This window comes from Leopardus geoffroyi, chromosome B4, assembly GCF_018350155.1.
Source record: "Leopardus geoffroyi isolate Oge1 chromosome B4, O.geoffroyi_Oge1_pat1.0, whole genome shotgun sequence".
Classification (NCBI taxonomy): domain Eukaryota; kingdom Metazoa; phylum Chordata; class Mammalia; order Carnivora; family Felidae; genus Leopardus; species Leopardus geoffroyi.
Window position 1 is genome coordinate 93,788,198 of NC_059341.1, and position 60,948 is coordinate 93,849,145.

The 60,948-nt window shown below is 41.2% G+C and overlaps 2 protein-coding genes across 2 annotated transcripts; both read right to left on the minus strand.

The window, feature by feature from the left end:
* Positions 1-16,653: 16,653 nt before the first annotated feature.
* Positions 16,654-36,674, minus strand: IL26 (interleukin 26). The gene is made up of 6 exons (XM_045463106.1): positions 36,570-36,674; positions 33,362-33,755; positions 33,219-33,275; positions 32,906-33,040; positions 17,149-17,214; positions 16,654-16,820 (listed from the first exon to the last, which is right to left on the minus strand). Exons 2-6 carry the CDS (start codon positions 33,530-33,532, stop codon positions 16,734-16,736), a joined length of 516 nt encoding a protein of 171 aa, XP_045319062.1. The 5' UTR covers positions 33,533-33,755; positions 36,570-36,674; the 3' UTR covers positions 16,654-16,733.
* Positions 36,675-40,383: 3,709 nt separating this feature from the next.
* Positions 40,384-54,187, minus strand: IL22 (interleukin 22). The gene is made up of 6 exons (XM_045466502.1): positions 54,002-54,187; positions 53,505-53,570; positions 53,237-53,380; positions 52,268-52,333; positions 49,730-49,799; positions 40,384-40,481 (listed from the first exon to the last, which is right to left on the minus strand). Exons 1-6 carry the CDS (start codon positions 54,185-54,187, stop codon positions 40,384-40,386), a joined length of 630 nt encoding a protein of 209 aa, XP_045322458.1.
* Positions 54,188-60,948: the final 6,761 nt, after the last annotated feature.

Below are 60,948 nucleotides of genomic sequence, written 5' to 3' on the forward strand. Positions count from 1 at the left end.
TCATTTGCAAAATAAGTATACAGTGATACTATTATGTAGATTATATAGGTTGATACTTGTAAAGTGTTTAAAATAGTGCCTGGCTCATAGAATGATTTTTACCAAAAATAAATAAATTAATAATTAATTAATTGAAATAAAAAAAATAGAAGTATAAAGGAGAAAGAAATGTGTTCCACAGAGAGGGAACAGAATGTCCAGGGCTAATGCATGCACACATTAATACTGGCCTGCCAGTTGTTTTCAAGACGCCTTCCATTTTGATTGGCTGACACCCATTTTCTGGATTTCAACTCTGAATCTTGCAAACATTCCTGACAAAAGGGAGTTGAGAGTCTAAGGGACTAAAGCTCAAAGAGCAAAGACAGTTAGAAGAAAGGTGTGGCAAAATGAGGTTGAATGAGAACAGACAATACCCCGGAAGCCAGAGCCAGAACGAGGGTGTGGAAAGTAGGGAGACAGGGGATAAAATGTCAGAAGACACTCACACTCAGGATCGAGCAGGTACCATTTGCACAATGCTCAAAGTGAGTTTCTCCTTCGGATTTGTATGCCAGGTGTCCCACTGGCCTCATCTTGTTACAAGCCTTGCCGGGGACGATTTTTTAGAGCTTGCTTCTTATGACCGGGCAAGGAAAAGCCATTAAAGGCTTTTGAAGGGTGAGTCAGTGGATGTGTTCTTTGAAAAGTTCTCCCTGGCTATCCAGTCAGGGAAGAAGCCAGCCAGGAAGATCCAGTGTGGGCAGCAGAGGATGCCTATTAGAAGCAGTGCCTGGTTGGAAATCCAGATCATTCGCTGCCCCAGAGGATTATAGAGAGTAACCAAGGTGATATGTGCTCTCAGGAACAACTTGCCCAAATATGCTACCATGCTACCCCACAGCTAGCCCTTACAGCCCATTCAGGCTTCAAAAGCTGTCTCCTGGGACATATGTAGTCCAGGATCCATGGCTACTGGGGCCTAGAAGCTAAGCCTAGAATAGTTGTTAAGAAGCCAGAGGGTCTTAGAAACTAGTCCCAGCACGTGGACATTGATGGGACAACATCATTGTCAAAAGAGAGGACAGTAATATTGAAGTAAGGACAACAAAGGAGTCTCTAGGAATAATTTAGAATCCCAAAAATTGTACCCAGACCCATAGTTCCCATGTCTGTGAGGGTTGAAATCTGAACTGTAGAGTTAGGAGGATTTTGGTTATGAGTAACAAAATATTCTATTCAAATTGGCTAAAACAATGGAAGGGATTAATTATAGCACTTGACTAAAACATAGGGCAGGTTTGGGGCATTATTTAATTTATAAGCCAGCTCCATTTCTTTCTGAATCTCTAAACTTTGGCCTCCTCATACTGGGTTCATTCTTGGACTAAATTTCTTCGTGGTAACAAGATGCCTACAGCAGTAACTAGTGTAAACATCTTGAACATTCACATCAGGAAGAGATAATATTCTTCCTTTCGATTACTGATCACAATCTCTGAGCTTCAAAATGACAGGACTCTCTCTGAATGAATCTCCATAGCCTGGTTAATTCCACTGGTCCTGTGTTGACTAGACCATTCACTGTGGCAAAGACATTAACCAGCATTTATCTCCATCCTTCCTCACTCCCCATCCTCCTTACCTTGCTTTATTTTTACTGTATAGATTTCATCATTCAACTTATTATATACTTGTGTTTATTTCTTGTCTATTTCCCATTAAAAGAATGTAAGCCCCATGATGGTAGAGACTCTGCTTTGTTTCTTGTGCCTAGAACTGTGTCTGGCACAAATAACTATTTGTTGGATGGATGGGTGGATGGGTGGGCAGATGGATGATGGATGTTTGTAGTAGTGTGAGTAGTGAATGGCTACGGAAGAAGCAGAGGACAGCCATAGACTGGTTTTTCAGGAAAATTAGCTATCAGTGGAAAAAAGAATGATAGGACTGTGGCTTGAGGTTCACAGTGAGCTTGGGTCAAGGTTTCTTTTTGTAAGATGAGAGATCTCTACATAATTGTATGCTGAGGAAAGAGATCCAGAGAGAGAGAGAGTTTGAAGTGTGAAAGACATACTGTTTTCTTAGTATAATGTAACTAGAAAAACAAATTGGCTTCTGTTATTTAAGAAACAAAGCAAATCAGTTTTAACTCTTATCTTGTTTTCCTTGAGTGACATCTAGAGTTAGATCAGAAGTACTAAATCTTTTCTAGCTCTGCTTCATCTCAAGATTATCATTTGTGTGGATCAGTGTTTCTCAAATTATTTTCTATGAAACAAAGACACAGTGTTACTGAATGATAAAGCTAACATATTCTTGGATCAAAAAAACTTCTGGAAACCAGTGAAACAAAATTAAGAAGCTGTTTCAATGTGGAACCCCTCCAAGCCTTTAATATTCCCATGTAAAGTATAATTCCCAAGATGGAAAATATAGTTTTCATCATTTCCCCAAACTCGCTAAGAAAACACTTTTGTAAGTTAAAAAAAAAAAAAAAAGTATACATTAACATGTTGAAGAAATGCTAATACTCAGACTGGTGTCTGTCCTATTTGCTCTTTTCTTGGTAGCAAGAACACCTTTGTTTGTGTTTAATACTGTTAGGTCCAAAGGATCTGTACTATTATGGTGGCCACATATTCTTGATGTGGTGTCAACCTCAGTAATCTGGTCACATGGTCCCTCTAAGAATTTTAGGACTTTCCAGAATTTGCTTCCCAATTTTTGATTCAGAAAATGCATTCACTACGTACATAGAAAAATAGTTTGGTCGATCAAGACAACATGGTTTCCATAGTTAAGAAATTGCCTCTGCTGTTTATTACCACATCTTAGATAACAGACATACCTACCTGAGAGAAACTAAGGCACAAATGGCAGATCAGAGAAGTGTCTTGCAGGTTATGGTTTTAGTCTACCTCAAGATAACATGTGATCTTACTGAAAATATTTAGTCTCTCTAAGCCTCCATTACTATACCCACAGAAACGCAATATCAGTGATACATTTGCTGTTACTTCTCAGTCTTTGTGAGGATCCTTCAAGTCTGTGCAAAAATGGTAGCTCATCAGTGAGCCTTTTCCTGACCAAACTCTTAAAGAGCCAACCTCCCTCCTTTGCCCCCATTCCTGATCCCCTTCCCACCTTGATTGCTCTTAATACTTGTCATCTGACATAATCTATATTTAGCTTTTTTGTAGCAAGAATATTTAACATGAGATTCACCCTCGATAAATTTGAAGTTCACAATATTGTAAACTCTAAGCACAATGTTGTATGGCAGATCTCTAGAATTTATTCATCTTGTATAATTGAAACTTAACACACACAGGATAGCGACTCCCCACTTTCTCCCTTCCTTCAGCCCCTGGCAACCACCATTATACTTCTGCTACTATAAATTTGACTATTTTAGATATCTCATGTAAGTGGAATCATGCAATATTTCTCCTTCTGTTACTGGCTTATTTCACTTAGCATAATGTCCTCCACATTCATCCACATTTTTGCATATGGCAGGTTTTTCTTCTATCTCATGGCTGAATAATGTGACATTGTATGTATATGCCACATTTTCTTTTATCCATTCATGTGCTGATGGGCATTTAGATTGTTTCCATGTCGTGGCTATTGTGAACAATGCAGCAATGAATATAAGAGTGATATCTCTTTGAGATCCTTATTTAAGTTCTTGTGGATACATACCCAGAAAGACGATTGCTACATCATATGGTAGTCCTGTGTATAATTTTCTGAGGAGTTCTCATACTGTTTTCTATAGCAGTTACACCATTTTGCATTCCCAACAGGGTACAAGGTTCCAATTTCTCCACATCCTCACCAGCACATATATATATATATATATATATATATATATATATATATATAATGACAATCCTCACAGGTGCAAGGTCAGATCTCATTGAGGTTTTGGTTTGCATTTTCCTGATGATTGCTGATGTTGAGCACCTTTTCATGTACTTATTGACCACTTGTATGTCTTCTCTGGAAAAATATCTCTTCAACTTTGCCAATTTTTAAATCGGTTAACCTTTTTTTGCTACTGAGATGTGTAAATTCTTTATATATTTTCAATTTTAACCCCTTATCATATATGTTCTTGGCAAATATTTTCTCCCATTCTATAAGTTACCTTTATATTTATTTCTTTATTTGTTTGTTGTTCAGATCCCCCCAACTAGGATGGTATTTTCACCTCTTTAATTTGTAAAACAGAACCTGACATTTAACAAGTAAAACAAATCAATCCTTGTAGGAATTAAAAAAAAAAAAAGCAGCCAAGTCAAATTTATGTGAACACTTGAAAAGTGATATTAGAATAAATTGACAAAATTGGAAATAATATCAATAAAATCAAGTACATATGAAAAGTCATATATACAGCCAATCATTGATTACGTTGGGAAATTAACTGGTAGAGAACAGTCACCGTGAGCTGATGTACCTGCAGAAGACTTTGTAGGCCAGAGAGGATCAGGAAGAAACATAGAATTTGGCTGAAAATGGAAGAATAAAGAGGGCACAGCAGATGGACAAAACAGCATATACAAGATCATGAAAGCAGAAAAAGCTTGTTTTATGTGGGAGGCTTTTTTGAAAAATGAACCAATCTCAAGGAAAGTGTACATGTCAAGGGCTAGCGGGAGATGGATTTGTAAACTCATTCAGTCACCTGTTCCACAAATGCCTGTTGAGCACATGCCGTATGCTGGACTCAGCATCTGGACTGGTGACCAAAGAGGGCCTGACGACGGACTCTGCATATCAGGCTAACAATTTGGAAGATGCCCGCGCTGTGCCATGGGGTAGTTTCAGGATTAACAGGCTACTGCACTCAGAGTGCTCTGTAAGCCACTATGCTCCACGATGGTATACATCTGTATCGTTACCCAGCTGCTGATTGATCTGGTAAAAGCTTCATGTTAGACCATGCATCTAACCAGGTGGCCACACATAATATACTTTTGAAGATCACCCAGTGTGTCGGAATTTAGAAAGCATGGTTGTGGGGAAAGGAGAAAAGTCATAAAATAGGTCAGGTGCCATCAAGAAACAGACCTGTTTCATACTTTACAAACAGAAACTGCTAGAACTAAGTGACAGTCTTTCCCAAATTGGACCCAGACTTCCAAAAGAAAAAATAATCTGCTCTGAAACTAATAAAACATTCTTCTGTGACCTCATTTGGAAGTCGCTGAGTGGCAGACTACAAGTGACTGAAGACAATAGATAGCTGTCCAAGAAAAGATCCGCCATCTACTCGGAAAATATAGACAGAGAAAATCTATGTCCTGCGTCTGTGATCCTCAGCACAGTCTTCTCCACCAACGGACTGGTTTAACAGCAAGAATCATTTTCCTTAAAACAGTGTTTTACTATGAGAATTATTACTTTTATCCTCAGAGAACTGACCGTGCCTCTTTCCATCCTGACATACTTGTCGAAACCTTTTGCCCTTTGTAATAAATAATGCTTTGGGGAGCCTGGGTGGCTCAGTCGGTTAGGCATCTGACTTCCGCTCACGTCATGATCTCGCGGTCCATGAGTTCGAGCCCCGCGTCAGGCTCTGTGCTGACAGCTTGGACCCTGGAGCCTGCTTCAGATTCTGTGTCTCCCTCTCTCTCTGACCCTCCCCTGTTCATGCTCTGTCTCTCTCTGTCTCAAAAATAAATAAACATTTAAAAAAATTGTTTTAAATAAATAATGCTTCATTCATTCATTCCTATGACTTTTTGAGCCCCTACTAGGTTCTAGGCTCTCATTAGATGTTTGCAGTACAATGACCAGCGAGGCATAATCCCTACTCTTTTCGTTTTGTTTTGTGTTTTCATTGTGTTGTTGTCATCGGTTCTAACCCCTGCTCTTGCTGAGCTCTTGGTGGGACGAGAGAGCTGGACAAAGGAGTCACAGGTCACAATATAGTGTGTTAAGTAGCACAGTGTAAACATTTTTCAGGCATCGTGGCAGCAAGAAGAATCCAGAGGAGGAATCTCACAAGGCCTGCACTGAGGGTTAAAATAAGAGAGGGGCCACCAATGAATAGATAAGTAGAGCTCTAAACTACTTGGACAAGACTTATGATCTTGTAGAGATAGGAACAAATCTGGAAGGAAGGGACACCGGAGCTGAGACCTGAATGGAAGGAGCCAGCTGTGCAAACAGGAGGAAGACATTCCAGGGAGAGGAAGTAGCAAGAAGAAGGGCCCCAGAGAGTGACTTTGAATGCTTCAGAAACAGTAAGGTCGGCAAAGAGATGAGGTCACTGAGAAAGGCCAGGCAACTCATGCAGGAACTTCTAGGCCAGATAAGACTGTTCGTTCCCAATGCTAAGGAGACCACTGAAAGGTACCACACAGGAAGGAATATGCTTTCGCTTACACTTTTAAAGTCCTCACCAGAGGGGCGCCTGGGGGGCTCAGTCAGTTAAGCATCCGACTTCAGCTCAGGTCATGATCTCACAGTCTGTGGGTTCGAGCCCCGCGTCGGGCTCTGTGCTGACAGCTCGGAGCCTGGAGCCTGCTTCGGATTCTGTGTCTCCATCTCTCTCCGCCCCACCCCCACTTGTGCTCTGTCTCTCTCTGTCTATCAAAAATAAATAAAATGTAAAAAACAAACAAAAAAAGTTCTCTCTGGAAGCTGTGACAAGACTGGATTTGGAGGCAGGAGGCTAGTGGAGACAATGAGACTAGTCAGATGGGAGGCTTTCGCAGAGATGCCAGTGACACAGGCTGGGGAATACTAAAGCAGGATTTAGGGTATATTTGGGACATGCTGATAAATTTGGTTTGGGGTATGAGGAAAGAGAAGAAGTCAAGGATAACCTTAGATTGTTGGCTTTAGCAATTGAGTAAGTGACGATTTATCACATAATGATAATAACTCACACTTTATAGTTTTTATTATGGCCCTGTCATGGCTCTAACTACATCACATATATTACTTCATTTAATCCCCACTGACACCACCACAAAATGGGTACCATTTCCATCACCCTTATTGTACAGAGAAGGGGAGGGAGGGATGGAAAGATTAAGCTCACTCAACTACTGGGGCGCCTGGGTGGCTCAGTCAGTTAAGCATCTGACACTTGGTTTGGGCTCCTATATGATCTCACAGTTTCATGAGTTTTGAGCCCCGCATCAGGCTCTGCACTGACAGCGCGAAGCCTGCTTGGGATTCTCTTTCTCCCTTTCTCTCTGCCCCTCCCCTGCTCACTCAACGTAAATAAATAAACTTACCAAAAAAAAAAAAAAAAAAAGCTCACTCAGCTTTTAAATTCCAGCCAATATTTGAACCCAGGATCTGCTGGCTCCAGAGTCTGTGTGCTTGCCATGATGTTATCCTGTCCAGCATTTCCAAGTTGCTGCACACTAGAGGATGAACTGATCGTAGAAGACGAAACAGAACTTTTGCTTTTGACATTCTGTATGCAACGCCTCGTGGGGCAATGTCAACTACACAGCTGGACGTGCGAGTATAGAATTCAGGGGCTAGGTCAGCCTGGAGATACCGATGGAGTCATCAGCACATGACAGATAGTGTTTAGAGTCATGGGGTTGAACTGGATATATCTAACAGCAATCTCTAACAAGGTTCAGAAGAGGCCCAAAGCCAAGCCCTGGGGTCCTCCAGCTTGCCATTTTTAGATAGGAACTCACTTGAGAGCCTGAGAAGCAGTAGCCAGGTGAGGTAGAAAGAACCCCAGAGGAACCTGGATTTCTAGAACCTATGAGATTAAAGTGTTGGCTTGATTCTCTGCCAGGCTCTGTCCTCATGGTGGCAGCTGGGTTGCAGTAGTTCAGCTTATATCCTTTCAAGCTTAAGGCTCATAAAGATGAGAGAGACTCTCCTCCCAGGGAGAACATCCTAGAATTCACTCTGACTGGACCTTCTTGGGCTTATTCCAGAATTCTGGACCAATCACTGTGACTAGGGAGCCCTAGTGTAGGATCCCACCCACAACATATGGATGGATCCCACCATCCACTATAGTTTATATTTTGCGTTGACATTATCACCAGAATTTCAAAACCACCATGGCTAGAAAGTATACAGGGACACGATTTCTATGAAGAGAATGCTTTCTCGCCAGTATCCAAGAGCCAAAAGACTTACCATGCCAAGGCTGCTGGCACTCATGGCTGTCCATATCTAAGCTCCAAATATGCCTTCTCTGTCTCAGCTACTCTACGCCTCATCTAAATGGTACAAGTAAATGGAAAATAGAAAGTCACCAGAGCTTCATTTCAGATCAACTGCTCTGAAAACAGTTCTGGTTAAAAGAAATGTAACCACATGATTGGGAAGCCATTTCACCCACTCTCTTGTAGGAGTTTCTATCCTGTCATAGAGGGTAAGGTTAGGAGCCGGCCATGCTTAGAATTTGCAGCATTCTTGGCTACAGAGGTCCTTTGACCCTTTCCCCTTATCTCTTCTCCTTATCCCCTTGACATTCACTCACTCATTTATTCATTCAACAGCAGTTTATTGAGCACCCACTGGATAAGGCACTGATTAGGTCCTGGAGACAGAGTAGTAAAAGAATCCAACAAAACCCCTCCCATCATGAAATTTAAATTCTAATAGAGGGAGACAGATGACACTAAATTAAAATAATATGTAAGTAATTTACACAGTATGTTAGGGGTGATATACTCGATACTATCGAGAGGCCAAAAAAAAAAAAGGATGTGGAGTGCCATGACAGGAGATGTGCAATTTTAAAGACGATGGCCGCTTCTCTTAGGTAATTTTTCTCTGCCAACTATCTTTTTTTTTTTTGAAATTATTATTATTTTTCTTAATGTTTATTTTTGAGAGAGACAGACAGAGTGTGAGTGGGAAAGGGGCAGAGAGAGAGTGGGAGGCACAGAATCTGAAACAGGCTCCAGGCTCTGAGCTGTCAATCCAGAGCCTGATGCGGGGCTCGAACTTGGGAATGGTGAGATCATGACCTAGGCTGAAGTTGGACGTTTGACCGACTGAGCCACCCAGGCGCCCCATAACTATCTTTATGTATAGAGAATGTTTTCCTGATTAGTTAAAAGCTTAAAATCAGTGATGCATGAAGACATTTAATGGAAGGGGAGGAGTGGGGGTCCAGAGGACATCAGTGGACCATCCCTGGTCCTCAAAGGCTGTGGATCAGAGTTTATTCTTGGGAAGGTGGGCCAAGCATGACTTACCCTAAATCCTGGAATTATGGCTTGTCTAGTTTTGAAGGGTGGGGAGTAAAAGGAGTTGGAGGAAGCTTTGGATAGGAGCTGAATAGGCAAGTGGGGCCTCCTTCCCCCTGGAGAATTTTCAGTCCCATCCCTAGTCCCCACAGCAGATGCAAACACCTGAGTTTATGGCTGGGGTCCTCCCTCTCCCTCCTACACCCAAAGCAGCAGACAGCTGGGGTGTGGCACCCTCCAATCTCGGGGGACATAGGGAGAAGCCACTGTTGGGCAATCTCTGGCTGAGCAGAGTGGACTTCGTGTGGGTAGAGAAGAAGCACATGTATTATCCAGGGCATGCTTCTCTCTATTAAAATTATGTGAAACATTAAAATCAACTACCATTTGTAGTTAGGCTTGGCTAAGATTTCAAACTTACTGTTAAATAAGTGGCCCATAGGACATTTTAGGGTATGTCCCTCAGACAAAGAAAAGGTAAAAGGAGTATACATGTGAAAAGATGATCAATTTGACAAGTTGCCAGGGAAATGAAAGCTATAACAATGTGATGCCATTTTCGGTCATCAGGCTGGCAAAATGGAAATATATTGACAATATCTAATGCTAGCAAGAATTTGGGGGAAATTAGCAATATAAGAATTATAAGAAATAATTCGGGGGGCGCCTGGGTGGCTCAGTCGGTTAAGCGTCCGACTTCGGCTCAGGTCATGATCTCGCGGTCCGTGAGTTCGAGCCCCGCGTCGGGTTCTGTGCTGACAGCTCAGAGCCTGGAGCCTGTTTCAGATTCTGTGTCTCCCTCTCTCTGACCCTCCCCCGTTCATGCTCTGTCTCTCTCTGTCTCAAAAAATAAATAAACGTTAAAAAAAAAATTAAAAAAAAAAAAAAGAAAGAATTCGGCAGTATTTAGCACATCTGGTGACCCTACAATCCTGCTTCTAGAAAACATCCCTATAAAAATAAAAATACAGATGAGGAGACACACACACACACACACACACACATACACTTATTACAGCCTGTTTTGTAGGGACTATAAAACCAAAACAACAAACTAAAATAGTTGAATAAATTATGCTGTCCTCATTCCATGGACTATTTTGCAGCTATTAAAATGAACATACATATATTTGGAAAGATGCCCCTGATGTGTTGAGTTGTAAAGTTGAAAGGTAGAATAAATGTGATGCTGTTTGTGTCTCTAATAAAAAGAGAAAGATATGTGTATATATCTCTTTTATTGTTGTTGTTGATAAAAACAGAAAAATTATGGCAAGAACTAGCAAACCATCATCACTGGCTCATGGAAGGTGGAGGTAAAGAGACAGAGAGAGATGATGATTTTCTTTATATGTCTTGATATTATTTTGATTCTACAGCAACATATATATATATTTTTTTTTAAGTAATAAATTATAAAAGAGAAAAGCAAAAGAATGACTGTGAGAAAATATGGCCCAAGAGCCCAACAAGGATTCACCAACCGTTGGGAATGCATTTGGAAGAGAATAATCCCCTGACATTGAAAGCGCCCAAAACCATGCCATTGGAAAACAAGCGGGGAAACGTGGAACCATCTCATCTAGAAGAGAGATGAGGGGAAGAAATGACGGAGCTGAGACGGAAATGAGTGAAACGCTTGCTGTTTGCAAATGTTTAACATGTGGATGTGTCACCCAATGCCCATTCTCCCCCTCTCTCTCACAGGACAGAACCCTTGATTTTTAACTGAATGCATGCTTCCCCAAACACAGACTGCATTTTCTACCTTGCTTGGGGCCAGGCGTGACTCTGTAACCAAGTTCCGGCCCTGCTCTGTGCACACACACAGGGTGCATGTTAACTTCCAGCCTGAACCTTTAAAGGGAAAGGACAGAGCCTCTTCTTCCCCAACATACCTCCCAACTAATCCACCTGTCCCATGGAGGATGTGTCACAAGTACTCTGAACCTCAAATTTTGGAACTAGGAAAACAGATGATGAATTTCAAGAGGATAGATTTCAGGCCGATCCAAACAAATTTCTAATAGGCAGAATTAGAGATGGAAAGGGCTTTTCCGGGAAGTATTTTGTCTCTTTCAAGTGCAAGTGCTGTATGAGAGCAGTGTTATAAAGAAGATTCTGGTATAAGATGCAAAATTGGACAATACAGTTGGATTGGTCCTTTCAAGTTAGGAGGTTCTATGTTCCTGTGAAGTCCAAATTTCAAAGCGTTTCTGTGTTAGGCTCAAAAAAGATGACGGAAGTTCATTACAGTGCATTTTTCTGAGGCCGCATTTACTACACATCAGTGGAAAATGTAAAACTCCAGAGTCATCCTAGACTGCTTCCTCAATACTGATCCCCCCTCAACCAGTTGGTCTCCAAGTTCTTTCCGTTTGACCTCCTAAATATCTCCCAAATCCATTTCCTCTCTTCCAGCTTCACTGTCACTATTTTGCTTCCCCATTGTTTCACTCCAAAAACATTTCCTGAATATCTGTTGCACGACAAGCACCATGTGAAGCACTGAGGACACAATGCTGAACAAGACACTGTCTGTGCCTTTAAGAAAGAGATAAGCAAGCAAACAAAAAATTACAACCTGATGTGCTAAATGCTATTCTGAAAATATGCTGTGCAAGGGGCACAGCCTGGGAAGAGGGAATCAAGCAAGGAAGGCTTTCTGGAAGAGGTGACACAGCTGAGCTGAGTCTTGAAGAAAATCTCCCCAAATATTGCCTCCTCGGTGCAGTGAGTCTTGCCCTCCACCCCACGCACTCTGTATGTTTCTCCATTTTGCTTACATTTCACCGTATATTTATCTTCTTATCTCCCTTCCTAGGTCCTAACTTGCTAGAGAAACTGTGAGTTTTATTTATCATTATTAGCTTAGCCATGACTGCATGACAAGCACATAGTACACATTCAATCAATATCCATAGAACTGATTGGTTTTCATTTTAGCTAATAACTCACAGCCCTGGTGAAGGATTCCATTTTCATGAATCCTTCTCATGTGTAGTAATTCGCGGCACAGTTCCACATCAACTTTTGAGACTTTCTGCTCAGCCTGACTGAACTTTCACTTTTTGTTACTACCATCGTGTATACACCTGACCGTTCCAGAAGACTCCCTAACAGGAAGGACAGTGACTCTCATAGCCTTCCTCCCTGGGAAGCTGCATCAACCGTGGCCTACCTGGGAAGACAGTGCTCTCCCAGAGGGCTGCAGAAGGAAGGACGAGGGCCACACTGCCATCCCAGGATCCTCTGTCAAGAGCGTCAGTCATAAGTACCGTGGAATGACTGACTGGGTAAATGTGCTTCCGTACCTTCATCTCTGGAAACAATGACAAGAGCTCTGAAACCAGTTTGAAACCTGAACATCGTGGCTTGACTTTTTTTTTGCATGTTATCTGTGGGCAGGTTAAAATGATCAAGTTCTATTTTCTAAGCTGGACCAGAATGAGGTAGTGGAAATTCATTATAATGCAGTGTTTCCCAATGTGTAAGACACATTCCACCCAGGGTTTGCAAGATGATTCTATGTGGTACGCAAATGAACGTGTTTTAGTTAAGAATTTATCTGTTTAAGGGACACCTGGGTGGCTCGGTCGGTTAAGCGTCCGACTTCGGATCAGGTCATGATCTCACGGTCCGTGGGTTCTAGCCCCGCGTCGGGCTCTGTGCTGACAGCTCAGAGCCTGGAGCCTGTTTCAGATTCTGTGTCTCCCTCTCTGTCCCCGTTCATGCTCTGTCTCTCTCTGTCTCAAATATAAATAAACGTTAAAAAAAAAATTTTTTTTTTTAAGAATTTATCTGTTTAAGTTTAGCAACCTATTTTAAGAGCCATATATGTATTAACAGTTACCTTTTACTGGGGGCAAGTAAACGTATATGTTGATTTAAATCCATTGTTATGTAAATAATAGCACAGGTATTCTTAGAGGAGAACCACTGTTACATTACATTCCTCAAGATTCATACCGACCAGTAAAAATTACGGCAGGAGATGTGCCGGAGCCAGAAGAAACCTTGGAGGCTATCTAATTCAATTCAATACTTTATTCACTTATTCATTCAACAAATATTTATTGGGCACTTACTGTTTATTAGGGTTTGGGCAGAAGAACTACAGCGAACCGGAGATAGTCTAATGAGTGAAACAGATATGAAATATACAGAAGAATTATAATTATGATAGGTTCTGTGAAGAAGTAAAGCATATATGAAACCATTAACAGTAGAATAATGTTTGAATGAAATCTTAAAGGATCAGAAGGAGTTAACCAGGCAACCCGAGCTCGCAGGTGGTACTGAAGGCAGGTGGTGGGAAGAGAGGAGGGTGTGTGAGACCCAGACAGAGCCGTGTACCTGGACTAAGGGACAATCCAGCCCCTCAGTATGCAAATATCTGTATAGACCACCTGTGGCAGTTAATTTCAATCAGGACCAATCCAGAAATGGAGGCCCAACAGTGAAGTGACCTGACATTGGCCACACATCCTAAGAGCAGCAGGACCAAAGCCTCAATCTATTCCCTCCTGGGTCCATACATTTACCACATGCTTAGGTAGCGTCCTATATTCGGGCCCTGTACTGGGTGCTGGGGATTCTACAGGGAACAAAACAGACAAAACCTTGCCCCACACAGCTACTATTCTGATATGGTGGAGACAGCCAATAAACAAGTCAATGTAAGTGTGTCTGTCAGTGGGGTGATGAGGGGTGAAAGGGTGGCTCTGGAAGGGGTTGATACTTTGTACGAGTGACCCTCTGATGATGTGGGCAGAGGCCTGAAGGGAGACAGAGAGAGCACAAGTGGGGAGGGGCAGAGAGAGAAGGAGACAGAATCCAAAGCAGGCTCTAGGCTCTGACCTGTCAGCATACAGACCAACGCAGAGCTCGAACTCACAAACAGAGATCATGACCTGAGCCGAAGTCGGACGCTTAACCGACTGAGCCACCCAGGTGCCCCAAGACTAGTCAGGTCTCTTAACCCCACTGTGGCCTCTTCCTACCACTCCATGCTGTTCACCGGTCTTCGGGCTCCTTCTGTTCGACCTGTGCTAAGAGCAGGCTCAGCTCCTTCAGCTCTAATGATATGCTGACCTACACAACGTTTTCATAGGAAATTTAGTTTCCTGGGTATAATATAGGAGGGATCTCTCAGAAGGAATCTCCATCTATAAATGCTAAATGGCTTTAGGGTTCATAGAGCACTTTGTGGGTGTTTGGGGGTATGTGTCCATTTCCCAAAATGTAACCATCTCTGGTTCTGATAAAGTCCAGAGGAGGACCTATAAACCGAAGGGAAGGCTTCATCCAAAGCCCAGTGGCCCCACCAAACACTTTTTCTCACTGTGCCTCGGGACACCAGCTTCTCTCTTCTTGCCTTTTCAATAGTCCAGTCTCTACTGAAACACACTAAAACCATGCTTTTTCCTTAGCATTTGAGAAAGTTTGCTTGTGAATAGGCATTGAGACATGGATATTGGTTTCTTACTGGGTGATGACCTTTAGAGTCCTATAGTGCTTCTGACTGAGTTTAGCAGCCTTTTGACTATTCTGGGCAAATCAACGATTTGGGGAAATAAACAAACACATTGAATTCAATCGCCAAAAATATTGGGGAGCACGAGTGATATTGTTTCCTTCAGGACCTCGGGTTTGCTGACCAGCAAACGAATATTTCATAGCCCCACTGATGTCTGGAGTCCATAAGCAATGTGGCATGGTTAGGTTAGGCATGGTTTGCAACCAAGACTGGAGACCCTGGGCTCTGTGGAAGGACAGCGTGGTCAAACTGAGGCACGAGGGGCAGCTTCTAAAAGTGGGGTAGTGACAGGCCATGGGTACACCACCTCCTCTCAAGTCCATGGCAAAGCCAGGGGGCATATTCTTCATCACCAGGATCCCATCTCTTCCAAACATTCCTCAAAGAAAGTAGGGTGCCCAAAACAGACCCATAACTAAACACAGAGTACAAACTGATGGTTGCCAAGGTTGTGGGGTGGGGCAAAAAGGAGGAAGGGGAGTGGGGAGGTACAGGCTTCCAGGTGTGGAACAAATAAGTCAGAGGAATGAAAGGTACAGCATAGGGCCTATAGCCAACGGTATCGTAATAGTGTTGTGTTGTGACAGGTAACGGGAAGCCCTAGGTCAACAGCGCAAGATGAAGAGAGTCCTCCAGGCTCCCCCTTTCCATTTCCTTCTTCTCTCCACAACTTGCCCTCTCTGGGGTGTCTTAATAGAGATAAAACATGGGACCACAGGGTGTGGATGGGGAAAGCAGAGAGAAGGAGTGGCAGGGGACAAAGAAGTGATTTTGGAAAATGAGCTAGATCGAGAGAGGCTAGTCCCTAGCGAATAGAATAATCAGCATATGATTGAAAAGAAGCACTGGATGGTGGGACAGCAATAAAGAGAAGAGGGGCCAAGGACCAAATCCATACGGACCTGGAGGAGGCCCTGCCTATTCGTATCACAAAACACCAAGTCACAGTGTTGTCTGTGTGCCTCGGCGGCACGAGGAACACTTTGCAGAAGTGAACCGGCCATCACACAAACTGCTCGCTGAAATGGCCCGGGTCTTGCAGGCCTCTAGGTGAGAAGCCGAGTCCGTGTAATGCAAAAACAAAGGCCCAGCCATATTATTCATTTAACTGAAGGGCTAGCTGGGCCAGTGAGGCTTTTAAGCCCTGAAAAGTTTCCTGTAGAGGAATTTCAGCTGCATTGAGGCTTTTATTTGACCTCCATCGACTTTCCTAATTGTACAGCACCTGGAAAGAGCATGACCAATCTCCGACAGCATCTCAGGTTGGTAGCTTGTGGTCTTTGAGGCTTGAGGTATCTGTCAAAGGCCGTCCCGTTAAACCATTCCGAGCAGTTAGTTTCCATGTCTGTCCCATTTGATCTGATCTGGTTGTTACCCACTGTACTCAATAAAATTCCAGATAATAATCACAGTAGCATCTATGGAAGTCTCGATAACATTATATTGTATTCCAGAAAGCTGTCATTGTTCCTCCACAAATATTACATGAGTTAATTCTGATTATGCAGCTTTAAATTAAGTGTACTTGGGGATAATAAAACATGTTCAGGATGAAAGTATTCTTTGAAAATATAGAAAAGGTACATATTAGAGATAATTTATGGATCTCCAAAACTTTATCATGTTAAATTTACCTAGTCATCTAACTTGGTATCAGTACCATGTACAAAAGTTTTTTTCTTTTTTTTTTTTTTTTAATTTTTTTTTTTCAACGTTTATTTATTTTTGGGACAGAGAGAGACAGAGCATGAACGGGGGAGGGGCAGAGAGAGAGGGAGACACAGAATCGGAAACAGGCTCCAGGCTCTGAGCCATCAGCCCAGAGCCCGACGCGGGGCTCGAACTCACGGACCGTGAGATCGTGACCTGGCTGAAGTCGGACGCTTAACCGACTGCACCACCCAGGCGCCCCGTACAAAAGTTTTTTAAAAGCAATACAGTCTTATAAATTTATTTCCAGCGGTTCTCATTATATTCCAAAATAACAATCAAATCCATGCACTTGGCTTCTTGCATTACTTGATGCTTTCCAGGAATTGTTTAATCCAGGAAAGAAGAATATCCAGTTCACTGACAGCTTTGTAGATTCCTTTGTTTCCAATCTGCAGATAAAATAGAGATATAAAAGCAGAAATTTTCACATTTTAAAAAACAAAGTACAGTATTCAAAAACAATGATTTAGGGGCGCCTGGGTGGCGCAGTCGGTTAAGCGTCCGACTTCAGCCAGGTCACGATCTCGCGGTCCGTGAGTTCGAGCCCCGCGTCGGGCTCTGGGCTGATGGCTCAGAGCCTGGAGCCTGTTTCCGATTCTGTGTCTCCCTCTCTCTCTGCCCCTCCCCCGTTCATACTCTGTCTCTCTCTGTCCCAAAAATAAATAAATGTTGAAAAAAAAAAAAAAAAACAAAAAAACAATGATTTGAAATACTTACCCCAAAAAATGTTTTTTTCATCCTGGTAATCGTTTTCATCTCTCTAGCTGATGGAGCACATGAAATCTAATAAATCAACAGAAAATACAGGTTATATTATTGAAGAGGCTGTAATAATACTTTTCTACCCATTCAATAAACATTTATTGAGCAGGTATAATGTTCTGGGCATAGATGTGCACTGGCAAATAAATAATAGTTGGTCTCTGTCATCGCAGAGCGCACAGTTCCATAGGAGACGCAGATGATAAATAAAGAAACTAACATAAAGTTACAAATTACAAGGTACAAGTAAATCTGTGTTTGTAATGCCGGGGACTCTCTGATAAGAATTTACAGGAATGGCCTACTTTCAACTGGATGGTCAGGGAAGGCTCTTTTGAAGAATGACGTTTAAATTAAAATCTGAAAAATGAGAAGGAACCAGTAGTATGGGAGCATGAAGAAAGGATAAAGGGCATTTGGGGAAGATGCACAGGAGAGAATAATTCAGGCACAGGGGAGGGTGTGTAAAGGCCCAGAGGCAGGAAGGCAGCAAGACTAGAGTAATCCAATCAGAGAGACAAAGGAAGCATGGGAGATGTGGGAACTTACAAGAACAAATTCCCTTTTTGGAAAATCATCCTGTCCACTACGTACATCGCACAGTACAGTATTCAGGCACTAATTGCCAGGAGAAAACATCAGGAAATATTAGTTTCTAAAGCAGGAGAAGGAGCGTTCAATGTTTTGAAAAGATGGCTTGTAACCAGGCTAGGAGAAACTGCCAATCTCCTTTGAGGAGGTGAATTTTCAAACCCTTTCTGAGCACAGAAATCACTTAGTAGTCAAGTAGGAGGTCATTAACATTGTCTTTTGCTTGCCCATGACTTTAGTTTTTACTTGTGGAAACTCAGTGCTAGAACAGACCAAGGAGGTGGTATAGGCCAATTCTTCTTGATTTACAGAAAAGAAAGCCAAGTCCCAAATGGTTAAGTTGCTTGCCAAAGGTCCTGTCCTAGTGATAAAATCGTGCTGGGCACATCAGTAAAGGTAACAGTTAAAACTCATGAAATGGAAGGGCTCCTGGGTGGCTCAGTTGGTTAAGCATCCAACTTTGGCTCAGGTCACGATCTCATGGTGACAGCCGGGAGCCTCCTTCAGATTCTGTGTCTTCCTCTCCTTCTGCCCCTCCCCAGCTTGCGCTCCCTCGCTCTCTCTGTCAAAAATAAATAAAAACTTAAAAAAAAAGAAAACTCATGAATGGAAACAGCTAAAAGACAGCACTTTTGAAACCAATAAGACATGGCCAATGTCAATCAGCAGGTCCCTTTAGGCCAGAACACAAAGAGAAAAGTGGGGACAATGGGCAGCATTCAGGCTCCTTTTCTTGCCAAGCAAAAATAGCTGAAATGATTTGACAGTTATATCCTGAATGCTGTTACAGGGCCTAATGGTGGTGATGGTGTCATGACTGCCCAAGTGGGGACTCTACTTTCAGGTATACACTGTGTAGAAGGAAGAGACCCCTCTTGCGCAAGGGGCCTCCCCGATTAGGCACAGAAGAGCTTGCAGACACAGAATGTTCGGGTTAAGGTATTGTTTACAGGACTCACACCATGACATTGGATTTTCCTGTGGTAAGAACCCTGAATTAAGAAGAGGACATTTCAGGGGCATCTGGGTGGCCCAGTCAGTTGAACAGCTGATTCTTGGTTTCGGCTCAGGTCGTGATCTCACGGTTTGTGAGTTCGAGCCCTGTGTCAGGCTCCTTGACAGTTAGAGCCTGCTTGGGATTTCTCTCTCCCTCTCCCTCTCTCCCCCTCTCTGGCTTGCTCGCTCTCTCTCTCTCTCTCTCTCTCTAAATAAATATTTAGAAGAAGAGGACATTTCAACCCAGACCAGATCCTGTGAGGCCAAAACAATGCGTGACAGATCCTGGACAGTGGTAGGCCATCCCAGAGAGTACAGTCAGAAAGAATCCATTCATTCATTACGCAAATGATGAAGTGCTCACTATGTGTCAGACTTCAGTGCTGAACCCTGAAGACATAATGATGAACCAAAAGAGTAAATAAAGAGCTGCGGACAGGAAATTAAAAAAACAAAAAAACAAAAGAACACCAGATCAATATTATTAGGTAAAAATTCAGCAGCTCCAGGAGCTCTCTACTTTATCTCAATCCCCCTGCAACTGAAGACAGAAACACTGAGAAGATTGCTACGTAAAAATAATAACAGTCAACAGGTATTATGTTAGTATTATGTATCAGGCACTAATCCGAAGGCTTTGATTATAGTACCGCATTCGGTCCTCACAATAACCCTGTGAGGTAGGTGCTATTGTTATCCTCATTTTACAGATTTATAAGTGGAAGCACAGAAGTCAATAGTATGCTTGTGTTCACACAGTAAGTGGAAGAACTGAGATCCAAACCCAAATATTCTGACTCTAGAGTCTGTATTTGAAACCACTCTATTATACCAAAAAAAAAAAAAAAAAAAAAATCAGCATCACTTGGAAAAGATATTCCAATTCAGCCAAACTCTTGTTGAAAACCTTCAAAATCCAGTTCCAAAGAGAGATTAGTTCAAAGATCTCTGTTCTGCATTATAGAAGGGAAATGCTGGAAATGGCTTTAGAGGACGAAGCTGATCGGCAGAGACAGAGACAGAGAAGATTTCTACGTGAAAATGGACGATGTGATAATAAGCAGAAGAAGAAATACTGTGGGGTGTGTGTGTGTGCGTGCGTGTGTGTTTCTTTGTTCATTTTGTTTTTCAGACTGGAACTACAAGAGTAAATTCGAGAAATAACCAAGTCTAGGTCCAGCCAAGAGAGTAGCTATGGAAAGAAATTCAGACAGGTCTGCCCATTATCGTATAAATAGACAGTTTGATTAGATGCTGATTCCTTCTGACCTGAAATTATCTAATAGAAAAGTAGTTGGTCCAAATCTTGCAATGGGATGAAAGAGAACTTCATAAGAGAATCAACATTTACCTAAATCCAAGGCACTGTAGCAAAGTTCTTAGGTGCAAGGATCGACCACAAAGTACAGAACCAAGTTACACGGCACAATATCCAGTATGCCTGTGCTAGGATGTAAAGATTTAACACCAAAAGTGGGAAGCCAAAAAAAAAAAAACAACCAAATTCTGGACCTTACGGAAGTTAAATATCATTAAGGCATTCCTTCTGACTGTGTCTCTGCCCAGAAAACTCCAGCCCGCAGCACATCCCAGAGCAGGGTGGGAAGGACAAGAAGGACTTCTGCCTTCACTCCACCTAAGAAGGGCGAGGAGAGTAAAAAAGGAGAAAAATAAGGTTTGGCAAAAAACAACAAGAACCACCTCCACCACCAACAGCAATGGCAAGAAACACTTAATAGTGCCAATGTTGCCATGGGAGCGTGCTGGTTTATGGGATGCTTTCTGGTGCCTTGAGATCCATTCACTATACGTGGCCTCCTAGTAAAGATCTGATGCAGAAGGTTCTTGTTTTCCTCACTGCTGTCAACATGTCTACAGACCCAGCAGAGCAGCCAGGTTTTACGGTCACAAGTCAGATGGCTTTGCCATCTAATATGCAATTAGAGAAATTTCTAATGCAGTGATTTCCTCTACCTTATATTTCCGTGTATAGTTGCATTTGCTGAAAACAATGCACAACAAAGGGTCAGCGACATTACTGTAGGAACAGATGCATGATTTGACAAACTCAACCAAAGCAGATGTGATCTAGACTGGAGGCCATTTGTTAGTAGAGCTAGAATAACTAGGGCTCAAAGAAAAGTATGAGATGTCAGAAGGCAACAGCCTAGTCATGCATCATTAAGTTAATACATTTTTATTGCATAGTTATTATACACTAAGCATACAATAGTGCCTCCACCCATATCACATTGATTAATTTAATTTTTAAAAGTAGCCTGCCAGGGGCACCTGGGTGGCTCAGTAGGTTGAGTGTCTGACTCTTGGTTTCAGCTCAGGTCATGATCTCATGGTTTGTGGGTTCGAGTCTCACCTCGGGCTCTGTGCTGACAGCATGGAGCCTGCCTGGAATTCTCTCTCTCTCTCTCTCTCTCTGCCCCTCCCCTGCTTGCTCTCTCTCAAAATAAATAAATAAACAAACAAACAAGTTTTTTAAAAAAGTAGCCTGCAAGATAGGGGCACCTGAGTGACTCAGATGGTTAAGTGTCCAACTCTTGATTTCAGCCCAGGTCATGATCTCACGGTTTGGTTCGTGAGACTGAGCCCCTCCTTGGGCTCTGTGCTGACAACAGAGTCTGCTTAGGATGTTCTCTCTTGAAATAAGTCAGTCAGAGAGAGACGGATTTCATATGATTTCACTCATACGTGGAATCTGAGAAACTCACAGATGAACATAGGGGAAGGGAAGGAAAAAGAAGATAAAAACAGAGAGAGAGAGAAACAAACCACAAGACACCGTTAAATACAGAGAACAAACTGCGAGTTCATGGGCGTTGCAGGGGGGTATTAAATGGGTGACAGGCATTAAGGAGGGCACTTTTCCAGAAAAGCACTGGGTGCCATATGTAAGAGATGAATCACTGGGTTCTGTTCGTGAAGCCAAGACTACACTGTATGTTAACTAACTTGAGAATAAAACAATTTTTTGATTTAAAAAGGTTTTTTTTTTAAGGAACGTTCTCTCTCCTCTCTCTCTCTGCCCCTCCCCCTGCTTGCATGCACGCACGCTCTCTTTCTCTCAAAATAAATAAATACACTTTTAAAAATAAAATACAGTAAAATAAAATAAAACAAAATAAGATAAAAGTAGCCTGCAAGATGAAAAATGGCCTTGGCACACAAGCGATGGCTCACAGTCTGCTCAGACAAATGGTGACGCAAAATTACAACACTGTGTGATAAATATTGTGATTTTAAAAAAATACAATTGCTCTAAGAAGTAGAGGCAGCTGGCTGCGGGATTCCATAAGACTTCCAGAAGAAAAACTCCAGTTAGCTGCACCTTGAAGGGTGAGTGTGGTGGAGTGCAGAGGCAGGGAGAAGAGCCAAGTGGGCAGAGGAAGCTCAGTGCTCCAGACTGAAGATCGCAGAGATGATCTGGACACCCTTCAGGTCTCAGCTAAAACGCCCAGATTCAACGAGCTGCTGTCTGGCCCCCAGCTTCCAGCCCCGCCACAGCGCCTCCTGCCGCCAGCTCCCTGCACAGCACCCAGCCCTAGCTGAGACCCGCTGAAACTGGCTGGCAGCATTTTCAAGGAGTTCTAAAAGGACGGAGATATTATATGTCAATTTTGGTTGTTACAGCATCTGGAATAGTGTTCAGCAAGCATTAGATGCTCACTAAATGTTTGGTGAGTGAAGGGATCAATGAACACAACGCAAGCACCAGCTTACAGCTTTGGGGTTCACAGGGCCTCTGGTTTAACAACAGAATGAAGCATGTCCCGGGCATCAGTGAGCATTTTGGTTTCTTAAAAACAACGGGATGAACAAATACAATCCGTAATTTTGTGTCCCCAATCTCCTCACGTTTTGAATAATTATACAAATTTGGATTATGTATGACCGCTAAAAGACAAATGGAAAATCCTTCTCCGCTGATAATGCTGTGGAAATGAAATACGTGGGTCAAGGACTAGACAGCTACACATGCTGTATTCCTGCAGAGAACTAACTGTACATAGTGTATTCTCCAAAGAACGACCTCAAATTCTTTCTATGAAGAGTTTGATTAGCTTATATCCTATCATCAACAAATGCAGCATTTTCACAACCACTGGAGGAATGTAAAATCGTACATAAGCCCCTATATTTACCTCATCACACGACTTCAGACTGGATTGCACCATCTTTTTTTTTCACACAACATTTCTCCATGTTCCATAGAAAAAACTAGAAAGAGTTTCCAAATACCTTCACTACAAACTCTTAAACGCTCTCAATGTAACTGTTTATCAGAATGAGTCCATGCATGCGGTGTTAACTAGACTTATTGTGGTGATCGTTTCATAATTGATACAAATATTGGATCATTATGTTGCACATCTGAAAACTAATATAATGTTGTATGTCAATTATATATCAAGAAAAAAAAAGAATAATTCCACGTAACGTAGCCCACGGAAAGATGGAGCTGTGCCCCATAATTCTGACAGAGAACTTATATACCGCTAACTAAGGAGCGAATTTGGCAACAAAGAGATTCTGTAATATCATTAGAAAATATATACACCAAGATTTAAACCGGTTACTCAAAAATGATCTCTTTATGTTTAAAGAACTACTATAAATTGTACACATTATGCAAGTTAACACTAACATGGGCACTGAAAAGGAATTTGTTGTTTAGGTGACCCATTCCTTTGGAAATTGTCGCCAAAATGTAATTGGAAGAAAATTAGTGTTGTGTGTAAGGAAAGCAATAAGGAAAGACACTAAGAATTTGACAGCACCGTTATATGCTAATAGACACTAGCATGTGCATTTAAGTCTTCCAACAACCACAAGATGAGATTATTGGTATTGCTGAAGACAGGTTTTGGACTGGACTTTGCACTTAATGAGAGAATAACACAGGGCTGGTCTCACTTTCTACTTCTAGTTTTATCAGTTCAATCGGTTGCAATTAAAACAACTTGAAACTGCCAGGATAAGTAACAGGCATGTTTTGTAAGTTGATAAGCTAGTTGCAATTAATGACACAGATTACCTGTTGAATACACTACAAGATGTGGAGACACAAATATTCTCTTAGCCAAGATTTACCAGACTTTAAAATTAAGTACATATAATAAATATAAAGAAATGTATTTAATTGAATGCCAATTAAAGGAGATAATGAAATCTTAAAAACTAGTGGAGTTTTTTTTCAGTGTCAGTTTCAACTTTGATCACTAGCAATTAGGCAAATTTTTCATGAATTCAACTAAGCAACTCGTAAGTTCCTTTTTATCTGAGAGTATTTGAGCATCATGAGAATCTTTAGGGGCACCTGGGTGGTTCAGTCACTTAAGTGTCTGACTTTGGCTCAGGTCATGATCTCACAGTTCGTGAGTTTGAGCCCTGTGTCGGATTCTTGTGCTGACAGCTCAGAGCCTGGAGCCTGCTTTGGACTCTGTGTCTCTGTCTCTCTCTGTCCCTTCCCCACTCATTCTCTCTCTCTCTCTCTCTGTCTCTCAAAAAAATAAATAAACATTAACAAATTTTTTCTTAAAAAAAATCTTTCATGTGTTTTTTCACATATGCATAGGTCAGCTTTCCAAATACCATTTAGCCAAATACTATGGCTAGCAAAGATTATAAAAATAAAAATGTTTACATTCCCCATAACTTATTTCCTTTGAATAATTATACGACCTGAATTGCCCAAATCAGACTAATTTTAAAATATAATATTTTATTAGGTGCTGCAAAATACCTAGAATGTTACAAAAAAAAAAAAAGGAGATGACATTCAAATACAGTGGTACCAGAATTCCAGACCAAATAGCTTATCATGATAATTATCATGGTTCTGTCTCTTAGGAGCGGCTTAATAACACGCCAATCTTGGTGGACTTAAAAAATGGAAGGCAGGAAGCTTGTAGAAGCCAGAAAGAGTCCTCAGAAATGAAAAATAATTTAAGTCCATGAGTTAATAATAACTCTAGGAGAAAATAACAACTCACTGATCACCTGGGAAGAATGTTAGAAAATCAATTCCTTATACTGAAAACTAGTAAAGAAAGAAAAAGAATTAAGTATTTGTTCTGCCTTTCTTATAAGATAAATTTCTCAGGCGAGCCAAGTAGTAAGGGTAGGTTCTGTTTGTGGAATTACCCCATTTATAAATAAAGAAGGTATAATAGAATTTTTAAAGTATCATTTTGCGGGGCGCCTGGGTGGCTCAGTCGGTTGAGCGTCCGACTTCAGCTCAGGTCACCATCTCACGGTTCGTGAGTTCGAGCCCCGCGTCGGGCTCTGGGCTGATGGCTCAGAGCCTGGAGCCTGCTTCCGATTCTGTGTCTCCCTCTCTCTCTGCCCCTCCCCCATTCATGCTCTGTCTCTCTCTGTCTCAAAAATAAATAAACATTAAAAAAAAATTTAAAGTATCATTTTGCAATGCCTTATGAATAAATATATCTAGACAATAATTAACGACTGCTAATATCATAAACATAAAAGCCATATACTATGTGTCTCTGATGAAAAGTACACAACCTTACATATGAAGTGATTCAGCCAAAACATCAAGCTGAATCTGATCAAGTATCTATGTGTAATTACCAATGTATGGAAAATAAAGAAAAACAAATTAAATGACAATGAAGATTCAATCCTCAAACTGCAGACTATGAGAAACTTTGTAAGGCAAACAATGCTATATCTTTAACAAATAAATTGGAAGAAGAACCAGAAGAGGAGAAAAGAAAAAATCTGAAAGAATTCATCCCTAATAGAACTGTACCACAAGATATGTTAAAGGAAATCCTTCAAAGAGAAAGAAGATATTACCAGATAGGAACCTGGGTCTACGCAAAAGAATGAAGAGTCTCAAAAATGGCAAAACACAGAGTTATAATTAATAAGTTAATAAAAGGGATAAAATGGAATCATTTAAAAAATCAATCGAAAAGAAGTCAGAAAAAGAAGAAAATGGAACAAAGGATAGCTGGATAAATAGAAGAGGAACAACAGGGTGGTCCCCAACCATATTAAACCCCCATCACATTTAAGGTAAATGATCTAAACCTACCAATAAAAAGATTGTCGGCATGGATAAAAACACACAGAACCTAAATATATGCTGCCTAAAAGAAATCCACTTTAAATAAAAGGCACAAATAAGTTAACAGTGAAAGGGCAGAGAAAGATATATCATGCTAACACAAATCAAAGGAAGGCTGAAGTGGTTCTATTTTTATCAGAAAAAGTGGATTTCAGAACAAAGACTATTATGAAGGACCATAGGGTACTTTTATAAAATAAAGGGGTCAATTCATCAAGATGATATTGTAGTCATAAATATTTTTTTTATTTTTTTTTTTATTTTTTTTTTCAACGTTTATTTATTTTTTTGGGACAGAGAGAGACAGAGCATGAACGGGGGAGGGGCAGAGAGAGAGGGAGACACAGAATCGGAAACAGGCTCCAGGCTCTGAGCCATCAGCCCAGAGCCTGACGCGGGGCTCAAACTCACAGACTGCGAGATCGTGACCTGGCTGAAGTCGCACGCCCAACCGACTGCGCCACCCAGGCGCCCTGTAGTCATAAATATTTACGCACCTGATAGCAGAACTTCAAAATACATGAGGCTTCTACCATGAATACTGATAGAGAAATAGAAAAATTCAAAATTAATGCCAGAGATGTCCATAAATGATAAAATAAGTTTAAAAAAATCAGTAAAGATATAGAAAAATTGGAAAATAGTGACAACTAGATCTAAGTGATATTTATAGAACACCCCACCCAACAGCAAGATATCAATTCTTTTCAAATACACATAGAATGTTTATCAAAATTAACCAAATTCTGGGCCATAAAACATGGCTCAACAAACATAAAAGGATTTGAGTCACATAAAGGATGCTCTTTGACGAAAATGAAATCAAATTAGGAATCAAAATCAAAAAGGCATCTGGAAAAATCCCCAAATATACAGAAACTAAAGGATTCCCTTCCAAATAACAAATGGATCTAAGAAGAAATCAAAAAGGAAACTAGAAAGTATTTCAAGGTAAATGAAAATAGCACAACATATCAAAGATTGTGGGATGTAGCTAAAGTACTTTGTACCAAAAGGGAAATTCAAAACACTGAATTCCTATACTGAAAAGATTAAAAAAACCTCAACTAATAACTTCAGCTTTCACCTTAAGAAAACACTGAAAGATCTCAAATTAGTGACCCAATCTTTCAACTTAAGAAACCAGAAAAAAAAAAAAGAGTAAACTCAAATGTAACAGAAGAAAGGAATAATAAAACTCAGAATGAAAATCAGTGAAATCAAAACTGAAAATCAATAGAGGAAATCAAACTAAAAACTGATTCTTTGAGAAGTCAATAAAATTGATGAATTCAATAAAATTTCAGGGGAAAAAAGGTGAAGACAAAAAATACCAATATCCACAATGAGAGAAATGACATCATCCCATACTATTACAAACATTAAAAGGATATTAAAGTGGGTCGCCTGGGTGGCTCAGTCGATTAAGCGTCCGACTTCCGCTCATGTCATGATCTCACGGCTCCTGAGTTTGAGCCTCATCTCGGGCTCTGTGCTGACAGCTCAGAGCCTGGAGCCTGCTTCAGATTCTGTGTCTCCTTCTCTCTCTGCCCCTCCCCTGCTCACACTCTGTCTGTCTCTCTCTCTTTCAAAATAAATAAACATTACATTTTAAAAATTTTTTAAAAGGATACTAAAGAAATAACATGAACAATTTTGTGGCTAAAATTTGGTAGATTTGATGAAATGAATAATAAAATTGAAAAACACAAATTATCAAAGCTCACTCAAGGAGAAATTAAGAATATCAATAGCCTTGCAGCTATTAAAAACTAAAATACTTAAAATACTTTAAAATCTTCCCATACACAAAACTCTAGGCAAAAATGGCTTCACTGGACCATTGGCTTCAAAAAATGGCTTCAAAGGATCAATTCTATGCAAGCCCTTCCAGAAAATGGAAGAGGGGAGAATACTTTCCAACTTACTGAATGAGATCAGCATTATACTAATTCCAAAAATGAGACAAAGATATTAAAGGAAAGGATATAAATGTCCCTCATAAACATAGATACAAAACTTATTAATAAAATTTTAGCAAGTTGAACCTAACAATACATGATAGGGACAACGCATTATTACCAAATAGACTACATCCCGGAAATGCAAAGTTGGCATAACTTTGAAAACCAATGTAATTGGTATCAATCGTCTAAAAAATAAAAATCACATGGTCATCTCAACAGGTGAAAAGGCATTGACCTAAATGTGAAACCTAAAAGTAGAAAAAATTGTAAATGAAAACATAGTAAAAGTTCTTTGAGACCTTGTGTTAAATAAAGATTTCTTAAATGTGGCACAAAAGGCATGATTCATTGAAGAAAAAAATTGATAAGTTAGACACCATCAAAATGTAAAATGTCTTCTCTTCAAAAGACACTGTTAAGATAATGAAAAGATGTCACAGACCAAGAGAAAAATATTTGCAAATTATATATCTGATAAAAGATTTGCATGCAGAATATACTTGAAAACAAACATATGCAAAACCCAGTGCGAAAATAACCAACCTCTTTTTTTAATGGGCAAAATATCCAAACAGACACTTCACCAAGGATATATTGATGATAAATAGGCAAATCAAGAGATACTCAACATCATTAATGACTGGGGAAATGCAAATTGAAAACACAATGTGATACCACAACTACACTGGCTGGCATGTGTAAACATTGACCATACTAAGCGATAGCAAGGATCCTGAGTAGTGAACTCTCACACACTACTGGTGAGAACGTAAAATGGGATAGTCACTTTGGAAAACAGTTTGGCCATCTCTTACAAAACATACACCTAACTTATGATCCAACTATGCCACTCCTAGGTATTTACCCAAGAGAAATGAAAATACCTGTCCAAAGACTTGCATACAAATATTCATAGCAGCTTTACTTGTGATAGCTTGAAAGCTGGGGGGACAAAAGCCCATCAGTAGGCAAACAAACAAATTGTACTACATCATTATCATAGAATACTACATGGCAATAAAAAAGGAATAAATGACCGATACACTCAGTAACACGAGTGAATCTCAAAATAATTATGCTGGGTGGAAAAAGCCAGACATAAAAGAGTGTAACATAGGCCATTTACATCAAATTCTAGGAAATGCAAAAAAATCTACAGTGACAAAAGGCAGATCAGTGATTCCCTGGGGACGGAGACAGATCACAAAGGGGCACCAAGAAACTTTTGGGGGTGATGGATATGTCCATTATCTTAATTGTGACGATGGCTTCACAAGGGTATACGCATATCAAAACTACCAAATTACACACTTGAACTATGTTCAGTTAATCGTGTGTTGATTATATCTCAATAAATCTGTTAATAAATACATCATAAATATTAAACATACCCAAAATATATATGGAAAGCTTACATACTACTCTTATGATTACTCTGATGCATGGGACTCCTGAAACTTCTAGCAGGTCTGACAGCAACTCATTTACCTTACTCCAAGCTTTCTCTTTCTATGTTTAATGAATGACACCCCCTCCCACTCAGCCCCCCCAGGTAAGAACCTTAGGCTCATCCCAGACTCTCCTCTCTTCCTCAGACTCTCCTCGCCCTTCCCTATGACCCGAGTGTGTTCACTGCAGCCACATTATTGCAATGCGTTTTATATACTTTTTTCTCCCTAGAGCCTCACCGCCCCACCTACATCCCTCTACCTTCACCAAAGAGCTTTCTCTGAAACATAAGAGTATGTGATCTTGCCCTGCCCTTCGATGGCTTTACGTTTTTCTTCAGGACAATCCTTATCCTTAGCCGGTGTTATCATGCCTCTCTTAGCCAGCCCTTTATTAGCATCTCCTGGCTAAAATCTAAACAACCAGCCTCCTCTAGACATTCCCCAAGCCATTCTACATTCATACTCAGTTACTTGCTGTTTCCTGAATATGATATGTCATTTCACACCATCAAGCTTTATTCAAGCTTCTCCCCCTGCCATTCCTGCCCCCTCATTCCCCAGGAAACCAAAAGCAGTCATCACCTCCTTCAATAATACATGCTCTCCAAACCTCAAGGTGGACAGAGTTAACTACCTCCCCCTTTGTGGTTCCACAGTGACCGGGTCACACAGAAAACTCAGCATCACACATGTCACATTTCATGATTCACTGGCCTTCTTTGTTTACATCTCTCTGCCGGTAAGAAGAGTACAAGCACCAGAGACCGGGGTCTTGATCAGACTGGTCTTTCTCACCCAGGACAGAACCTGGAAAATACAGAAGTAGGCCACCTGCTGTAAGCCAATTTGCAAAAATTCAGTTTACAAAACTGACTTGTTTCTTTTAACCATTTTAGTTCCAGTTGATTGGGTTTTCATTTGTCTTTACAACACCATTTGCAGGAAAGTTCTATATTCATAAGAAGAAATCATTCACTGACTAGAGCAGATGCTCAGTAAATTTATATTAAACAGATACCAACTTCTCATACCAAAAATACAAAATTATCATTGGCCAAAAGATTAAACCAGACGCAAGCACCTATTTCCCTGACAAAATGTCTGCGAAGGCTTTCCAAACTCAGGCTAATCCTCTGATTTTCTTTTTCAGCTTCGCAGAGGTGGCTGGTATACCTCTCAGCATAAACTCCAAAGTCTGTGAGACAAATTAACTGGGGCTAGCAACGCTTGACTTCAGGTGGGAGAAAGTAAGAAGGAAAGCCCTGAATTAGGTGGCGCTCAGGGAGGTTGAGTGGACGTGTGTGCTCGTATTTGGCCACAAGGGGGAGCCAGCCACTTTGGTACGCAGTCACAGCCCGCGCGGGAGGTACCCCACTGCTCCCACAGGCCGTGTGACCCAAGTCCCTGAAAGAAACATCTCTGTTGGCAGAAGTATCTTTTTTGACAGGTCTCTTTAGGGAAAAAAAAACTTCTCCAGAAATAAATCCAGGCAAACCAGAGTTCCTAGATAATTGTATTTTTCATCTAGAACGTTTCATGGTCTTGGTTATAGCCATCATTGAGTTCTCTAGCTATTTGAGCCGAGGAAACCCAACTGATGGGAAAATAAACACACCTTTTGGGGCTCCAGGCATCTAGATACACTCTACAGTATCAGGCAAGGATTTATTCTAGTGCCTCACCACCATTAACAACTTCATTTGAAATAACATGATATGAAATCGACTGACTAATGCAATGAATAGCACCTACACGGAGGAATCGGGGTTAAAACAAAAAGTGAAGAGAAACAGGATGCATTTAAAAGAAAAAGAAAAAACAAAAAACAAAAAAAAAACAAAAACGGGCTGAAGAGGATCCTGGTCTCCAGACACCGAAATGGAAGCAGCTCGATTGTTCATTTGAACTCCACCCCAGCCTACAGTGGCTGCCTTAGGTCTCATTATTTCCCCTATATCAAGTCCTTCAAGAGGTAGTCTCCTCCTCCTCAAATCTTTTAGCGGCGAAAACGCTCTTACTTATAACCTAATAGGCTGGCGGGAGGGGGAATGAAATATAAAACTACATAATAATTCAACTTAAATTTAAAAGGCTATTTATATTATTCCCTATCTTAAGATGACCTCAAAGGTAAAGTATAAAAAAAGCCAAAGAGAAGTAAGGATCTTTCCATTAGTTTAGGCAAGGGAATTGGCCCAGGGCATTCTCTCTCTTCTACAAAGAGGCACCAGGTTGTAATTTTTATCGTTGCAGATACATGAATGGGATCGGAGAGTTTATAAGACACCATGCAACCCAAGCTTCAAACAAGGACATAACTTAAACACAAACTAGCCAAAGAAAAAGAGAAGATAAATTCAGTGAAATTTTTTTACCTACCGACCACCTCACCCACATATAATGCCTCTGTGCTGTGGTCTGCAATTTGAGATCCTGAACACTTTGACAGACCCCAAGGAAAACACATCTTAACTCTTAAGTGAAACTCCACCTGCAACTGCCCGGAATTGAAGTCTCAGTGACCATAATGCCCAAGAGTAGAGAACTCGTTTCCATCTAGCAATCCAAGGACTGCAATAATCATCACTACCCCCCCTTCACACCGCCTGCAAGGTACAATCATAAGAGGCTGAGAAAGCATGCTTGGAACCCAAACAGGATCATAGAAAAGATTTACCATCCCCCACAGAGGCAAGTCGACTAATATTGCACTGACCCCAGCTTAATTGTTTTGCTTTATTTTGTTTCATTGTTCTGCACCGGTCTTTCTTACTGTGAATGTTTATAGAGAAATGTGGTCACTTTAACCTTCTTAATTAATTCCCCATTGCTTGTGGTGACAGTGGCCATACTGCATCATCAAATAACTTAAGGGCCAAAGAAGACATACCCCTGTTTTTATAAAGTTTGGACTGAGACCGTGCCTTAAAAAGGGTATAGCTATAAAAAAAAATTAGGTAAATAAGAAAAAAGCAATCTAAAAGCTCTCATCAATATGGCAAGGAAAGAAAGAGAGAAAGAAAGAAAGAAAGAAGAAAGAAAGAAAGAAAGAAAGAAGAAAGAAAAAAAGAAAGAAAGAAAGAAAGAAAGAAAGAAAGAAAGAAAGAAAAAGAGAGAGAAAGAAAGAAAAAGAAAGAAAGAAAGAAAGAAAGAAAGAAAAAGAAAGAAAGAAAGAAAGAAAAGAAGGAAATAACAGCCTAGAATAGTGTGTGGCACATGTTGGTGCTTAAGAAATATTTATTAAATAAGTGAATGAATCACTTGGGACTCATATACAGAGCAAACAATAAGTAAACAAACAAACAAATAAATAAACAAATATTGAGGATCATTCCATGGTATTTTAGATCTCCAAGATGTCGTATGTGCCACTTCTTAAGAATAATAAATATTAAAAAAAGAAACAATAAGTATTGGCATTATGAGTTACTCGTGGTTATTCAGTGCTGGTTCACTGACAATAAACTCTCCATTTGGACCACAAGCCACCAATTAGAAAGCCCCTTTTACTCACCCTTGCTGTGGAGACAGCTCCCTACATGCTGTTTTCTAGGTAGGTTTCTAGGATTAAACTCACTGTGTTTGCTGTGCATACTTACACAGCGGCTCAATTGCTGCCTAAGGCTATGAAATTCTTCCACAAAGTGTCTTTCCTTGCAGACTTGTAATTGGAGTTGACCAAAAACATCGTCCATGAAGAAGGACAGAAGCTGTTCTTGGAATCTGCAGTTTTTCTATAAACAAGATATGAGAAATCGCATAAAGTAAACCGTGGGATATAGTTTTTGTAAAATGTCACGGCAATCCCCACCTGATTATGACGTAATGACCACCTGGAAAAATTAAAATGCAGGAGGGAAAGCATCAAACAAGTAGAAAGATGAAAAACATTTTAAAAACCCTCTGGCTCACCATAAATAGCTTTTTTGTTTTCTTTTTTAATAATCGTATATTTTTTATGCGGTCTTCCTACAATAAAACAAAGGGAGATAAGTGTTATCCAGAATTAACAAATGTCCGTCAGGTCATCATTTTAAGCAGAGCCTGATACTTACTGGAATTGTTGCTTTGAGCCATGCCGCCTTGACGTAGAGTCTGTCAACAGCTTGGGACAGTGTGCCCCTTGGGTAACAACCTTTCGCAGAGGAAGATTGCTTGTGCTTGGCGATGACAAGAGACAGAGTGGCAAACAGCAACCCAGACCTCAAAATGCAATTCGCCTGCATCTCCCTCCACCCCACTCTGGGCTCCTGTCGCTCGCCAGACAGTTTCTTGTGCTGGTTCGATGATCGGATAACCTACTTACTTAAGCCCTCAAGGCCACCTCTTCAATGAGATCCTGTGGTAGATAACTTACAGTTTACAGAGAGGAAGATCACTCCGGCTGTTCTATTTTTTTTTAGAGCTTGCTTCATAACCAAAAAAGCTTTGACCACGCTATCTGTGACACTAAGAAAAAGCACAAGTTTACTGGGAAGGTTAGGGCCCCCTTTTCAAAAAAAAAAAAAAAAAAAAAAGTCAAGTCAGAACCTCAGTTGCCTATCACAACAGATGCATTGTTTTAAACAGGTTCATGACATGCCAGTAAGGGAGACTCATCTCCGGGAGGCCGTGTGATTTTTTTTTTTTTTTTTATGTCCATATGAAAAATAAAATCTCCTTTTTAGCCAATATCCCCGCCCCCCCAAAATTAACCACAGGTAGAGTGGAGAGCCCTGGGAAACTTGCTCATGATCTCCTATGGGTTTTACACATATCCCTTGCAGAGTCCTTCGCCAGGCTCCCTCTCTTCTCTCAGCAGCCACCTTTCTTTAGCCAGCCAGCATTAAGACCCAAGAGAGTTTTTCCAATTTTTCTCAAGAATCTTTCCAACTCAGAAACTGTAACTCCCCTAACATACTCGAGATTTGTTTGGCATAGGGACCTGGGGTTAAGGCCCACGGTTTAGTAAATTCTCTATCATCTCTGTCCAAGTTGACTGCCCAGCTTCTAGCGCTAGACTTTGAGTAGCATGCACATTTCTTAAGGAAAGAGACCCAACCTTTCTATCTCTGAATCCTTAGCCCCTACCCAGATGACGCCTCATCTAAGGAAGCACAGCCGATGTTCGTTGAAAAAATGCTTTCCTTTCTACGCCACAAAATGCTACTGTAACTGTGTTGTTTTTTTATTCCATCAACAAATTTCTGTCGAGGATCTGCCTATACAGAGACCTGCCTAGGTACCAGGGGGACTATAAAGGCAGATGGTCCATGGAATCCCATCCTCAATTCTGCCCCAGTCCTTCTGATAGTGGTGACAGGTATGGTCCATGTGAGGGAGTAGCCCCAAGCTAAGAAGTGGATGTGGCCTAGAATCATATAAGGAGAAGCAAAGACAAGGCACCAAAGCCTAGCATGCGCAGTTAATGTAGTACTCGAGCAAAACAAAACTGGAAGCTGGTTGTGAGCAAGAGATTCCTCAAAACTAGTCAGTGACAGGGGCGCCTGGGTGGCGCAATCGGTTAAGCGTCCGACTTCAGCCAGGTCACGATCTCGCGGTCTGTGAGTTCGAGCCCCGCGTCGGGCTCTGGGCTGATGGCTCAGAGCCTGGAGCCTGTTTCCGATTCTGTGTCTCCCTCTCTCTCTGCCCCTCCCCCGTTCATGCTCTGTCTCTCTCTGTCCCAAAAATAAAAAAAAAAAAACAAAAAAACAAAAAAACAAAAAAAAAAACTAGTCAGTGACAGACTTCAGAATTCAAGACAAATGTCTAAATCAAGACCACCAGGCTGGCAAAGGAGCGAAGAGAAAGTAGGAGTGAGAGGTCCAAACACGGGGGAATATTTCCTGCTGCTTCAAAAAGTAGGTAGATTTTGCAACACCGGAAGTTTATGCCCACAGGACCAGCTCTGCTGTGAAAGACACACTCTCTGAGGTGAGATGGGAATGTTCACAAAGAGCTACAGCAGAAGACAGCTGATTGGGAGCACAAAGGGAGTTCACTGAAATTTTACAAAAATTCGGGAAAAGGAAGAATTCTTTTTTAGCTAGGAGTAGCTTAAAGGTGTTTGAACTGGGACATGGAATATCCCAAGGTGGTGTTTTGTTTTGTTTTGTTTTGTTTTGTTTTGTTTTGTTTTGTTTTGTTTTTGAGAAGAATGATGCCTAGTATTCAAAATTCCTTTATAGAAAAGAGTATGAACTACCAGGGATCAAAAGCCCAAATGCTTTCAGAGGGTGTAGGATTAACATAAACACCCTGGGTAAACGCATATGGGACAGTCGGAACTAAATTGCTTACATTGCCACCAAACCTAAAATCTGCCTAATTATACAGCCTGTTAACACACCGTGTGGGTGCACTAAAAGGACCACACAAAATACTTCCAGGAGCTGTACACTGCCTTGAGCAGCTAATTTGGGGGTCCCTGGTGTGCGGCAACAAAACATAAGTGCAACGCGAATCGCTAATATTGGTAAATGAATACGTGTTCTGACGAATTTTTAACTCCTACTGGTTGCATTTACATAAATGTCTCATGTCCCTCAAACTATCAGGACCCAAGGAAGATCATAACATCCCAGGGATGCCTCCGCTTTGATTCACAACCGACTCCAGAAAACTGGCCATTTCCTTATGTCTGAAAACTGTATCTCCCTGTGGACCATAGTCATCCTACATCTTAGTTGGCACCTCAGCCTCATTAGGGTCCTTCAAACAGTCCAATCTGGCCCCCAAAGGATGACAAGTGATAAAGGAGACTCAAAACACACGTCCTAAAGACAATTCCAACAGGGGGTTCCAAAAGTGCCCCCAAGTAACAAAAGAGCCATTAGAATAAGTACGTGATATCCTTGGGGCACCAGCTGAAACACAAGTCTCTCTCATTTTGGATGTATTTTTATTATGTCACTTTTATAAGTTCCTTATACAGAACTACATAAAAATGGCTATTGGTTACAAGGAGATTTGGTTTTGAAACTCAGATGCAACTACCCTACTAGTTGTATAGCCATGCGGAAGTTGCTAATCCTCTCTGAGCTTTAGTTTTTGTCGTCATTAAAATGGGACAATAATTGTACCTACTTCAGACGGCTGTCATGAGCAAAAAATATGATAATATCAATAGAATGCTGAGCACAAGGGCAGCTACAGATGCACCCTGCAAGTGGTAACTATTACATTATTATTTTTCAAATAATAAATGTATCTTAATCTGTCCAGGTTCTATACCAAAATACTACAGACTAGATAGCTTATAAGCAACAGAAATTAATTTCTCACCGACGTGAAGGCCGGGAAGTCCCAGATCAACATGTCCGCGTGGTCAACAGTCTGGTGAAGCCTGGCTTCTGGGTTGCAAACAGCCAGCCTCTCACTGTGTCCTCACATGGTGGAAGGGGCAAGGGATCTCTCTGGAGCCTCTTTTATAAAGGCGCAAATCCCATTCATGAGGACTCTGCCCTCATGACCTAACCACCTCTCAAAGGTCCCACCTAATACCACCAACTTGGGGTCTAGAGTTCAACATATGAATCTAAGACACAAGCATTCAGACCACAGCAAAATGCATGTGCAATACTCTGAATAATGTTTAAGTCTCTCACAAACTTTCAAAAGTGTTGAGAAATGGTTGAAGAAAGCAAATGGTTGAATGGTGAGGAAAGCAAAGGATGAACAATGATCTGACCATATTTCAAAGAGTATGCAGGCATGAGGAATTCAATTCACCTCCACACACATCCAGAAAGCAGACCGGGGCCATTAAGTGGATATTTTAAGGCTGCTACTCCTACATAATGTACAGGAGAACATTTAAACAACTGATCTGCCCCAAAGCACAGCTGGCTACCCCAATTCCCAAACGCCGGTATGGCAGCCATTTTCCTTAAAATTCAGCTCCACCCTCACACACCCAAAAGAATGCTAGCAGCGCCCTCTGATGGTCAAGCATCTAATGAGCAAAATGGGTTTCATGCAGAGAATCACAGCTCACTTTGAGACCTCTCCTCTGTAGGAGGAAAAAAACAACACCCATTCGGGTTCCTCAATTGCTAAACGATTTAGTTGACTCTAAGACACATTTGCGGTTTGGCTTTTTTCTTTCCCCCACATCTTAATATCTCTGAAATCACAACCTGTTTTATAATCCATCCTCTTATAATTACATCACCAAGTCAGCCCATACACAGTTGTCCTTCCCTGTGCAGTCGCCAGTCATGTCCCCACTTCAGACTGTGTGCATGGCTGTTAGTACGTGTGTTGAGTTGAATTGCTGTTCAAATATTTTCAGAAAGATTGCACTATGAGTCAGCAATGAAATGAAAGTTAATGTGTTCACAGAAAGGCACAGAACAGCAAAGGGATGCAAATCTGCTATTAGAGAAGCAAGTATTTGTCTTTGGAAGAATGACCAAAATTACATATTTTCTTGCAAGGCAACAACCAAGTGCTAAATATTAAGCAAGCACTGCATCATAGCTTAATCAGAAGCACTTATTTCCTTTCTTAGTGATAAAATAATGGTGCAGCTTTGATCATATGGTATCTTAAATTTGTTGAAATATGATGTTTAATGACCTCAGTGATTGGCATAATTCCTAAGGATCACAAATCCTAAACTCTACATAGCTATAAATAAGAAGTAGGTGGATCTACTTTAAACTAGTCATTCTATTTGTAAAAAAACCCTGAAACCCAATATTTTTTTTTCCAGGATAGAACCAGAAGATAGAGATAAGAAATAGTCATAGATTGATAAATATACTTAATACAATGATATCTGGGTTTTGTCCTTTCAGAAAAGGTAGGTCCCTCTCTGTCAGACAATTCCACCCAGGAAACATGTTTATCTTATGTTTACGTCATCAGAGGGATGGATGAGAACAGGCTAGAGAAGGAATGAAGAGGGCTCTAAACGGTCTGAAGGGGCAAGAAAGTGGATCTGGAACCTGGATTCATGGAACAGCATGAAGAGGAAAAGTGCATGAAAACCCTCCGAGCATCTTAGCCTGTGTTCCCGGTTCTATGCTGGGTGACTTATACTCTGTATGTCTTCCCCGTGCATCATTCATTCATTCATTCATTCACCAAATGTATTTTGAGCGTTTGTTATCTCCCAGGCTTACTGGGGCTCAGTATGCACCAATAAACAGAACAGAAAATGATTGATTTCATAAAACATCCTCGCGAGAGTAGAGGATGGGGAGGACAGACAATAAGTAAATATCATAGATATAACTTATGTAAGCTACAAGCCAGTTATGTAGAGTTGGAAAATGAAGCTTTGGAGAAAATGGAATAGAATAAGGGGGGTGCTGGTGCTTGGATGGGGATAGGTTGTAAACAGGATGATCACAGAAGGTTTGATGGAACATTTAGGCAACAGTAGAATAAAGTGATGAGCAAGTCACAGGGGTACCTATTCAGTCCAAAGGCACAGTCAATGCACAGTCCTTAGGGAAGGTGCATGCTCAGTGTGTTCCATACACCTAGGAAGCCTGTGTGATCAAACCTAGAGCAAGGGAGGAGGGTAGAAAAATGTGAGATAGAAGAGGAAATGTGGACACAGTCACAGCCTTTATTTCTTTTTTAAGTTTATTTATCTACTTTGAGAGAGAGCATGCAAGCAAGGGAGGGGCAGAGAAAGAAGGAAAGAGAGAACCCCAAGCAGGCTCCATGCTTAACCAACTGAGACACCCAGGCGTCCCCAAGTCACAGCCTTTAAAGCTATTAGTGGGACCTCAGCTTCCACCCTTGGTCATGTGGGATATTTGAACAAAGGAGCTATATTGTCTGACTTAGGTTCTTTAAAAAGGAAACAGGAACCAAATACCCAGAAATAAATGAACAGATAAACCAAGTGTGATACATCCATACGGTGGAATGTTAGCGATAAAAAGGAATGTAGAGCTGATGCACATATGCTACAACACGGAAGAACTTTGAAAACAGTACGCTGTTTTCAGTGCAAAAGGTCGCATATTTAGGATTTCACTTCTGTGACACATCCAGATGGGAAAATATAGAGACAGAGGTCAGCTTCATGGTCGCCAGGGCTGAGAAGGGGGAACGGGGGAGTAGCTGCTTAATGGGTACAGGCCTCCCTTTGCAAGTGATGAAAATGTTTCAGAACTGGATGGAAGTGGGGTTTAGTACGCTACAAATGTGCTAAATGCTGATGGATTGTTCATGTTTAAGTAGTTAATTTTATATTATGTGAATCTCACCTCGGTGAAAAAAAGGAAGGAAGGAAAGGAAAAGAAAGGAAAGGAAGGGGAGGGAAGGAGAGGAAAGAAAGAAGGAAAGGGGGTAAAAGGGAGAGAGAGAGAGATAGAAGTAAGGAGAGCCCGGCCACTGGTGCAGCAGAAAAGAAGCTACCGCTGTGGCATAGCTCTGCTGAGCTTTATGGGAGGGCCTGGCCCTTCCCTTCTTGTTTAATCCAGAAGACAATTGTTTTTTATTTTTTGTTTTTTTTTTTTTTTATGCTTATTTATTTTTGAGAGAGACAGAGACAGAATGCGAGTGGGTTGGGGCAGAGAGAGAGGGAGACACAGAATCCGAAGAAGGCTCCAGGCTCTGAGCTGTCAGCACAGAGCCCAACACGGGGCTTGAACTCACAAGCTGTGAGATCATGACCTGAGCCGAAGTCGGACGCTCAACTGACTGAGCCACCCAGGCACCCCAAGACAATTGTTTTTTTTTAACTACGTTGCCTAGGTGAACATTTTAGTAGCTCTTGAAAAACATTTTTAAGAAGAAACTCCTACCTCATCCACCTTTTCAAACATATTTAGATCTGTTTGAATGCTTTTTTAAGAGGTGAAATCATGACCTGGCTACTCGTTTTTCTGCTGCACCGAGAATCGGTGGAATTCAGACAGGCCTTGACTGTCATATGTGAGCACTTAAAATAGTCCACGGGCTGGTTGGGAGAAGAACCCTTTCATACCCGAAAATATAGAGAGAGCTTCTCATTACGCTGGAGGCTAGGTAGTTGCAGAGCGTCTGGCACCGCTCCATTTAACAGAATCCAAGGAAGCTGAATCATATGCCCAGGTGACCCTTAGATCAACAAGGCGGAGGATTCCATCCGTGCTCACAAGACCCCAAAGCCCATGTGCTTCCCACCGCCCGCGCGGCCTCCCACCGCACTGGAGAGCAGGACATAGGGACTCTCTGAGGTTGTGAGGGACACTACAGAAAATAAGAGATGGCACGGTGACCTAAGGAAAAAGGAAAAAGAAGAAAAACACTGCAAGAACAGTAAAACAATTATTTATGGTATTTTACAGCCCTTACATATACATTATAAAAGTATCTAACGTTATACTTCACGAAGTATTCCTTTACTCGGTCTCCCCAACGTTCTGTAAGAGGGAAAGGAGGACTTGTGTTTTTGTTTTTGTTTTTTTGCAGTTTGCAGGTGGGAGAGCAGAGATGGAAAGAGGTTAAATGACTTCCTTGAAGGCACGGAGCCAGGAAGTGGCCAACCTAGGTTTGACCCGGGTCTTTGGAAAACAAACCCAATGGCATTTCCGCTGGACCCTTTTGCCTGGGTTTATAAGTAAACATGATTTATGTATGACTCCAAGATCTTCTGATGGGAAATGTAAAAATAAACCTACTATTAAAAAATTATCATACATCCCAAGAGCTCTTTTTGTATAGCCATCTTTTTCATAGCCCTGTAGGCTTTGACACATCGGTAGCCGACACATTGGCCATTCATTCTCTGGCAATGAAAGGCACATCATCCATAAGTCCTGCCGAAAATATGACACCCTAACCACGATTTCAAAAATTTAAAAAAATCAGAAGCCGATTATACTAACCCACCACAAAGGAGAACAGAAAACTGATCTCCACCGCTGTCCCCTTCGCTCAGACCAGCAGAAGAGAGAGAAAGAATACACGATGCACGAATCCAAGCATCCTCCAAAGTTTTGTCAGAGCACATATGACCACAAGACAGCCTTTGTACCTCATTTTCTAAGTGCATTAAAAGTAAGGTTTGCAGTAATAACAGCAAGACTGGGGACAGAGTTTAGAAATCATGATTGTGAGAGTCACAGAAATAGATGTGCCTTTTCCATCAAAATGGATCAATCATCTATCCTTCTCTTCAGCCCTGGGGACCTATGGCAATCAGCATAAACACCTAGTAGACAGTTACTCAGACTGAGCAATGCATTTGAACCTGAACTTACAGGCCACCAGCAACATGATTTCCCCCTTCAGGACTTGCTCTCACATTCAGAGTAAAAGCCAAAGTCCTTTCCATGGCCTGAGGGCCTGCCTGATTTTGCCTGTTACCCTTCCATTTCTGGCTTCAGCTCCTCCCGCTGTCCCTTTGCTCTCCTGCTCTAGCCACAACACTTCCCTGATGCTCTTGGAACTCACGAAGCACACATTCGTCTCGGGGCCAATGCTTTCCGCCTACAAACCTGCATGGCCAGCTCTCTCACATCTTTGAGGACTTTGTTCAAATACCACCTTCTCAGCAAGGCTTTCCCAGGATATCTGCTATGGGCTGAATGTTGTTCCCCCCAAATTCGTACGTTGAAATCTTAATCCCCACTACCCTAGAGGGTGACCATATTTGGAGATAGGGTCTTCAAAGAGGTAATTAGTTAAAACGAAGTCCTCTGGGTAGGCCCTAATCCAATATGACTGGTGTCTCCATAAGAAGAGGGAGATTAGGACACAGACATACACAGAGGAAAGGTGGCCATCTGCAGGCCAAGGAGGAGGCCTCGAGAAAAACTAGCCTTTCTGACACCTTGATGTCAGGCTTCCAGTCTCTAGAACTGTGAGAAAATACATTTCTGGGGTTTTTTGGTTTGCTTTATTTTGTTTTGTTTTTAATGTTTATTTATTTTGAGAGAGAGAGAGAGAGCATGAGTGGGGTAAGGGCAGAGAGAAAAGGAGACAGAGAATCCAAAGCAGGCTCCACACTGTCAAGCACAGAACCCAATGTGGGGCTCAAACTCATGAACTGTGAGATCATGACCTGAGCCGAAATCAAGAGTTGGACGCTCAACCGACCAAGCCACCAGGCGCCCCTAAATTTCTGTAATTTAAGCCAGTCAGCCTGTGGTGCTTTGTTACCACAGCCCCAGGAAATTAGAGTAATTAACCACACACCCCCCTCCTCTATTTCATTTTTGTTTTATTTTTTTCAAAGCCCTTATCATTCTCTAACATATGACATATTTTATTTATGCATTTTGTTTACCACCTCCTTCACTAAAAATCTGTGCTCTTATCAGAGCAGGGATTTTTGTCTTCTTGCTTACTGCTGTTACACCTGTTCTAAACAGTGACTGTCACAGAGTATGTGTTCAATAAATACTACGCCCCAACGTGATCACCACTGAGTGCCCTGGGAGGTGAGAAAAGACCAAAGGGCAGTCAGGGTTCGAAGGAAGAGGGAGGAAGAGATTTGGGTGCTGGCACAATAACTCTGCTTTGGGAGGGCCTTTCTAAATGTTTCTTCTTGACCCACTTCTGAGCTATGTTGGGCAGCCACAAGCAGCTCTTTATCTTCTAATGCTGTCTAGAAGATCTCTGCAGAGCCCACAGTGGGTATCCCCTCCCCTGCCTTCTGTATTGTTTCCTGTCTCTCCTCTGCATTTCAAGCCAAACCAGAAGTCTACAGAAGATATCAGACCAGCTGCCCGTCTGGGCTGGACAGGAACCTCTCATGCAGCTCTGTGATGAGTGATGCCAGCTACTCCTTTTTGTTCTGTATCTTTTCTCATTGCTCCCTACACACCAGCTGTTCACTTGCCTGCAGTTAAACACATCTGTGCTTTTTGTATCGCAGGCCTGGGTCTCTCTGAAGGCAGGAATCAGCTAATAAGAGGTCTCTATCCTTCCCACAAACTTGTTTTTGTGCTAGTGTCTTCCAGAGGTTCCGCCCTGAATCAATGCATTCATTCTTTCAAAACATGTCTTGAAAGAATTATACACACACACACACACACACGCGCGCGTGCGCATACTATATATGGCACATATATGCACGTATGACGTATATGTATACATGTATATAACATTCTGCTGCTCATAGCAGATCTTATATACGAGAGAGAGAGAGAGAGAGAGAGAAGTACCTTATATATATTGAGCACATGTTATGTGCCAGGTAACATGTAGGCAGTGAACAGAATGAGCCAAAATCCATAACATCATGATGCCTAGATTCTCGTAAAGAATCTTGTTAACCCAGGTTTCCCAGAAAATAGAGCCTGAAGCAAAGCTTGAGTGCTGATCCTTTATTAGGAGCAGTGAAATGAAGGGAGAAAAATGAGGCCAACAAGGATGGCCAGCACCTTCATGGTGGTCACTAGTAAGCTGGCCAGTGTTTTATGAAGAGGGCCAGTCTGTTTGGTGTCTCCAACAGGCAGTATAGAAACACTATGCCTGGGATCAGACCAAAGGAAGGGAAGAAGAGGATGAAAATTATATGCCAGCCTCCTCCCTTGAAGATTTGCCTAATAGAGAGTTAACTTCTCATGCCTCTGGCCCCTTCAGCACTTCAGAGGAAGCAGACACCCCACAGCACTTTTTCTGAGTTCAAAGTGACAGAAGGAGCCAGAAATGATCATCGCAGTAGCAGTTGAAAACAAGAGAGACCAAGAGAATCTGAGATGACCCATAAGATGTGTTTACAGAGATTTACTTTCCATTGTAAAAAAAAAAAAAAAAAAAAATTCATTGTTATCAAAAATAGCTAACAACAATGTAGATCATCCGTTGTGATAAATGTATCACTCTGTTGGGGATGTCAATATTGGGGAAGTTGATGCATGTCGGGGGGGGGGATATATGCTTATATATGAAATCTCTATACCTTCCTCTCAATTTTGCTCTGAACCTAAACTCTAACAAAATAAAGTCTATTTTTTCAATGGGTAGCAAGATAAAACATTATTATATTAATGATTACAGTTCATGGTTTTGCTATAACAACTTGTAGTTGATAGGGAGATTTAATTTTAAGTGTAATTTTTGTTGACTCTGGTTTATACTCAATGCTGAATTCATTTGCCATCCTGTCACTCAGAGCAGATCTTATTAGTTACCCATGAAACCATTCCCTTTTAATCTTGCTGGCAGAATTTTTTTGTGCCTAATGCTGGAAAATGAACTATGAATGATCTAAGCCAAGGGTTGTCAAATTACAGCCCAAATCTGACTCACAGACTGTTTTTATAAACCCCACGAGCTAAGAAATGGTTTTATACTTTCAAAGAATAGAGGAGGAGGAGGAAGATGGAAGTGAAGAAAAAACATGCAACAGAGATAATATGTAGCCTCCAAAGCGTAAAATATTTACTATTTTGCCTTTACTTGTGCCTGAGCAGTTATTTGTTCGTCTTCCTCACGAGGCTGTCAGCACCCTGAGGACAGCATCCAAATTATATCTAACCTTCTATTTTCATAGTCCCTAGTCCAGGATCTTGCTACCCTATGATCTCAACAGTTGCTTACGGAACTAAATTGAATTGAAACGTCTAAGGGTGTTATTGAGTCAAACAGCAATGTAAGAATCATAAAGTTCCTGGGCAGTCACTGTGCCTAAAAATAGCATCTGCTGCAATGGCAAGTGGAAAATGTCATAGATGAAACAAGAGCTCAGCAGAGCATCTCACAGCATGCAGGTTTCAAAGAGAAACAGCACAGGCTAGTAAGGGCACAACAGATCGATTTCTTGATGGTATTGAGTTTATCCTGCACACGCATCGCTAAAGTAAGATATGGGATGCAGAGAATGAGCCAGACAGTTAAACCCCGTAGAAATAAGGAGAGACTGTGACTAAAATAGGCATGTAGGGTCACCCTGAATATCTTGGATGAAAAGAGGAGAGAGAAGGGGCCGCACACAGGACAGACAACCAAAACACAAGGTTGCGAGCCGTGGAAATTACTCAAGTGTAATAATTCTCCCTTCCCCTAGCTGGCGTAGTAGCCTGATTTAAAGATACCCCTGTTTGTCTGGCATGAAAGCAGGGGAGAGGAGAAAGACTCCAAAGGAACAAGAGCACTCCTGGCCCAGAGGGAAGGAGAGAGCTCTTTAGTTCCTGCATGATGACACAACTGCCTCTCTTCCCCCATGGAGAAATCTGTTGGATAAATAGGATTTTTTTCTTTTAATTAAAGAAAGTGTTTTCATTTTAGAATTCAAAATGCTATTGTTTCTGATTTTGCTTTGTTGCAGGGTCAAAATTTACAGACCACTCAGATATGCCCAAAACTGGCTTTCTTTATTGTCCATGGATGATACCTAAATTAACAGACTTCATCTTGCTGCTATGTGACTCGGGAGAGAATGGAAGAGAGAAAAGGAATATATAGATCAGAATCCTAGCAGAAAACATGTTGCATTCAAACTGGGTAATAGAGAAGAGTTTCATAAGGGATTAATTTTTCTAAGGTGTAGAAAGAGTTTAAGGAACTCCGTAAGAAGCAGTGCAATGCCCTAAAGCTAAAAATAGCTGGAAGCTTATTGGGAAACAGGGTTGAGAGCAATTTCCAAAACCAGGAAGGAAAGCAACATGGAAGAGAGCTATCTGCAAGGAACTACAGCATTTGGTAGAAGTATACAACCAACCTGCGTAGAAATCTGGCAGGAAGTCCCAGAGGAATAAGTATTCTGCCCTTCTTCAATCTCCAGCTAACTTCTCCCACTTGCCACATGCAATTGAAAGCCAGAGAACAAACACATATATGAGGCATGTCGTATACGTCAGCCTCTGTGAGCAGAGAGCAGAGAGTGCAAGAGAACAGAACATGGATATGGATGGCCAGATTGGCACAACCCATCTCTTTTGTCTTCAGCATCCACTCTTGGATTTGCTCAGGTGAAAAATGTAGGTCTCCAGCACAGGAAACCCTTAGAATCTCATCAACCACTGTGTAGTTACAGGACAATATCAATGTGGTTATATTCCCACTTGCAAACTAGAATAACTTCTACCGTATTCTTCATATAAGAGGTGGGGGAAAGGGAAAAGGGGAAAAAAGGACAAATGGAAAACTTAGCTGCTATAGTTCTTATTTTTATAGCTGTTCACAGGACCTACGTTAATAATTGTGAATTCCTTCTTCTACCACTCATTCCATTTTTCCTTTACCCTCTGCCTGCACCTCCCTTGGATGGGGTCCTTCACTTGGTAAAGTGACTTAAAACCTCATTGCTATGGAAATGAAGTTCTTGAGGATCCTGTCTTTTCCAGTTGATGTAGTTTTCCATTGACAAGACTATTGAGTGAATTGACAAGACAATCTAGTCCATACCTTTGGTCCAGTTACAGTCTACCCAGCAGTCACGGTGTAATGGCAGTATGATTTTCTCTTACTGACAAGGATCCATCATCTCAGTTTTCTCCACCTATTATTTCAACAATAAGCATTCACTGGGGAGGAGCCAAGATGGCGGAACAGCATGGAAGTTTTTTGTGTCTTGCATCCATGAAATACAGCCAGACCAACACTAAACCATCCTGCACACCTAGAAAACTGATTGGAGGATTAACACAACAATCTGCACAACCGGAACCACAGAATTCAGCAGGTATGCAGCGCAGAGGGGTGAACTTGGGGAGCGAGAAGCCGGGCGGCCAGGGAGGTGCTTTTGCAGGCAAAGAGAGGACAGAGATGGGGGGGGGGGGGTTGGGAGGAGAGGAGAGAATATGGGAAAATCATCCCTCCCCAAAAGCAGCTGGAGAGAAAGTGGAAAATTGGAATCAACAATAAGCATTCACTGAAAGTACATTTTAAAGATAAAGTCACTGTAGCTGTGTTTGCCTCAGAGACAAGAGGACCTCGGCTTTCAACCCTTGGTATCACTGCTTCTCATCTGATATGTGTCTTCGCTCAGATCTTAAAATCCTGACCTCTTTTCAGAACAAAATCACCTGTCTGTCTTTACTTTCATTCCTATCTGGAGAACTACATACTAGTGAATAATATAGTATAAATAAAAAGCCAGAAAAAGAACTAACAGATCACTTTTCCTCTTAATGTATATGACCTACACATAGCCCTTATTTCCTAAGCAATCCAAACTAAGTGTCACAGAGAGGGTCACACACCAGTTTCCCTGGCTCTACTCTCATCCACTCCAGTGCAATCATTACCTCTTCCCTAAACTATTGTGCTGGCATTGTTTCTAGTCTTACCCCTGTTAAACTTAGTCTCCATCCAATACCAGAGTGATCTTTATGAGTCATATCCAGTTTTTCCCACGCTTGAAACTCTCTAGTGGCTTCTCATCAGTCCTGAATGCTGGTTAGTGTCTCTGGGGGCCTGCGTCTCATACAACCTCACAGATGAATCTCCCCAACACCCAGGTGTTGCCATCTGCTACTGGGGGAGGAAACACCCATGGCCTCTGCCAACGCCAAGAGTAAGAGCAGTGCTCATAGTGCCAGCCAAATGCAAAAGAATTGCTACAGCAAGTACCAAGGATTATGTCAAGACTCCCTGTGGGAAATTTGGACTATCTCATGCAGCTGCAAAGTTTGCCAGAACTGCCCTTGAGAACTGAAGAAGATCCTGGTAACTTCTGCTTTATGTTCATCAGCATTCAGAATTTTTTAAATCTCTTTATTTTAGGCTCCTTGCCCTAGATGGAAGCATTCATGAATCCAATTCTAAGGGTATTCTTCCATTTATGGTTTAATTCCTAGAAGATTGGTCAAAAATAAGTAAAATCACGGGCTCCTGGGTGGCTGAGTCGGTTAAGTGTTCAACTTTGGCTCAGGTCATGATCTCATGGCTCGTGAGTTTGAGCTCCACATTGGACTCTCTGCGTCATCACAAAGCCTACTTCAGATCCTCTGTCCCCCTCTCTCTGCCCTTCCCCCATTCATTCTCTCTCTCTCTCTGTCTCTCTCTCAAAAAAAAATACGTAAAATCCCAAGTTTTGGTCAAATTATTACCCTGAGATTCATTTGGAAGGAGAGAGGAAAAAGTCCAAAACTCCAGCTTATCCCAGAAATAACTATAATTGTATTAAAAAGCTTAGCTGGGGTACCTCTTAGTATTTGCAGCCCACACCCAAAAATATTAACTTCAATTAACCTGTGAGTGAACTTACAATTTACATATATGCTCACCAGTCACACCAGGTTTGACTTAACCCTGCAAGAATTTGGCAAATGATTGGTGAGTGACCTATACAATAAACCTGGGATTCTTGACTTTTCAGAGGAGGAAATACTGTAAACAGTCAACCGCTGACACACTGACCTCTCCTGACCACTGGCTTTCACCTTCTGTGGAAAGAACTGTATATTCCTCAGCGCTGGTGTCATTTGTCCATTCTTCTATATAGAGCTCATCCAACTAGCTCTAGTTCTTTTCTCTTTTTTGAACCATTGCACAAATTTGGGAGAGTCCCCGAACTCAGTCCATTTCCCCTTTACTTTGTTTCCTGACTTACAGGAAAACTGGAGAATGCCTTCCTTAATAGATTCAATCTAGTTCCTCCATAGCACCAAGGGCTACGTGTATTTCTCTGCGAGCAACATCACCCCATTCTTTTATCCACAAACTGGTAATGATGCCAATGGATCCTTTTCTGTGTCTTACTGTTTTCCTTTCAGAATTACATGCTGAATCAACATAATAAATCTACATAGGCAATATAAAAGAAAGCCCAGAAATCCCATAGACCTAGCTCAATACAGGTCAACTAAAGTTACCCAATGTTTTTTTAACATGTCTCTGATTCAATTTTCTCATCCTTAAAATAGAGATAATACTAACAGCTACCTAACTGGCTTAGATTCAAGAAGAAGTATATAAGGTTCTTGGCCCATTTAGCAAATGAGAATGTTTACATGATGATGATGATATTAAAGGGAAACAAATCACAAAGCCACAAGATTTAGGATATCAAAGTGTTTATTAAGGTCAAATAAACATAGCTCCATAATTATTGTCATAAATATTAGCTTTGTACTTAAGTAGCAATATCATGTAATATTTCTATAAATAAATCTATATAATTAAAATGACATAAATAAAATGTGTACTTACAACAATAAATAAATTCATAAATATAAATATTGATTCTGGAAATGAAGTTATTTAGGGCTTTTTTTTCCCTAAAGGAATGGGAAGTAATATTTTTTATGGGAGTAGACAATTGTTTTAAAAAAAATAAGTTTCTGGGTATAAAACACCAACCACAATAAAATTTTATCAATAATTCTCATTAAGCATGGAAGGTCTACCTTCTGATCCTGTGGACACCGGTGACATTGTTCTCTTTTTTAAGCTAAGCAGCGGTTTACTTAGAATCCACCCATGATTAAAAAGTTTGGCTTCCCATTTTCCTTTTGGTAAAAGAAACCTTTAAGGGATCTTGTTATTTCTAAGGGGCAAGAAGGGTTAGTCATCCATTTTCCAGCTTTGCTCTGTTCAATTACAGGCATTTCTCAGGGCCATAAACAGCAAATCCAGTTCTCCAATTACTTTGATCTCTCCATTCTCTCCAAGCTGTAAAAATAAGAACTCATGAGTATTTGAGCATTCATGCCATACTTTTTAAAGAGGAACAAATTAGAAAAAGATGGTTGGGTTGCTGGAGACAAAAACCAAGTTTTTGCCTTTTGTAAAAGACTAATAACAATACCCTTTTAGCAGAATATAACATGATTTGCCATAGAGCTTAAAATTATGGTTAACTGAACTTTAAAGGCACCAACGGGCATCAAATCTCAGTTGTATCTACACTAATGAAGCTGTTTAAAGCCACTTCCTAACCAGAGCAAGCGGATGGGAGCTGTGCAGACATCTGCAGGACCGAATGCCCCCACTATGTTCTGCCCTCCCTCATAGCCTCACTACAGTCTATGACCACCTAATTATAACAGCTCAGCTCACACACTTTTGTACCAAAACTATACATTTGCCAATACACGTGAGCTTCTTCTGTTCTCACCTCCTTAACAAAGGGGGAAAACAACAACAGGTTTTCACTTTTGTAGGGAAAATACCAAATAAGTCCCATCCAGTTGCTTTAATTAGTAGAAAGTAAGATACACATTATAACACCACTTCTCTCCTCCTCCTTCCGGGTAGGCTGTAAATGAGGCTTTCAAACTCCGTAAGAGAGAGAACTCAGATTCAAGTTCAAAGCATTCTTCTCTGAAATACATCTAATCTATTAAATGTGCTCTAGAGTATTTCAAGGAAAACCATAAGCCATGATTGTCCTCTCTGCTTTGTTCTCCTTTCTCTTCCTCTTGTCTTCCATCATTCCACCTTTCCATACTTCCTTTGGCATAATGCCAAGCGATATTTCTTATATCTCAAAGACTGCCAAGACCAAAAAGAATGTTTGAAGTTAGCTTGCCCTACTGTCTATCATCCATTCTACCACAGCCTGCTCTCTGCTTGTACCTGCAGTGGCAGGGACATAACACCTCCAAGACCGCCCTCCCATTTCAGCCAGTGTTGAACAGTTATCTCTGGCGTTGAGCTTCCTCTGGGTAATGTTCCTCTCTTGCCTATGCTCTCTGGAGCTACAGGGTTAAAACAAAAATACCATAACTGCTCTTCTAGGTGGCACCCCATTGCAAGAGTGGATTCTCCCAAAATGGATTAAAATTTGTTTTAAAAAATGCATTTAAAAAATGCTTTAAAATTTGTTTCCCCACATGGATCACCGTCAGATGTTTCTCTCCCACCCTGCATTTTTCTAAAGCCAACAAAGTAAACTGACGTCAGGAATTTTTCAGACCAGAAGTGCAAAGCACTTCTTTGCAATGGCATGCTAATATCCAGCCCTCCACATCGAGGTAATCGATATATGACAAGAGAATTGGTCTTCACAATGAAAGACTACAAAGCCTTCCACTATCCAAGGAAGAAACAGACACATTCGTGAAATCATGATCAGGAAGAAATCCTTTTTTCAAGAAACATCAAGGTGGAAGGAAAAGAAAACTTAGGTTACACCTGTTAGTGAAAATTCCATCAGCTAGAGCTTTCGTGCTTCTGAGGTGTAACTGTGCCTGTCTGCAAAAGCATCACTTTCGCTGCTAGTAATCATTCCACGGTTTTTGGATGAGTCACAACTGCTAGTCTCAGCTTTCTACTATTGTTCTTTTCCCCAAATAGGCCACGTGACAGTATCATTCACTGTTCGAATATACAGTAGCCTACATAAGATAAATGCTCACTGGGAATTTGTTGAGGGAAGGAGGAGACCAGAAAGGAAGGGGAAAAGAGAGAGGAAGAAAAGATTATTCCCAGTTCAGACTTTCATTCACTATATGAAAGCCATTACTAACATTTCATTCTATTTGAAACTGTATAAGAGAAATTAGGGATGGCTCACTCTTGCTTTTAAATTAAAATCTACAGCGGTTGGGTATTGTACAATGATGATTAAATATAAGCATGAATCATTCCAGAGATTCATCCCCTACATAAGCCCAGCTCTTTTATTATGATTGTTCTGGGCTTCTCTCTCCAAGTTTTAAACCATCAAATCAATGACTTCAAAAATCACCTCAAATAAATTTTCCCCCAGGTGCTTTTCTGTTTTTTGAACAGGTGCCTGTTCAGATTACACGCTAATAGGAATCTCAAATTTCCTGAAGAATTAATAAAACTAAAACCAACACAAATTGCTGCTGGAAATAGTGTTGCATAGAGTATTCAGGAGATCTGCCTAGTAGCCCTGGCTTTGCTACTGGCCATGCCCAGAACATGGGGTGATGAGATTAGAAGACTTAATTTCCCAGCCAGTTCTAGGATTCTAGGATTTGCAAAATTGGGAAGCTTATTTATAAATATACAGACACATCTATGTATATGCACCTAAATGATCAACCCAATGGTAGGCGAATCAAGTAAAAAATTATCCATAGGGGGAAAAAAGAAAGAAAGGGAAGAAAAAAAAAGTGACACGTGTCTCTCCTCTTTAATAATTTAGCATTAATAGTTATTAGTAGTACCTTTTTCACTGTGTCCTTCAGGTTTTGCACATTTCTCTGGATATGCTGGTCATCACCGTCAATATGCTACAAAATGAAAACCAAAACACTTATTTTAGCTTTATGAACTTGAGTGTCCCTAACCGAGGTGCGTTACAATGCACCTGGAATTAAAGTTCTTAGCAATTTTGCCCACAATGACCCAGATTTCACCAGTGACCTAGATTTGCACAGCTCTTGAATTCCCTTGGACACCCAAATCCAGTCATTTCCCTTACATGGAACCTCTCTTCACCTTTGGGAAATCCTACTGAGGTTTAAGTGTGTGGAAAGAGTGGAGTGGTTTATGCAAATTCTGTGAAGAATAAAACCCTAACTCTCCCTCACGAAAAATGCACGCTCAGAACAAGAAATGGACATAAAGTATGTCTTGGGTGAACAGTAGGCCCTCCTTAATAAATACTGAGTCCCGTCACTCCACCCAGTCCACTCCAATCTTTTTTCAAAATTTTAAATATTCAGAGCCATCAAGGTCATACACCTCTGACTCGGTCACTTCTTGCAGCATCCAAAGGGCAACCATGTTTGCCCACCCAGCACCGAATGTTAAATCTTTCATTACCCTTTCTCTTTCCCATCCCTTCCATCTCTACTCAGAGGAACCATTTCCACATCTAGGCATTTTTTTCCTACAGCTCCCAACACCTTTCTCTTCTCACATAACTTAAGTTGCTTTTTCCCAGGAACAGAGGAGCCTTCTGTGCTCTTGTCTTTCAGATACCCTTCATCACCATAAATTCAAAATGTGACTCAATTAAAGCAAAAACAAACACTCTGACTCCAAATCACTCCTGTAATGGTGTTGCTGAGGCACCTCTTGCTGCCAGCCTGGGTAGGGGCAGTGAGGGTTGGCGTGGAAGGGCTCTAAAGGGAAGAAGCGGGGGAAGGCGGGCTAGGAGTGGGTGGAGTTAGGGTAGGAGAAGAACTCACACATTGGCTTAGTTTGTTGCTGAGCCTGGCCAGGAAGGGCACCACCTCCTGCATGTAGGGCTGGAACCTATCAGATTGGGGGAGCAGCACTTCTTCAAGGGTAAAGTTCAGCACCTGCTTCATCAGATAGCAGCGCTCTCCCATCTGCAGGCAAAAGTGGAACAGCAGGGGTCATGGTAGGGGGCATCCAGAAGATCCAAACCATCATCACCACCACCCAAATAACCATGGATGACACATTGCCTTGCTCATCATGACTATGACTTACATTGACTTCGTAGAACAGTTTCTCCCCAATGAGACGAACATCTGTGTTGTTATCTGCCAAACTAGCCTGGAAGAGAAGAAAAGACAAAGTGCCTGGACGTCAGGGAGATAGGAGAAAAGTCTGTGAGTAGAGATGCATTCTATCCACGTTCCCCAGAGCAGCCCCAGGAAGACTAAAGAAAGAATTCAGATGTGTGCATGAGTTTAAAATAATGCACAGAGGAGTAAAGGGAAAAACAAAAGTCAGGTGGGCTAATAAATGGATTTTTTGGAGTAAAGCTCAACCTACATATCCTCAAGGCCAAAGTGGAAGGTCTTCTGGTAAAGCCCAATCTCCAAAAATTCTCTAAAGAGACATAGAAAATAATCTCTGGTCTACCAGTGAGGATAGATGATGGGTTCCTAAAGATTTTAGTAGTGTCCTGGAGAAAATTTTTGGAACTCTCAGGTTCCAAGTAGATAGATGTGAAACAGAGAGAGAGAGTTTGAGATGAGTACCTCCTTAGCCAACATGAAGGTGCGGTTGGTGATATAGGGCTGCTGGAAGTTGGACCCGTCAAGTCTGCAGTGTGAACTGATGGGCACAGCCAATCCTCCCTGCGTCCACAGGGCAATGAGAAGGAGGCAGCTAGCGGCCAGAGTTCCCATAAGGGAAGAGCTCCCAGGTTTCTGCAGGGCGGCCATCGCAGACACCTCTAACTTAAACAAATGGCGACTAGAAAAGGAGAACCTGGTGTGGAGAGAACAAGATGCAAGATTACAAGGGAAAACAATGAGGTATCAAGAAGTTATCATTTCAAACCAAGCTTGCTGAAACACTTACCTGTTTCAACGATTCTGCTTGTGATGGAAAGGGAAAAGCTGCTGCTTTTATAGCCCCCAGAACACGTTTTTTTGTGAAAAAGATGACATCAGCAATTATCTAATTTCCAGTACTGTCTTCTGAGAACTACCTAACCACCAGAAGAGCCCACAAAACGCTACCTCCTATTTTTCCCACCCCGAAATGTGAGTGTTTCCCTAAAACGTCACTATTAGGGCCCAGAAGGTGTTTTTACAGATAAATCCCAGAAATTTTCTAAACCCCACTTATTTTTCAAAGAAAACAATTGCTTTGTCTTCGCAGATTCCGGATTCAGCATACTAGTTTTTGATCTTCTGTAGTAGCTGAGTAAACATTTTGGTTGTGGACTCATTTTCCTACCAGCTTCATAGATTCTTATCTCATTACAGGTGATAAGAAATAAAGGACCCATGTCCTATATCCTCTGCTTTAAAATAAAGAATAATGATAGCTTGGAGATAATCCCATTTTTAAAATTAATTTTATCTCTTTTTTTCAATATGCTGAATCCTGAGGAAGACTTAAAATTTTTAAATAATAGTGTTGGCTAATCTAAGCACTGTTTTCCTCCCATTCTGTGACTTTTAAATATTAACAATTATGGTGGCTGCAAATATATCGTAAAATTTTTTATTGAGGGGCGCCTGGCTGGCTCAGTCAGTGGAGCATGTGACTCTTGATCTTGAGGTCATGAGTTCAAGCCCCATCATGGTGGATGTAGAGATTACTTAAAACAATTTTTTATTGAATTATAATCAGTATCAGTTTAAATTTGGAGACCTTAGGGCGCCTGGGTGGCGCAGTCGGTTAAGCGCCCGACTTCAGCCAGGTCACGATCTCGCGGTCCGTGAGTTCGAGCCCCGCATCGGGCTCTGGGCTGATGGCTCAGAGCCTGGAGCTTGTTTCCGATTCTGTGTCTCCCTCTCTCTCTGCCCCTCCCCCGTTCATGCTCTGTCTCTCTCTGTCCCAAAAATAAATGTTGAAAAAAAAAAAATTAAAAAAAAAAAATCTTTAAAAAAAATAAAATAAAAAAAAAAATAAATTTGGAGACCTTAATGCTAAACAATCTAATTGCCATTTTTCTTAACATGCAAATATTTTAAGAATACAGTGGCTATAGTAGTTTATCTTAAAATTTTACCTGTTCTCATTCTAAACAACACACAAGTTAAGTCTCAAAATAATATTTCCAAAAATATTTATTTTTTAATGTATTTATTTTTGAGAGTGAAAGCATTAGAGGGGGAGGGCAGAGAGAGAGGGAGACACAGAATCTGAAGCAGGCTTCAGGCTCTGAGCCACCAGCACAGAGCCCGAAGCGGGGCTCGAACCCACAAACCATGAGATCATGACCTGAGCTGAAGTAGGATGCTCACCCATTGAGCCACCCAGGCGCCCCTCCAAAAACCTTATAACAGTTTTTATTATGTGTATGGATGTCTAAGGAAGAGAACCTGGCAATATAGTGGTTATATGTTGACTTTGAATTATTAAAAATACATTGAATTCTTTTTTAAAGTTTATTTAAGTTTTTTAAGTGTATTTAATTATTTTTGAGAGAGAGAGCACAAGCAGAGGAGGAGCAAAGAGAAGAGAGACAGAATCCCAAAGAGGCTCCACACCTACAGTGCAAAGCCCAACTTGGGGCTCAAACTCACAGTGAGATCATCACCTAAGCCAAAATCAAGAGTAGGAAGCTTAACCAACTGAGCCACCCAGGCACCCCTAAAAATACAATGAATTCTAAATAACACCTAAAAACTCAACTGGAACCCCTCCCAAAGGGTGGGAATGGGGAGCATGTGCTAGGGGAAAGAACGTGCAAATTAGTTTGTTCAGATTTTTCTCCTCCCAACTAGTTAAGATCAGGAATGTTGAAGAACTGGAAGAAGGAAAGCGAGTAATTGAATCTTGAGCATTGGTAGAATGGCACAGACCCAGATGAGGAGCCACAGGAAGGATTAAAACAGCATAATGACACTGAGCATTTGGGAGGGTGCCTTAAGGAGAAAGATGCAAAAGGGAAGATTCAGGAGAGTGCATGAAACTAGACCCATTCCAAATGTTTGCTTGAGGTTGTTTATGAGTCCAAGATGAGGAAACTCTTTTTCATCCAATTTCCTATTGTATGAGATATGGCCATTTTTGTCCAAAATTCTGTATAATTATGTTAGCACCGATTTATTCTATATTATGGATTAAATAGTCTTTTGTTAGCTTGCCTGGGAATCTGACCAGCATACATAATTTTGTTCCCATGGGAAATAAGGTTTTTTTAAGTTTATTTATTTATTTCGAGAGAATGAGAGAGAGCTTGGGATGAGCAGAGAGAGAGACAGGAAGAAGGAGAGAGAATCCCAAGCAGGCTCCATGCTGTCAGCGCAGAGCCCAATGTGGGGTTTGAACCCACGAACCATGAGATCATGACCTGAGCCAAACCCCAGAGTCAGACATTTAAGTGACCGAGCCACCCAGGACCTCTGGGAAAATAAATTTTGACATTATCGAATTATATGCTTCCCAGGGAAGAGTCTCAGTCTTTTTTATCTTCGTATCTCCAATACTTAAAACAGCTCCAGACACATGAAAAGAAATCAACAAAAAAGACGTTGATCTGTGAATTTAAATAATTCACTAAATATCTTTGGGAACACTCATGGAGGTAATTTGGAACTGCCTTTACGGCACTTCTAAAGTTGGGGTTGGTGCAGTACTACTTGCCAGCTTCATTGTTATTCCTGAATAGGGAATACATAGCTGCGAAACAAAAACAGAGTGCCAGAAAATTGCAAACCAGTCTTTAACAGCAACAACATGCGTATTGTTCACTATCCAGTCCTGAGGGACAAACATCAAAAAGATAGCGTGGGGGCACCTGGGTGGCTCAGTGGGTTGAGCTTCCGGCTTCAGCTCAGGTCATGATTTCATGGTTTGTGAGTTCAAGTCCCACATCAGGTTCCCTGCTGTCAGCCCAAAGCCCACAGAACGCACTTCAGATCCTCTGTCCCCCTCTCCCTGCCCCTCCCCCACTTTCACTCTCCAAATAAATAAATAAATAAATATTAAAGTGCTAATGGAGCCAAGATCTTAGGCTTCAGGGAACTTGACCAAAACCCGCTAACGTGAAAATCTGCTCTAGGATTGCTGAACAAGAAGTCTCAAAAACCCTTGTTATTAGGAGAGGTTGTGGATACAGTATAAAACTGCTCCTGTGAAAAAACGACTGGAGATAAATGGGTGCTAAATAATTTCAGATCATGAAAGGCCTTCTCTTCAGCTGTTCCCTTGTGAATTTTCAAGTGTCTTCCAGCAGTCACCCTAGATAAACAGCAACCCTGGCTTCCCAGACCCAGACAGACATACCCATTGTTCACCTTTGATTTATACAACAGTTTTCCTGCTCTAATGCCAGGAAGGGCTAACCAGAATCCCTAACCAGAAGGTAGCCTTCTCTGTCTCACTCGCTCTACTCTCCCTAGCACCCGGAATAGTGCCTGGCACATAAATATTCACTGCATGATGAAACTATTTCTCAATTCATTGACTGATGCTCAGAAATCCACAATGCATTCTTTTTCTTTTTAAGTTTATTTATTTATTTTGAGAGAGACATAGCATGAGCAAGGGGTGGGGGGGAGAGAGAGGAAGAGAGAGAGAATCGCAAGCAAGCTCCACACTGTCAATGCAGAACCCGGTGCAGGGCTAGAACTCACGAACTGTGAGATCATGACCTGAGCCAAAACCAAGAGCCAGACGCTTGACCAACTGAGCCAACCAGGCACCCCAACACAATGCATTCTTTTAAAGTATACGTCTCTCTGGGGTGCCTGGGTGGCTCAGTCGGTTAAGTGTCCGACTTCAGCTCAGGTCACGATCTCACAGTCTGTGAGTTCGAGCCCCGCGTTGGGCTCTGGGATGATGGCTCAGAGGCTGGAGCCTGCTTCGATTCTGTGTCTCCCTCTCTCTCTGCCCCTCCCCCGTTCATGCTCTCTCTCTGTCTCAAAAATAAATAAAAACGTTAAAAAAAAATAAAGTATACATCTCTCCAGGAGAAATAGAACTTCGGGTGTCTGGTAAAAAGTTGTGTATTCATCATACTCCTCAGTATAACACACATGATCATTGTACCCTGCAAGTTTCTCTCTCTCTCTCTCTCTCTCTCTCTCTCTCTCTCTGTCCCACTGTGTGTGTGTGAGAAAGAGAGACACGGAGACAAAGAGAGAGAGATCTCACCCTCCTAATCCTCCTTCCTCCTGCACCACACGACATCACCACCTCCACACCCACCATAGGCCATTTGGCTAATGTATTTATACACATTTCTGAATCCTTGTAAAACGTCAAGTGTTGTTGAGCATGCGTAGGTATTTTTTTTTTTAATTTTTTTTCAACGTTTATTTATTTTTGGGACAGAGAGAGACAGAGAATGAACGGGGGAGGGGCAGAGAGAGAGGGAGACACAGAATCGGAAACAGGCTCCAGGCTCTGAGCCATCAGCCCAGAGCCTGACGCGGGGCTCAAACTCACGGACCGCGAGATTGTGACCTGGCTGAAGTCGGACGCTTAACCACTGTGCCACCCAGGAGCCCCGGTATTTTTATTTTATAGGAATGGTTCTCTTTCTAATCTTTCACTCAGCACTGTGGTCTTGCAATCTATCCGTGTCGCTATGTGCAGACCCTTTTTCTAACATGCCACTCAGCAGTGTATATCCACGCTTTACTTATTTTTCTCCCCCTCAGTGGGCACCTAAACCGTCTCCAATTGCACTCTACAGACACAGCAGCACTAAGCAACCTCACCCAAGTCACGTAATGGTATATTTTTGAGAACATCTTCGGGATACTTACCCAGGAGTAGGTCTACCTGGTCTTAAAGATAAGTTCATTGCCTTTTTCTAGATACTGCCCAACTGCTCTCCAGAAAGACAGCACTAAGGTTTGTTTTCTTTGGTTTTCTTCGATTTTGAATCCAGATTTGATTTTGCCAAATTATGGAAGTTTAAAACGCTATCTCATTATTGTTGTAATTCTTTTTTCACACACTTGGAGCCTCTTGAGTCCCCCCCCCCCCCCGAATTGATTGTTTACATCTGTTGCCCATTGTTGTAGTGGGCTTTGGGGTTTTGTTGTTGATTTCTGGGCGTTCCCTGTATATTTCATACATTATCTCCTTTGCTTGTAGGCATAACAAACTCTCCTCTCAACTTGCATTCTACTAACTTCATTAGTTTGGTTTTCGTTGAATAGAAATTTGATTTGGATGACATCTAAGACATTATTTTTTATTACACGGTTTGCACTTTCCAAGGCTTTGTTTGAAAAGTCTCTCTCCACCTCTAGGTCACAGAGATATTCTTCTGTCTTTTCTTCTATTTATGGTTTTACCTTTTACAATCAGGTCTTTAATGGCTTTTTGTAGATGATGGAAAGTAGGGAATCCAGTTTGCTTTCCTCCACATAGCGAGTCAGTTATCCCAACACAGTTCACTAAATGGCGAGTCTTTTATTATGTGCGTATTTCCCATATACAAATAGCTAGCTCCGAGCTCCCTGTTTTGTTCCATTGGTTGGTTGGTTGGTTGGTTGGTTTACTTATTTATTTATTTATTCTTGAGCCAGTTCCATAATATTTTTATTACTGAGGAATATCTTTATATCTGGAAAGGAAATTCTGCTCTCTTTGCTCTTTTTCAAGACTGACGTTGTTATTCATGGGCTTTCATATATTTTTTACATAAATCTTATAATAAATTTGTCCAGTTCCGGAGGGGTGGAGGCTCAGAAGAAACTTTGATTGGGCTATCACTTAATTTGAGGAGAATTGGCAACTTTATAAGATGAACTCATTCCATCCAAGAGCGTTTACCTGTTCTCTACTGCTTAAGATCTTCCTTCATATCCTTTGACAGTGTGTCAACATTTTTTTCATTGAGGCCTTGTGTATTATTTTTAACTCCTAGTCACTTTATAGGTGAAGTAAGATATTAAAGTGTTATTAATCATTTTCCCCTTGGTGTGAATGAGTATCAAGTTGGATTATTGGGATATTCATCTCCTGGGAAAATGAAGAACGTATGCTTTTTTTCACGGTCAGCAGAGAGGAGAGTTAGAGGTAGCCAGCAACAAAGCTAGAGATATTTTACTTCCCCATTATGCTCAGAGGTCACCCTACCAGTACTTAGGCCAGCTTTCTTCCCTGCCTACCGCACCCTGTGAACACCCTGCCCAAAGGCACTTTTCAACCGTAGCCACCTTTCTCTTCTTCCTAAGGATGAAATCTTGTGAATTCATCTTAAAGGGGAAGACTATACCCCCAGGAATGTGTCATAATATAAATGAGTATATTTTCCTCTCTAGTAAGACCAAGGACTGAAATCAATTTAAATGATAGAAGGAAGCAACATTTATTCAAACGCCTCACTACTCCAGCCCATATAAACAATTCGGCATCAGCTCCCTAATGTCTGTCCTGTACTGTGATTGATGTTGTTTTTTTTTTTTTAATTCATTTTCTTAAAGTTTATTTTTATTTATTTTGAGAGAGAGATAAGGAGCAAGCGGGGGAGAGACGGAGAGAGAGGGAGACACAATCCCAAGCA

Bases quoted from the DNA above. Each gene is read 5' to 3' on its own strand.
- IL26 (XM_045463106.1), bottom strand. From the start codon at position 33,532: ATGCAGGCGAATTGCATTTTGAGGTCTGGGTTGCTGTTTGCCACTCTG. The intron at 33,041-33,218 runs GTGAGCCAGAGG...TCTTGTTTATAG, and splicing joins AAACAAAAAAGCTATTTATG to AAAAACTGCAGATTCCAAGA. The intron at 16,821-17,148 runs GTAAGTATTTCA...TTTTATCTGCAG, and splicing joins TGAAAAAAACATTTTTTGGG to ATTGGAAACAAAGGAATCTA.
- IL22 (XM_045466502.1), bottom strand. From the start codon at position 54,187: ATGGCCGCCCTGCAGAAACCTGGGAGCTCTTCCCTTATGGGAACTCTG. The intron at 49,800-52,267 runs GTACTACTAATA...TTATTTTTACAG, and splicing joins TGAAGGACACAGTGAAAAAG to CTTGGAGAGAATGGAGAGAT. The intron at 40,482-49,729 runs GTAATTGAACAG...TATTTTCTGTAG, and splicing joins TATGGCCCTGAGAAATGCCT to TGTCCCTCACAACCTCAGAG.